A 67,005-nucleotide genomic window follows, 5' to 3' on the forward strand; every position below is an offset into this window, starting at 1 on the left:
AAATTAGTCATGCCAAAACAAAATTTCCTAAGGGACCAATCCCTTCACCAAAATAACTTGGAAAAGAGTTTGACAAAGACCATCTTGCTAAGACGTGTAGCTTTGTTAGCATTCCTATACACCCAATTAAACTCTAGTCGGTCAAATCTTGCATATAGCAATCTGACTTCAACAACAAAATTAACAGTTCTCTAGTGCACTAATTTGGATCTATTTGTCACTACCTCAACTCAAATTTTGGAATTACCCTCAATTACCACATTCTAAAACTACTTTTGACCTGCTAATTCCACTGCCCCAAAAAAAGTTTTGGCTTCCACTTGAATAAGGACCTTAGTATTCACTTTTTTTTAGAAGGTGAATAAGCTACACTATTAGCCACATTCCAAGGGTGCATGTAGGAGCTATGCTTCATACATGATTCTGATATCAAGTTCAACATGACATAAAATGACCATGAATGACAACATTCAAGAGAAAAAGTTGTCTTAAAAAATTTAAAACTCAGAACTTGCCTTAAACTATGGACAATGACAATGCCTCAAGAGTCAAGGTTAAGTTATGTACATTTGATTTGCTAAGCTAAAGGTCAAAGATACAATTATCAAATGACATGCATCCACTATTATCCTCTGGCTCATAAATCAAACTTTAAAGTATCTTCTCTCTCAACCATGGCATTCACCCACTATTACATTATGCTATATGATTCTCATATGAAATATTTCCAGATTCATTCATATGTGAATCTTCCAAACCAAAATTCGCTTATGAATTAAGACAAATAAATAGCTTTCATTGAGAGCTTTCATTTGTTCCACTATATTTTCTACTATATGATACCATTGTTTCTAGTAATGCTTAACTTCATTAATGTCACACATATATAACTAAGTATATACTTTGAAGAGCATTACAAACTATGAAGAAAAAAAAACTATTATAAAAGCTTGTAAACTAAGCAAACTTTTCTGAAAATGGGCAGAATTTATAATTTTTTTTTTTTTTTGGTTTGTTTGTTTTGGGATATGATCTTTTCAAAGATAAGTAACAACAGTCATATGGATTGCTATATTTTAGCTGTTGATGAATATTTACCGCTTTTGAGGGTCGTCCCCCATATTGGATCTAAGTAAATACTATCTCTTTATATTTACCTATTGAGAAACTAAATATATTTTAAATTTTTAATCGATAAATCTCATCTACCTAACTGTATAAAAAACTTGTATTAAAGTTTGGTCATTGTTACTTATTGTATAACTAAATTCGACTATACATTTTTTCATTATAGATCTTATCTCATGCAATATGAAAAATTTCAAGAAATACCACTTTCAACTTAGTGTCTCCAAAAAAATAAGTCATATACATCGGACTTGGAAGAAAAAAAACTACTGGTCTTGCCCAATTATGCCCTTATATTCTTACCACAAATAATTGGATTACTGGCTTTGTTTATTGTTGAGATGCAACCCAAAACAAAAAAAGGCATACGACAACAACAAAATTAATAATAAATAAAATCTCCAAATAGCATTATAATGAAGTATTGTTTCCAAAAGCCATATTTTTCAAATTCGTATGGTTGCTTATTTTAATCCTCACACGGGATTTAAGTTTCATTTATACATTTGAATATTGATATTGTTAAATTCAATGGTTAGTTATGAAGTAAAAGAGTTCTTAACCGTAAAAAAAATGTGAGAAAAGGAATTGACAATGTTTCATAAGTCAATGAATATGAATAGAAAAGGGGCTGCAAGTTTACTTACAAATCTATTTGTTGTGCATAGGGGGGTTGCCGATGTGTTGTAAAGAGTTGTTTGCTAATGGTATCAAGTGGTTAGGGGTTAAGATTATATTTAGAAAAACATTTAAGAGAGAGAGAGAGAGAGAGAGAGGATCTTGAGAGTTTACATCGGTGTCCGGGTGAAATGTTCTTGTTTAGGTTATTTTTGTGGTCTTCTTGGTTTTTGTATTACGTGTTAATATATTATTTATTTTGGCACAAAAATTTTAAAAATTTGCATAGGACACATGGCGCAAAATTGAGAATCCAATTAACTCACTTGACCCAAAAAAAAGAAAAAGACATGTGACACAAAATTGAGAATTCAATTGAAATCTAATTGGATTTTCTCTTAGTTTCAACTATTATTATTATTATTATTATTATTATTATTATATACTAGAATCTAAATAACTTATAAACAAACCCCAAATGTGAATTAGGCCATAAATGTAACTGAACGACAACAACAAATAAGCAATTGGGATTTAGGAATTAAGCGCATTAGAACATCCTATTCTATAATTTTATGTTCTTCATTCTTGGTATAATTTGTTCAATCTAAATTCAACTCATAAGTGGGAATATTCATAATTTTCAATGAATAATTATTAGACAGTCTTGAAATACGGTGGCGTGGTGCTCCATTTTTTCACATTTATAGTAGATCCCACTAAATAAATTCATAGTTTTGTCCACCATGAATATGAGAGAAGGGAGCTCCACCTCTATATACTCTAAGAATGCCTAATAATTTTTCATTTTCAAGACTTATGGTCTGTTTGGATTAAGGGGTGATGGAGAGGGAGTGGGGAGGAGTAGAGTAGAGTTCGTTAGAAATAGGCTAGTTTCTTGCCAACTCTACTCTATTCTCTACTCCTCCTCAATCCAAACGGACCTTTAGTACTTCTAAAAAAAGAGGTGCAATTCAAACAAGAGCCTATTGGCATTAAAGTTCTTCTATTTTGGTAGATATGTAGGATTATTAACTAGTTATAAAGGTGAATTCAATACTCACCACCTAGCTAGGGTGAATTGCCTAAAAGTAAAAGGTTTCTCACATAATTTGGTTAAGGATTAGAGCACTCACATTTAGCTCAAATGCTTAGCTAAAATAATTACTAAACTCACCCAAACAACTTTGCATCAACCTCAATAAGCAGTTGAATTAAAATAATTTATGGATAATGTTAGGTTCTAAATGTTTAGAACAATTGGCAAATCGTGAACACAAACGTGTCTAGATATAGATCTTAGAGTCTATAGGTTTTATTAGACAATGCTCAATGTGATTCAAGTCAAGATTCAAGAACATACAAGCTGCAGAAAGAAGATTTCATAATCTGTCTGGTTCGATTGATCGAAAGACAGGCTCGATCAATCGAAAGTCGTATCTGTAGAATTTTTAATTAAACCCAAATAGCAGTTCAAGCCCATTTAGGATTAGGGTTTCTAATCTACTTCTCCCAATATATAAAGGAAACTCTAAGCACGTTTTTATAAGGTTTTTTCAGAGAGAAAAGAGTGTGCCTTTTTTGTATTTAGGGTTTTGTTCCTAAAAAACTCTCTTATGTCTTCTACCGGTATTATTCTTTAAAGAATCTCAAGATCCGGTATTGTAGAAGTTGCTGCCTTCTCTAGTTATCAAAGGTGTTGATGATCTAAACCTTCAAGGGTGGTCTTGGAGTCACAAACAGGAGAGTTTGTGTTGCTAAACCTTTAAGTGGGATCTCAAAGTCATAAACGGAGGTATTTGTGTTTTGCAAAGGCCAAAGAAAGAAGGAGTCCGTGGATTCGAAGCTTGCACGTGGTCGTGTCAGTAAGTTCTACTGGTTGGTAGCAATAAGAAGTTGAGCGTGGGGGCTTGTAAGTCTTATTGTATGAACTTCGATTCTTTCTAGTGGAATTGCTTTTTACCTTGAGGATAGCTAGGTTAAATCCTCCCCAGGTTTTTTACCGGTTTGGTTTTCCTAGGTTATCATATCGTTGTGTTTTTTATTTTCCGCTGCTATACATTGATATGATATATTTGTGTTAACTTAGATCTGTTAATTTGACTAAGTAATCACTTGGCTAATTACCTAGGTTAATTTGTTTGTGGTTTTAAGGGGTCTAAAAACTAACAGATAATAACTCAATCCATGAATCAAGTTACTTTAACTCAATAACTAATTCTTCAATACTCAAGCTTCAATTTGGTCCTTCAAGTTGACACAGTGAATTTGGGGAAAGAGAAAATAATATTTAGGGTTATTAACATATTACCTACTTGCATTTAAACCGAATTTACTTTGTCTACTAATGATTTGAAAATTGTCATGGTACCCGCCCAATGTTGACCGTGTTATGCAACTATTACTCACCTCATCACTTTCCCCATTAAAAATATAATAAAACATAGAAATCAAGATTTTAAAAAAAAAATGATGTTTGTAAAAATTGTGATGCTTTGGCTCAAGAACACTTTTCCTCTTCACAAGAATGTTCTTGAGACAATCAATCTAAACCAAAATCCATTTAACCCAATCCATCCAAATGTTACCAAAAAATCATCAAGCAACCCATTTGCATTTGGCTTCAAATCCAACCTTCAAACACATTCCCACAAACTTAGAGAAAAGGAAAATAATTAAATAAAATCTCTATGCTTATTGGTCCTTTGCCTCCACTGCATCACAACTATAACCAATCATAACCAAGGGCGGCTCCACTTGGAGCCCAGGGGTTCAAATGAACCCCTTAAATTGAACCAAAAAATTATTATTGTAATATTTTTTATTTTATTTTTCCTATTTTGACACTTAAAATAAAAATTTGAACACCCTAACCTTAATCCCAACTGAAATAAACTTAAATATAATCATTTTAACAATATCTTGACCTTTTTAAACACAAAGAAAAATCTCAATAACAAATCAATTTGATCTAAAATTTGGGAAAAATAATTTTAATTGGCCCAACAAGAAAAGTAGATTTGCTAAATCTTAAACCTTAGAAAAAGCTCATTTAGATCTTAAGAAATATTAAATAAATCAATCGAATGGGAAATAAGTGGATGAATGATTGCTTGACTATGTACATTGAAATAGATGTAGCTAGTAGGATTGATAATAAAGATATCATGCAACAATTTCAAAATACGAAACATTATAGAAGGCAATTGTAAAACTTTATGTATTAAAGTTTTTTTTTTTTTTTTTTGTGATGTCAATATATTGAACCCCTAGAAAATAATCCTAGAGCCGCCACTGATCATAACCCTAATCTCAACTATGTTCTCTCTCTCAAGGCCAAACCTATAATTTCACACGAAGTTAGCCAAAACCAAAAGCTTGAAGAACCTTTGGACCCCACTGTCAACAGTGCTTGCATCGCCAAGCTCTAGCACCTCTTATCTGTCACCTCCTCAAAGTCAATGGGTTGGTTTGCTTGGGTGGTTTTAAGAACATGAGCTTTTGAAGCTTTAACCCACGAAGCTCACTGATTCCGCAACAAGACAACTCATCAAGCTAGGTTTCACCCTAAAACCCACCGAACCCTATGATTGGTGTTAGGATTGTGAACAAGAAGGGGAATTCTATGAAAGGTGTAGATGGAGTAGGTGCATGGGTTGTCATCAACGGTGTTGTGAAATGGGTTGGAGAGCTTCTTAAAGGATTTGCGAATTGCGAAGAGTGGTGGATTTGAAGATTTGGTTTAAGGATTTGGAGGTTAGAGAAATTTTCGCTACTTCTTTTGGGGTTAGCCATGGGAGGATTAGCTCAAATCATTGGAGGAAAACCCTAGTTGGGTTATCAGCCTCTTTTTGTTGTTGAATCTATGCCCTTTTTGTTTTTTGTTTTGTTTTTTGTGTGTGTGTGTGTGTGTGTGTGTGTGTGTGTGTGTGTGTGTGTTTTAATCGTTTTTGTTTAAATATTTTTTAATCTTAAATAATAATATTTAAAAAAAAAATTTAATATAAATATTCTTTTAGATCTTAATTTTTATGTTTTCATTTTTTTATAATGTTTTTAACAATGAAAGTGATGTGGTGGATAACAATTGAATGTTGAAGCCAATCTTAGGTGGGTAAAGTGACAATTTTCAAATCACAAACCACAAGTATGTAAAGTGAATTCAAGTCCAATCACAAGTAAGCAATCAATAATTATTCCTAATTTTTAAATGGAATAGTGATAGAATGTTGAGACTGATGTAATTGTCTGTGAATAGTTCATTAGCTAAACTAACAAAAATGAAAATTTTAGACTAAATTTGGCTAAAAATACATTGAGATTGATGTAAGTACTCTTAAATCCTAAGTTCACTCAAGATGCCCCCATGCTAAATAGACCCCTTATACATTGGTTCAATGGATAAAAACTAGGATAAATTGTAAAATTCAAACACAACCCCCCCCCCCTCCCGCTCCAACTCTCCCCTTTTTTTTATTTGGCCCTATCATAAAGTTAATTCACTAATTTCCAATTTAACTTGACAAAAATACTCCTCACATTAAAAATTAAAAAAAAAAAAAAAAAACGCACCCTAAAGAAAAACAAATCAAATTTGCGATGAGCCAATTTAAGAGATCTGCTATTTTTTCCAGAGAGTTTCATTTAAAGAATAATATGTTCATTAGCATTGTGCTAAAAAATCTATGCAGATCAAAGGACCTTAGTTTGCTACAACAATGTCTTGTCCTTGTTTCTTGGAAAGGTCATTAATCCGAAGTACAACTTGTCTATATGGTGGGTTTAAGTTTGGGTTTAGACAGAGTAGTGGCGGCTCCAGGAATTATTTCCAATGTACTCCTTAAGAAGCATAAATTACACAATCTAATAATAAGATAAATTCATATATTGACAACAACAACAACCAAAAAACAAGTAAATACATAAAGTTTTACAATTATTAATTAGTTGTTGTTCGGGGGGGGGGGGTCTTTTTCGGTTGCCCAGCCACGTGTGATCCGTTGGAGGGATGACCTTACTAGGCCCAGGTTCTGTTTGGGGAGTTGCATCCGGAACTCAACATTGGGCCACATGGTCCAATGGCTACCGACATATTTTTAAGCCTACAAAATCATTAAAGCCAAAGTCTAAGAATCACGATAATGGTCGAATAAATATATAATATGCGTTTGACATAATAGCTTTGATTAGTAGTTGTAATAACAGTTGAAATAAAGTAGTATTTATTTAGAGGTAAAGTAATCATATACTCAATGATGTAAATTTAAAGATATGAAAGCAAATTCACTTATCTTTGTATGGTTTATAGCTCTAGCTGTGTAGCATTAGTGAGCTGATAGGATTCTAGCAGAATGCCAACGGTAGAGGCTAGTTAAACTTGCTCCTCTTATCATGCATTTAAATGAATTTATGCCTTGGTTAATAGTTGTAATAGTAGTTGGAATAAAGTAATATGTATTTAAATGTGAAGTAATTATGTATTCAATGATGTAAATTTAAAGATAAGGAAGCAAAGTCATTTATCTTTGTATGGTTTATAGCCCCAGCTGTATAGCGTAAGTGAGCTAATAGGATTCCAGTAGAATGACTCCAGCGGTAGAGAGGAAGTTCGCCATGATAACTTTAAGATTGAAGGAGAAAAATGGGTGCAACTGGAGGGAGAGAGAGTATGCCTAGCTGTGTGTAGGGGCTGGTTAAGTTTGCCCCTCTTATCATGCACTTAAATGAGTTTTCCCCTTGACAATGCTCTTTTAGTTATTGTGAAGTTATGAATAGTGTTGCCTTCCATGAGAAGGGCTTTTGTATGAAGTATTTGTGTCTTTTATGAGAAGGGCTTTTGTAAGAAGTAGTTGTGCCTTCTAAGAAAAGGGCTTTTGTAAGTAATAGTTGTGCCTTTAAAGAGAAGGGCTTTGATATGAGATCTTGGGGTCTTCTAGGAGAAGGGCTTTAGTAATAGAAGTTCATGCCTTCCATGAGAAGGGCTTTTAGTATGAGTGTTTGATATCTCCTGAAAAGTGTAGAGATGGTAAAAGATATAGATGTTTTGTGGGATGTAGTATTTGTAATATGTATGATATATGGAAGTATGAGAGATATGAAGGTTAAAGATAGTAAAAATATGAGATTATAACCACTGGAGAAGTTGTAGAGATTGCTTTTCAAGATAAAAGATTTTGTAAGAGAAGAGTATGGAGATTTGTTCAGGTATTTGGAGATAGGAGCAATAAGATAGGTGTATTATATGAATATGGAGATTGAGAGAATGAGTATAAGAGAGTAATGGTGTTGTAGTGTGTTTAGCAAAGCTGCTAGAATTTTCTACTAGGATGTATGAGGGCTTATGAAGGGCATTTATGAGTTAAGGGCTGAAGAGTTTAGTTCCTAATTTGGAAACTAAAAAAACTCAGAAGTTCAGCACTTCATTAAGAGCTTAGGAAGATAATTAAAGGGAGAGAATAGGGAAGTTTATGAGAGAGTTCCCCTCCATTCGTGTCTCCCCTTTGAGGTGTTGATGAAGGGTCCTCTTTAGAGCTGAGTTTAAGGGGGTATTTTAGTAAAGAATATCAGTCAAAATTTGTCCCAAATAGTAATGAATCTTCAGAGAATCCATTTTAAGATTTTTCCAAAAATAGGAATGGCAACAGGTTGGGTTTGGGCCGGATTTCTTTATACTCGGACCCGACCCATGGGTCTATACCCATTACCCAAACCCAGCCCGTTTAATAAATGGATTTTTTTGTTGCACCCAAACCTGCCTCGTCGCCCGCGGACTCTGGCCCAAAATCACAAACAAAGAAATTAGCACAAACCCAAAATCACAAATCATCATAGAACAACATTTTCTTGGCAATTTTCTTGGCATCCAAACGGATGCCAAGATCTAACAAACCAATCTATACAAAAATCCAACAAATCCTAGAAATTTTGCAAATCCAGAAATAAAATTAGCAAATTTGAAAATCCCACCAACAAAACACAAAAAAAAAACCAACAAATTCGGCTCACAAAAACAAAACCCAAACCCAAATTTGCTCACAAAACGAAAAAAACCCAAACCTATCCAGTTGTGGGTCTGTAACGAGTGAGGGGTAGTTCACGGTGGTTAAGAGTTTCATGATGGTGGCTAGGCTTGTCGGCGAGGTGCTTGATGCTTGATTGTGGCTGGGCTTGTCAGCAAGGATTGTCTTGGTCGCTTAAGGGAGGGCTTGCGTGGGGCTTGAATGTTTGAGTTGAGATTGAGGGTGGAAACTGAGTAAGGTTGAGGCGTGAGAGAGTGAGCTGAAGAGATAAGACTTGAGAGGCGGTTGAAGAGATGAGAGTGTGAGGTGAGGCTGTGAAAATTTTAGGGTTATAACTATATATACATGAGGGTATTGTAGTAACTACATATATATAACCGGGTCGGGCCGAGTCCAGGTTTGGGTCGGGTTTTCGTAAAAACCCAAACCCAACCCGAACCCACTTCGTTTTTAAAAAAAAAAAAAAAAACCCAAACCCGACCCTATTTTTTATCGAACCAGGTAAAATCCGACCCATTAGGGTCGGACCAAGTCGGGTATCCGTGGGTCAAGTAAAAATTGCCATCCCTAGCCAAAAATGGTATGTTTAGGTTTAAGGTGTTCTTGTTGTTTTAGGTAAGAGCTACTGGGGAAGGAGCAGCAGAAAATGAAGGTATTTTAGCAAGAAAGTGATAGTTACTTTAGTTGGTTTTGGTTTTAGCTAAATGTGGAAAATCAGTAATGCTAAGGCTGCTGGGTCAGCTATTACATCTGTTCTGAAAAAGCTATCCCAACTGTCAAGAAAAGCTGTGACAATTATCATGAGACAACTGTCACAGCTGTCATAAGTTAGCTGTTGCTTTGGATAGAAGCAGATGAAGTCAGCTGGGTGATTTCAAACTATTGGAGAGGACATTTAGCATTTATTTCATGGATTTGGCTGAAAATGGTAAGATCTTTTTCAAGGGTATCTTACTATTTTGGGTATAGCAACTAGTTGCTGGGATTTCAACATTAAATGGCTGATGATATCACTTCCAACCAGGTGTCAAATGTTGAATACACTATTAGGATTCAATTGGAAATGTTTCATTTTTTGGGTGTTTGTGTTTTTGGTCCATGATTCTATTACAACGCATTTTTAGTAGGTAATAAAAGGATTGGTTGAAAGTTAATGAAACTTTAGAGATTTAGTCAAGGTCTCATTGGGTTGTGACTTAATCTTGGTGAGCAAGAAGAGTATTTAATGCTCTGCTCTGGCAGAGAAATATATGGTCTGATTGTGGCAGATAGCAATTGGATATGAGAGATATCATGAATATTTTATATATTTGAAGATAGCCAATTAGATTAGGCCATGTGTTTGAATTGGATTTTAGCTAAAAGTAGTAATAAGATTTATGTAGAATAATGTAATGAAATTTCTAAATTTGTATAGCAACGGCTGGGGATTGAATGAACAGTTATTTTCTCAGCAATTAGATGGCTAGAGATATTGAGTATTTGTCACATGATGAATATTAAGTTTTAGGAAAAGAGCAATGGGAAATTTTATCATCTAAAGTGCTATGTGATAAGAGATGCTTACCATATGTTACCCGCTTCACACGGACTCGTCAGAGTTCAGGGAGTTGGAAAAGACATGCCTAGCAATATGTCTCTTTTATTAACTTTAAACCGCTGGAGTTTTACTAAACATATCTCTTGGCCCTCCAAATCACGACTCCCAAAGTTTCTCCAAAGAGACTCATGAGCTTGGATCATAAGCCGAAGATGAGATGACGTATCTCGAGTTTTGTTGTCATTTTGTGTAAATATGGGCTCTTGTTGAAGAAGCCGCTTACCATGAGTATAAGAAAGATAATATGGGCCGTGAGTTTTGATTCATTGTGTGAGCCCGATCCATATATTGATGTTGATGTTGATGATATCAAGGGTTATGATCAAAATTGATGAAAATGAAATGTGGACCATGAATTCGCCTCTTGAAGTAAGGATCACATGGGCCATGTGAGCTCAATCCATGTAGTTAAGTGAAATATGAGCTTATTTTGGGTTTTAAATAGATTTACCCAAAAATCAATAATATGTTGATGTGGCATGGGTTTTCGATGAAGTAGTGCCATATGGGCCGAAAAAAGAGTCTTCAACAGTTGTTTAGTAGTTTCTTTATTTTTCTTTGCATAACATAATTTAATTTTTTTTCTTTTATAATGTCTTACTCACCAACTTTTAATGCCTCCATTACCCTAATCCAGATATCCAATGCCATGGTTAGCCCCATCCACCCCACTCAAGAGACAAGAGCCAGCACCAACCAATCAACATAGTTTAACAATTACATTGCATATAGACTATATAGTCATACACTGACATAAAACATTAAATAAATATAAAATATATGTTAGGACATATGTAGAACTTGTTAGGACATATATCATATAGAATTGACTAATCATTTGACAAAATGCACTTTACTTATAATTGGGTAGATTTATGATGTGTTTAATACTTCAAGGAACAAGAGTTCGAGTCTAGTATTAAAGTCATGCAAGTCTGTCCATGAATCAAGTAAAAAAGTGCTATTCATTAAAGTTCAACAAATATCTCGACAGATGTATCTATTGAGATTTAATATGTGATTCTCGACAGCTCTCGACAGATTCTATATCTATCGAGAATTACGAAATTCAGATTCTCAAATCTATTTTTCATGCATATCCAAGTTATTTATGTAGAGTTTCTTTTCTCACAACCCTAGACATATATAAGGATTATTTTAAGAGCCATCAAAGGCGATGCAACTTGATGCAAAGTGATTATTCACTCAAACTATGACTGGAGGCAATTTGCCCTAGTTCATCTTTCTCTTGAAGAAGCTGTTACGTTTATGCGCCGAGGGTTTTGTAACCAAGGAGCTTCTTAATCTTCATCATGTGGATGAATTGAAGAACTTTGCAGCCAACATCTTTCTCAAGTTGATGTATTAGTCACATACTGGGATTCGTGCAAAGGAGTTAGTCACGTACTTGAATCTTTGCATCGATTAGTTAGTCACGTACTGGGAACCGTGCATTGAAAGGAGAAATTGTCACTACATTACAAGTCCAATTAAGTATTGAGGTAAAAGTTCAACCATAAGTTGGTATAAGGTATTAGGATTCCTTTACTTGTAACCGCTTGTTTTGATAATATTAGATTCTCGAGAATAGTGACCTTAAATTCACTCAGTGGGGTTTTGCCTCGGTAGTTTTCCCTATTCGTGAACAAATCACTTGTGTTAAATTTATTTTCCATTACATTTAACTTAGTTAGTAATTTGTTTGTGCTACCACACTTATTGCATGTAATTAAATCTAATTAATTAACTTGGTTAATTAATTGATTGATTTACTAAAGGGATCAATACATTCTTAGCCTATCAACATACACAAAACGACAAACTCACAAACCAATAAAGTCAAATAAAGGCAATTAGGCAAAGCTATTCAATTGAATCAATTCCAAAGAGATTCAGAGAACCAGATTTTTTAGTTTCAAAGAGAAAGAGATAGAGAGAGCGCCACTATCAGAGTAGAGATGACATAGAGAAAAAGAGAGAGAACTGAAATACCTTGATAGGCTGCACTGTTGCACGTTGAGAACTTAGAACTGGATAGGCTAGCTGGGTTACCTTCAACACTGCTCTAGGCTAACCGATCTCGTTGTCACCGTCGCTGATGTGCTCTAGGATCAAGGGCGACAGCAAGCAACACGTTGAGGTTAGTGACTGTTGAAGACTGAGGTCTTATTTCCCTTTAGGTTAGGAATTATTTTGGTTTAAAATTTGATTCAATCGGTGGTGCGAATTGATGGGTATTTAGTTTATAAAAATTTAATTATTATTATTATTTTTGTTCATTTAAAAATCTGTCTAAGTACTGAGTGAGGGAGGATTGATCTTGGGTTTTTTTTCCTAAGGTCTTTATTGGGCATTTGGGCTTGCTATTATTATAATTTTCTTTTACAGATTTTATTCAAAAAAAAAATTGGGCTTTTTCCTTTTGTTTGAAAGGCCCCAATATATTGTTAAGTGGACCAAACTATGGACCAAAGTTTAATTCTATTGAGCATAAATAAAACTCAGGGTGGTCACAAATATTTTTTTAAGGGTAGACAAGTATAAAATTTTAAATTAGGCCCTCAGAGCTAGGCAGAATTATTGTTGTGAAAATGCTTAAGCAAAAGCCGGCAAATCCAATTTTCGTTCTCAACGCATTGGTTGGTTTTTTTCCCCCCTTAGATTTTCTTTAATTGACTGTTGTGATGATGAATATGTACCTTGGATTTTATGTTTAGATGATGTATCTTTGAGATCAAAGTTGAATTTTGATCATTATACTGGTTTTATATTGGGGTAAATTGTGTTTGAGATCAAATTTTAAATCTGCTGCCCATCAGCTTTTCTAAAAAATCAAAATACATGAATAGATTATTGTTATATATATCGCCTCTTTGTTTGATATTTTTTAGTGAGTTTGTTCTCAGAAGACTTGGAAGTCTTCCAGGCATGGCATCCTCCGATCCTGGCTCAACGCCTAAATGAGAATTTTTCTTCAGATTGTGATTTTCATTTAGACATTGAAAGATAAAACATTGAAGTTAAGTTGTGTTTGGTTGTTAAGAAAAATGTGAGAAAATTCTAAGAAAACTCATTTGAACATAGCAAACTTTGAAGAAGAAATCAAGAAATGAAATTGAGGGAGATGATCTGAATTTTATACACTTACATGATATTTTTGCCATAATATTCAAATATTGCTTCAAATTTTTTATATGGCAAGTTATAAATGTATCCAATAGGTCTTGAATCCATGAACTCACCATCCACCTAACTCTTGAAAAGGAGGAGGTGCCAAAAATCGAGATTTGGCACCATACGTTGGGGGCCAACCACAAATATATGAACCACCGCTCAAGCATCATTCTAAATAATATTTTTCACAGTATGTACAACAAGGGTAAAGAAGGAAGTTCACGAAATCAATCCCATAAAGGGGCAAGAGATGTGTTTGCATTAATTTTTTTTTAATTAAAATAAATAAATAATAAAAGATCTAAACTACATTTACATATTCAAATTTGTAAATCCAAAACATAACCAGCTTGTTTAGGCATTTTGTAAAATAGAATTCACATTCATCATTGTGAACTTTGCCTTCTGTGTAAGTTACACCATTAAGTACACAATATCACAACCAACAACAAAATATAATTGGGAGCAAGCAAAGCAACTCATGCATAAATCATTTCTAATTACGCCCTCTTGAAGTCAGAAGACAAAAAATATCAAAGTAATTTAATGAATTAACTCAGGCTAGAACATATCAAAGTAACTTAATGAATTGACCTGAGCCCAAGGCAGCTGATTTCTGAGCAATACTTTGTGGTATTAGAGGAAACTAAAAGATCAGAGTTTATCATGTAGATATGCTGAGATAAATATAGCCAACGCACAGATAGAAAGACCTAACAGGGGGCCTGCAGGAGTAAACTTACGTGTAGCTGCCAATCGTATAGCTGAGAACATAAAAATGAAGGGAGAGAGAGCAGGCTTCAAGTCAGTCCAGGAAGAAATGCAGAGACATTTTAACGCCAATACATAAAGAGGGAAAACTCAAAAACATGAACATTGAAAAGGCGTACCAAATACAGAAGAGAAAAGGAATGAGGATCCAAACCCAACAGCATCACCGATAGCTTTTGTATCTGGTACTTGCATAAGAAAGTAAGGCTATTGTGAATTGCATAAAAAAGTTAAGGCTATTGGGAATTGCAAATATTCTGCATAAGAACACTGAACTGTTCGTAGTGGGGAGTTGGGGGGATACTGTACTTGTAAAGTTCTTATTTGGAAACAATTTCTCCAAAGATTATTCAGATTATTTTTTCATTTTCAGCTTGTTTATGAATAAAATTAATGAACCTCCACCTCCAACCCTCAACCCCACCCCCCCCCCCCAAAAAAAAAAAAAAATTCCAAAACTAACATCGTTCCTCTTTTTTCAGAAATTTGAATTTCTTATATTAGTTATTTTATATATAAAAGTGAATTTATTATATTAGATAAATGCATAAAACAAAATTGTCTAGTAATGTGAGGCATAATATTCATAAGGTCAAATGTGATGTAGATAATTTTCTTTAATATTTGATCTAATAACACAGAAAATAATAATACTAGTTGCAGTAGAAGTAATATTAATATGAAAACTAGAGGTATGGTGTTGGTGCAGTGACAACAGGTAGTAGGTTTGAGTTCAGAAATCAACCTCTTCAAAAAAATAATAATAATAAAGTTGGGGTTAAGGCTACCTATCAATCACCTCTCTCAAACCAACAAAAAGGGTAAGCCTTGTACACTAGGTATGACCTTTTATTAATATGAAAACTAATGACAGTAATGGTAATAAACTTTGTTTCTATTTCACAGTTCTTTTAGCAAAAATCTAAATGTGTTAAGGATTGGATGTCAATGTGAAATTTCAGTGAATTCAATACATTTTTTAGTAATTTTAATACTTACAGGTAACATTGAGTTTAATAGAATATTCTCAGCCAAAGAATTCTGATGCTATCTACTTATAGAATAAAACGGTGTTCTCAACTGGACAATTGACCTATAATGACCGCAAGCCTCTACTTTAAAAGATCCCTACGAAAAATAATTCGAGGAGTTCTAGGCATCTATCTTTTGTATGGAGTATGAAATTTATTCAATTTGTTTAAAACCGCATGGATATCATATGTTTACTGATCAAACATATCCTTCCTCAAAAAGTGGTTAATAAGGTAGCGTGGAACAGAATTTTAATCCATTGAAGGGAAATGTCGTTGTTAATTTCTTTGCAAGCTAAGGAGAAAAATGTGATGGAACGTGACAGAAGGGACACATTGTAATTGTAAATAGTGAAGGTGTAAAAGTTCTAAATTGTACATCCAAAAAGAAGAAAAATGCAATTTTCAAAGCTAAAAGGGTGTTAGTTCGGGGAGATGAAAAACAAAGAAAGCTAGTAGCAATTGAAATAAAATAAATAGTAGAGCTAATATTTGAAGTTGAAAATGCTAAACTTACAGATGCCATTAGAGCAGCCCCAGTAGTTCCGCCGAAAAGTGATCCCTTGCTTCTTGATTTTGTATCTGGCAGCCGCAATTTGTAAACAGAGAAATTATGTGAAGAGATTAATTTTATATTTTTTTTTTTATTAAACAAAATAAAAAGCTTCAAAATTTGAAAAAGAAATGAAAGAGTTTACAGGCAAAGAGACCGCCGCCTAGAAGCAGGAGTCCGTAGGCGGCAGAGGTGGCTGGGGCGAGGTCTGCCAGTTGAGAATTGCACCGAAATAGGATGCGGCTGCTGCTGGCTTTGGATTTGCTCATCCTTGCATATTGATAACTGTTACTCCAATTTACATTTAATGCCACTGCGCCACATTTCAGATGATGATGCTCCTGGAAACAACCAGCGGCCGGAGCCGTGATCGGTAACCAGGAGGAGTAGTAGGCCATCTCTCTCTCTCTCTCTCTCTCTCCGGTGTAGTCTACTAATACTGTAGTCTCAGTTCGATGCCTTCTCTTCTTTCGGAAATTGAGTGCTCAAGTGGGCCTCAGCCCACAATCGAACCGGACGAGGTTTTTCAATGCCAGCCCCATCATCCGTTTTTTTGAGGCCGCCTAACATGGACCAAAAGCCCACACTCTTCTCTCTACTCTTCCTCGTGCTTAATAATAATAACTAGTCGCTAATCTGTGCAATGCATGAAAAAACTATTGACTCTAAAAAAAAAATCCAACAATTAGTAAATAGTCATTTTGCTAGTTCATTTTTTTTTTTAAATGAAGAAATATTTAATTTCTATACTTTTCCATAGTTTAGAAGTGTTATTTATCATTGAATGTTATTGGGTTGCAAGTGTATAGTTACTGAAATCTACAAAGTAATTTACAATTTTTAAATTAATAAAGCAAAACTTCCTATAATTATATATATAGGCACACTGAAAACTAATATAAACTGCAAATATATAAACAAAGACCATGATATGAGGAAGACGCACCAAATTTCAAATTTGAGTAATAATATGACTTTCTCGTAATAATAACAATATAGACAATTCAAAACATAGAACAATATCAAAACAAATAATTAATCAACCAAACATCATAGCTTTTAATAAGAAAAAAAAATCCCAATCACATGAACCTAAATAAAAAGTATTTAAGGTGAAGAATTAAGATCAACCTACTGAAACACAAACACCAAAAACTCCAAAACTTAAAACTTCAAAATTTATAGAATCCCCAAATTCTACTTCAAAACCAAACCAAATTCAATAAATTTATATATAACATACCAAATAAAAATTTATCCTTAATTGAACATGCTTTTGAGATCAAAATAAAGAATTAGAAAACAGAGATTATGTACTCTATATACCAGATTATATGTGACATTAAGTGAGGAATACCATAAAACATTATTGCACCTAAAAGAAAAATTAGATTAAAAAAAAAAAAAAAACTACTAATTCTCTTATCTGCTAGGTTGTGTTCCTAGGAAACCTACAAAATCAAAAGATTAAAAAAAAAAAAAAAATATGAAGAACCATCAAATAAACAATTTTTTATTCAATGGATGGTGAGTTCTTCAAACATGCGTCAAAGTCCACCAAAAAAATGGTGTTTGATAATAGATTAAGTGTGGTTTTGAAAGTAGCTCTCCCAATATCTACTACCTCACTACTTTGATGAGTATCAGCTAGGAGGTCTTGCACTTTCTTGTGTCTTATAGCTTGGTTAGCATCAAGTGTCTTGTTGGCGAATGGTTGTTCCATGCATATTCTGCGAAGGTTTCTCCACTGGGTTGAAACAGATGCCCTGCGTAGGTTCTTAGGGGAAGGGAAGAGTTCTAGGGTTTTTATGTTTTAGTAGTAGCAAAATAGCGTGTAGTATTCTTTTTTGGTAGTAGCATGTCTTCTTCTTCTTCTTCTTCTTTTTTTTAAAAAAAAATTGTTTTAAAAAAATGATAATGATGAGTTTGAATTTAAGTTGGACTTATTAGAGAAATAGAGTTTCACTCCTTGTTAAGTTTGGATTAAACAAAAATAAAAAATAATTTTATTTAAATAAAATGATAATTTTATTTAAATACATTTTATTTAAATATTATGCTGACGTGAAAAATTGTGAGAGTTTCAGAAGTTTCGGTTATATATATAGATAACTAGTTGCTAACCTGTGCGATGCACATGAAAGCTTATTATGTTGCCTTCGTCTTTGTCATCATCTCTTTCAATTCTCTGTTCATCTGAATCTTCATGCTTCTTAACATGGCTTCAATTTGCAGTGTGTTTTCTTTTTGTGAAAAATTTTTGTTGAAATTTTTGTTATAGAATTTTAGTTGAAGTAGAATTTTTCAAGTTCTTGAAACATATATCTAATAGAGTTTTACTTAAACTAAACTATTGTATCACTTGATAAGATAATCACACGTTGAAGAGAAATAATAAATATAAAATATATAAAACTTAAAATAAAAAGAATCTAAAATAAAAAGAAAAAAAAATAGTGATGATGTAAAAAATTGTGGGAGTTTCAAAGGTTTCGGTTTTATATTGATATATAGATAATAATAATAATAATAATATATATAGATTAATAAAAAAAATATTATCCTACCCTAATTAGTAATTAGTAAAATATGATAGGTGTATAATATGGTAAATATATGGGTATAATTCGGCATCTCTTTAGAAAATATATTTCAAAAATTCGGTATAAAAATAATAGAGTAGAGTACAAGTGTGCAACTACTATAGGTTTACTTTTATAACTATTTGTGTTTATGTAGACCGTTTCTTAATGTTTTTCTATACCATTTTTTTTATCAATTAAACAATACGGTTCTCAATAGAATGCAAATAATTTTTTTTTTTTTTTGGGGAAAAAAACTATTTATATAACCATACAATTCAAAAGAGAATGTCAAAACCCGATTTTTTTTACAAAAAAAAAAAAAAAAAAAAAAAAAAAAAAAAAAAAACTTTACGAAGATATGCCTATTGTATATATAGTGTATGTTTGGCAAAAATTAAAAAGTCAGCTTATTTTACTATTTAACTTATTTTTGGTACTATTCATTGGTTTCATTGTACTGTTTTAGCTAACTTTTACTTCTTCTTTTTTTATACAGGATAGAATTCTACTCTAACCTAATCTAAGTGTATATGTGTGTGAAACTCTCTTTTGGAGACTTGAACCCTGGCCCTTACCCTCCACATCCCACAAGTACTTATACCTGTGGAGTGACCATTGCACCTAAGATGTGCGGTGGTAGCTAACTTTTACATTTATCTACAGTACTTTTAGCAAAAAAATTTCAGTTTCAACAAAATAAGGGGATCTCAAATAGACCCATAACATATGCGTTTTTACTAACTAGGAATCCTACAATTACTAAAATAATTCCTTGTGTCACACCCCCAACCCGAACAAATAGGCTTAAGCAAACAACAATTAACAGACACACACATTATAAGAGTGCAAGACCATCTTATACAATAATGACTATCCTCAAAGAATTATTACATCAAAGTAAAATCCAAACTATCTTTAATAATTCAATTGCCAAAAATCTCCAAAGCATTGATGAAAATTGTAGGGGTAAGGGCCTAAGATCATATATTGGGCTCTGGCCTTCACCCAAGACAATTGATAAGTTCGAGGAGAGGCAAATAGTTATTAAGGGATCCCCAGTTAAAGTCTCATAAGCAGGAAATGAATGGAAGATGATTCGAGGAGGAATACCTTCTCAGATGCGACGAATGTAGCTCAAGTGTGTACCCTAACAATTAGAGTGACCCTCCAAAAGGCTATAGTGATAGGAATGTACCTCATGAACATACGAGAAAGAATGAAACTCAAAATATCTAAGGAAAAACTGCTATCACTGCATTAAATGCGTTACAGCTACTTTTCTGGCCACATTTATGTGGAGAAGACCTCTAAACAGTACTGCCTTAGCTACCACAACTCACAGAAGGCTGAAAGGGGTGTCTAATGGAATGGGCACTCAAGTAGGGACTCAGATGATCAACAAGTGTAGGATCAAAATGGCCCAAAAGGGGCTATATAATGTAAGAGACCCTCCATGAGAAAGGGATCAGAAAATAGAGAGAAAAAATATTATAGCAATCTAAATTATTCTGATATCCAAGAGTGATCATTATATACAGGTCTGACCTCCTCGGACTGAAAGTCTATTGATATCAGCATCTTTTATTTGTGTTTGATTGTCATACAATTCAATATTAGCCATTATCCAACTCATTAGGACCTAGTTCTTTAACCCATTCTCTACAAATTTATTGTATTGGGCTCATTGGACCAAGACTCCATACATTTTGGGCTTGGGCCACAAATTGTGACCCTACAAAAATAAAAGTTCAAATCTCCAATACAATTTTTTTTTTTTTTTTTTTGGTTGAGATAGTTATACTATGTTGCTAATCTCATAACTCAAATCATTTCCCCCTTAAACTCTCAAGCACTTTGTGTGTAGATAGGTGTCAATTAAGTTACAAGACTTCTGACTTCAATACATAAAATAATAAATAGCAAGAAATTACTAAATACTAAAAGCCCAATCTTATTCCAAAAAAGATTCATAAGCTCCACTCATTGGCATCTGAAGATGTAAAATTCATTTTTCTCTATTTTGGATAACACTAGGGAAAAAAAATTAGAAAAACATGTGTACCCACATCTAGTCATGTATTATTGTTTAAAATTTTACTCATTGCTACAGTTAAATCTAGCTATACATGGCCATCGTATAAAAATCTAAAAATTAAATGCGCATATTTTATTCTGGACAAAGTTTGTTTACAAGCTTAATTGTAGCCAAAGGCTACAACTCTCACTAAAAAAAGAAAAATTAACATGACTATATATTTTGAAAATTTAACCATTATATTGTGTGTTCTTTATGTTTTTAACACACGTATCAATTTTCTTGTCAATCGAATGTTCTTTACTATTCGATTCATAAACTTATACGCATAATTTTAGACTACAAAAATTTGAAATTTAAACATGTAATTGATGACATAACTCTTGATTTTTGATCTTCTAGAAATATTGCAAGTTTGGAAGATATAAGAATAAAATGTAATCCAATGGTAGATTTGTTAAAATTTACATCCAATAAAAAAATATTAGATGGATTGTAGTTTTAGGCTATAACCAAATTTGTAACCAAACTTTTTCCTTTAATTCCACCCACATCTCTCTTCAATTATTTTACTATCAAAAACTCAATGTAGATCTGTGTGTGTGGTCAACAGAGAAATCTCTCTTTATAGCACTTTGGACGAGGGAAGTGGGTGATTACTTTGGGCTTATCTTTGTGGACTTGAGACAAGAAGATGACAATGCTCATTGAAGACTAAAATATCTCTCTCTCTCTCTCTCTCTGAGAGCTAGCTTGTCTTTGATATCATTATCATTTTTTTTTTCTTGATTGAATGTTAGATTAACCAATTTTATGGTTCAATGTCAAAATGAGCAAAATTTTCTATGTTGACTCAACTACTTTAACCTAGTTGACCAACAATCAAAGAAAGCCAAAATTTCAACAAACCACCTAATTTTAACATTTCATATCAAAATGCATACTTTCTTACACTTTTCACAAGTTTGGGTTGGCTGAGTTGGAATGCAGTGAAATGAGTTTTTATTTGGTTGTTTCTATTATTTTATTGGAATGATTTTTTTTATCGACTAAAAAAAAAAGAGATCGGATGTAGGATGAATTGTAAAATAATATGTTAAAATAGATAAAGTAGCTTTTAAAAAAACTAAACACCAAAGTTTTTAACACCTCAAATGTAAATGCTCTTATATATAGTTTTTTAAAGTCTCAAATTTTACAAATACAATTGTATTTTTATCCACTTTCATCAAAATCATTAAAAAGCTAATACATACGTACACTATGTCTGATTGACCATTAGAAAAATTAAGGAATAGAAACTTTCAAATTTATTACTATTCTTTTCAATATTTTGTTTCGTAAATGGGGAGAAAAACAATAAAACAATAAAATATTATAGGGCCTGTTTGGTCATAGTTTTCAAAAATTGTTGTTTAAAAAGATGTGAAAATTGTGGTTTAAAAAGTGTTGTTGAACAACGTGTTTTTAGTGTGAATAAAACAAAAAAATGTGTTTGGTATCATAGTTCAAACAATATTTTTCAGTGTTCAAAAAATGTAAAATATGTGTTTGGTATGTGTGTTTTTAATGATAAAAAAAGCTGACACATATTAAATAATAATTTTTTAATCCCTTCTTTTTCCCTTCTCTTTCCTTATTCCTTCTCTTCTGTCTTTTATCCCTTTCTCTTCAGTCTTCCCTCAGAGCAGAGATCCAAAAAACCAAACTCCCCATCAATCTCCATCTTCTCACCATACTTGTACAAAACCGGAGACGACTCCGTCAATTCCTCCTTCAAACTCCTAATCAAACTATTACCTTTCTGATTCTTATTATTGTTGTTGTCCTTAGCCTTAGCTTTCCCATTTTTGTTGTCCTTAGCTTTAGCTTTCCCATTGTTGATGTCCTTAGCTTTCTCAATCCCAGTAGCAGCTTCAACGGAGCCCCAAATCTTCTTCGACAACTCGTAAGTCTTTTGTTCGTGGGGTTTCGAAAAGGTCGGGTCTTTGCCTTTCTTTCCTCGTCCGGCATTGTTGTTGTACTTCTTCCTTAACCTCTTCATCTTGTCCACCAGCTGGGCCTTCGTGACCTCCACATGGAGGCTCTTCTTAACGAACTCAAAAAACGCGGCGGGATCCGTGCCGCGCAAGGCGGTGTAGTCCAACATCCCTCATCTTCATTGACGCCTAAGAAGATCGACGGCTGGGCTTTACGTTCGTCGCTGTCGAGTCGTCGTTCCGAATCACTCACACAGATTTCTCAGTTTTTTTGGGTTTTTTTTTCCTGTATTCCTCACCAATCGGGTGGGGAGGCGTGATCTTTGTAGCTGCGTGTCAATGGGTTTTTTTTTTTTTTTTTTTTTTTTTTTTTTTTTTTTTTTTTTTTCTGAGGCAGAATGGCACTGGGTGAAGGGAGTTATGGAGGTGAGTGGAGAGTTCCGGGTTCACTGCAGCTGGTGTGATCTTTGTAGTGGTTTTGGGAATGCAAGGTTGGTGATGAATTTTAGTGGGAAAATAGATTATTTGGAACAGAGCACAAACGGGACTTGGTCTTTGTCAGCTGCGGATCCGAGTGACAATTGTTATGCTTACAATTTTTGTGGAAAATTTGGTTGCTGTAATTTAAACAATAATAAATTGCCATGCAAATGTTTGCCAGGGTTCATGCCCCATGTTGCTCAGTAGTGGTATTCTGGAGATTTTTCAGATGGGTGCACTAGAAATTCGATGTCCTGTGGTGACACCTTCTTAAACTTAATGATGATGAATATATGGGGAAAACCAGAACAAAGGTATCAGGTTGGAAACGAAACAGAATGCAAAGAGTTGTGCCTAAAAACTACGAATTGTACTTTGTAAAGAGAGGAGACAGACGACCAAAAAAAGCTGATCAGGTGGGCCCGTTTGAATCTCACTTTTATTACCGAAGTGCCACTGAAAAACAATTTTGTTGTTTAAAATCTGCTCCGACTTGATTTCAAAACATGTTGTTCAAACATTGTTTTTGGAGCAACCATTTTTAAACAACCCAGAACACGGTAGGTTAACCAAACACATTGTTTTAAATTTTGAACACTAGTGTTCAGTGTTTAAACACTGAACACTATGTTTTCAGTTGACAAACCAAACAGCCTCATAATCTCTAGATATTTTTAATATAAATTTTAATTTTAATTCTTTTATTGTTTTTCTCCCCGTTTTAAGTTATACTCCCCTCTATTAACAAATGAACATTGATGTCTAGCTTTGAAAATAATCTTTCTAATATTTCTCTTATTTTCATAATAAAAATATCTAGAGACTATAATCTATTTGCATTGACATGTCAAGTGTGTGTTTGGATACCAATGAAAATTAAAATTATTTTATTATTCAACTTATTTTTGCAACTATTCATGGGTCTCACCATACTTTTTGATACTATTTATGGGTCCCACTGTACTATTTCAACTAATTTTTACTTTTATTTACCGTATTTTCAATAATAAGTTTTTAATTTTAGCAAAATTAGCGCTATACAAACAGACATGTTCATTTGAAAAAGTAAAACAAACTAATAATATTTTTCTCTAAAAAAAATTATAATATAAATAAATTTATTTCTACCTACTTTTTTTTTTTTTTTTTTGGGAGAATGTATTTCTACCTACTTAAAAATAGAAAACAATGATAAAAAATCAAAAAATAATTACAAAAAAAACGCACGGGAGGGTCGTTAAAGTGTCACTGTCGAATGATAATATGAATGTACATGGGATGTTATTCAACACCAACCCTAATGAATCCAGTTGCAAAAGATCAAAAGTGTAATATAAGTATTTTTTTTCTTTTTTCTTTTTTACAAATTTACAGAATCACACTAATAGATCATGAATCACGAATCACGAGTTGACCAAATTTGTCTTTGTCCGGTGGCGGTGAGAAATGGAAAGAGGTGGAAGAGATTTTGACATTTTGTCCTTGATAGTTTGCAAGATGTGGGTGGCAGAAGGCCTGAGGGTGGGCGAGTGGCCAAGGCAGAGGGCTGAGATGGAAAGCATGGCCCTTGCTTCTTCCATATCATAGTCTCTGCCCAGTCGTGGGTCCACCATGTCCGCCACATCCCTCGTCAGCAATGTCGGTCCCACTATAGATGTCAAGAACTGGTCCCTTTCGGAACAGAAGGCCTCCATCCCTGTCACAAGCTCCAAAACCACGACTCCATAGCTGTAAATGTCGTTCTTCTTTGAGGCTAATCCAGTTCTCAGGTAGTGTGGATCGGTGTAACCTGGAGAACCCATCATCACTTGCTTCCTCCTCGAGGAATAAGCAGGGGAAGATGAAGAAGGTGGGAGTATAGACGAAGAAAACCCCATCTTTGAGAAACCGAAATCACAGAGCTTGCAGTTGAGATGGTGGTCCAGTAGGATGTTTGAAGCTTTAATGTCACCGTGAACAATCTGTGGGCTACACTTTTCATGCAAATATTCTATTGCTTGCGCTAGCTGGAAGGCTATTGTCATGCGGCTTCTCCACGAAAGCACAGGCAATGATTTCCTTTTGCTTTTTGCATCTTCTTCTGCTATACCATCACCACCACCATGGAGCTTCTCTTGCAAGCTTCCGTTGGAGACGTACTCAAATACCATTGCCCCTTGTTCTGAAATTATATATATATTATATGTATCAAATATCAATATATCACAACTTCTCAAAAAAAAAAAAAAAAATCAAAATAGCACGGATTAATTTCAGATCTCAAATCTTCAATTAATTAAAAAGATAAGAGCAAAATACTACATATATGTAAAGTACTCACCTCCGTCATCACAATAACCAAGAAGCTTGACGATATGTTGATGGCGAAGACGGAGCAGGATGTCCAGTTCTTGCTTGAACAATTGGTTGAGGCGCTCACTGCCAATGTGGACCTTAATTGCCCCCAGCTCCAGTTCCAGGCCCTGAAAGTGAGCCAAATAGACGGTGCTAAATCCTCCCGATCCAATCACCTTGGAGAAGTTCTTGGTCAGCCTCTCAACCTCATCCCAACTGAATTTCCTGATCACCCCAACCCCATCAATATTCCGCTTTTGACCATCAATTAGCTCAAGTCTATTAGTCTTACTACTATCATCAGTAGCTGTATTAGTAGTGGTGCCATTGCTAGTAGACTGGTTCCGGTTCCCATCATGGTCCTGATTATAAGTAACGACACGATTGGATCTGCGTCTAATTTTGAATCCAATAAGGCACTTGAGGAAACCCATCACTTCCAATTCCAAAAGCAGCAAAGCCAAGTATAAGGATAGCTAGCTAGCGCTGGTCAACGTGGTGTGGTTTGATGTCCCTCCTGTCTGTCCTTGAAACTTTTATAGGAGATGGAGGTGTCGGTGGGTGCAGTGTAGTTGGTAATAGAATCTATCAAGTATTGTATTAGATCAAGGACAAACTAGTAGCGGTGGTACTAATACTAAGTGCTAACATAGGAAGAAGAAGAAGAAGCGACCCAGAAAGAGTCTAGGTGAGTTTGAAAAACTAAAAAAGAAGAGATTTCAAAATGAAAAAGGGATGGACAACACACCAGAAGACAAATACGGACTGTCGGTTCAGGGTACAGACCCGTGCGGTTGAACCTCTCTAGATTTGTTTAATCTTCATACTGGGGTTCGCTACGGATGCAGAATCCAACAGTGCCTCCTTTTCTGATCTAGAGTTTAGAGAAAATGAAGCTTCCAAGGAAAACAGTTTTATTATTTGTTAAACGTGACATTGTCTCATCACAACAAGAGGGACCGTTTCTAACGATGGAACATCAAATAAATATGGGTTTTAAAAAAATAATCCAGTTGTGATTTTCCAAGATTCTGGTTTCCTACCCTCTACTTTTTTTTCTTCTTCTCTTTTTTTCCTACCTTTTTTTTTTTTAATTTTTTTAATTTTTTGGCCTTATGTCAATTCTCAGGTCAAATTAGGAGGATTGCTAGTTGCTCACTCGCTTTAAAATTTAAAACACGAGGCAATACTATAGGCATCACCTTGTGGCCCACTAATACCACTAAAGGCAAAAACTTTTTTTACACATTGTGATTTATAACTTTTTCTTCTCTTCTTTTCTTTTCTTTTCTTTTCTTTTTTTTTTTTTTTTTTTTGAAGAAACACATTGTGATTTATAACCGTTAAATCTTAGTTATAATATATTTTATATTGAATATGCTTGTATAGATGTGGAAGAGGGAAGCATAAAATAGAAATACAAGAACACGAGAATTACGTGATTCAGCTTAACAACCTACGTCCACAGAGGAAACCCTAAAAATGTCTACATCTTTAATATATATTAGAGTGTAGTACAAATCCTTTGTTACAATGAACCATAATATGGGTATATATAGTAGACTAAACCCTAAACTAATAGACTTCTAGTATAAGTAAGAGACTTGGCTTACACACAAAATAAAATTAAGTTTGAACCTATGCTAATGGGCAAATATATCTATAACAATAACTAAAGACAAAATTTAGTTACAAAATTAGTTGTAACCTAAGGTTACAATTTTACTTAATTAAATAAGCAATACTACATATTTTGAAAATCTAACTATTGAATTGTATGTTCTTTATGCTCTTAATACACATGTCAAATTTTGTGTCAATCAGATATTATTTACTATATGACTATAAGTTTATATTTTATACATAATTTTAAATTACAAAAACTTGCAATTTAAATAGTTTATTAATGACATAGCTATTGATCTTTAATTTTTTAGAAATTTTGTAGCTGGTGGGACTAACGAACTCCCCTTCCTGGACGACCTTCTCAAATATATTAGTCCACCTTGGCACGACACAGAGGAACATAAGCGAATCATTAATAAGAGCATTCAATGCCTTGGGCAATTACCAATCAAGGGGCAAACCGTTGGAGTCCCATCAAAACTCATATTCATGAGCCCTGAGGCGTTACAAAAAGGGCACTAAAGCTGCAATTAAGGCCCCAACGACTAGAAACCATGAAGCTGTATATATACTGATCAGAGACAAAGCAGGTACAGAGATTCATCCAAAAATACTCTTATATTCAGAACAGTCTTATTATTCTCTAAAAACTCCCATATATACTAACTTTGGCATCGGAGATGTTGTGGCAGGCACCATACCGATGACCACCTTAAAGGAGCCATTGTTCTACATTTGCAGAGTTGGTGGCACGGATTCAGCTTCGTCTGGACGAACCTACAAGACTGATGATTTGCACATCATTAGTTTGGCGTCGTCTGTTGGAATGACATTTTCACACTTAGGTTTGAAAGTATGGTTCCAGTCAATTCCCAAATTCAAATGGAGTCCAACCAAGATCCTACAACATTAGCTTGCAAATCCAGACACTTGCAGCTAGCATGGAAGAACTCACCAGGTAGAACCAGGAGTTGAGGCTACGGCTTCAGCAAGAGGAGAACCGGTCTAGGGCTAATCAAGAAGACAAAGGAGATAGTCATAGAAGGAGCGGTCAAGGACCAGCTACTTTAGATGAACCAAACTCGGATCTCTTCCAGGAGATGAGAAAGGAATGGACAAGTTAAGGAATGCCATTAAAGGGAAGAAAAATCAAAGCCTGGATAGGATGGTCAAAACGACAAATTCACCTTTTACAGCGGCAGTCTTGGAATGTCTAGTACCGTCGAAATTTTGCCTGCCTTAGCTTGAACCATTTGACGGACTTAAGGACCCCCTGGACCACCTCAACACCTTCAAGACGACACTGGGCCTTCAACAGCCTCCTGACGAAATATTGTGTCGCTCTTTTCCCACCACTCTCAAAGGAGCTGCAAGGGAGTGGTTCACGAAGTTACCAACATCGTCCATCGACAGCTTTGAATAGTTGGGCAATGCCTTCTTATGCCACTTCGTTGGAGGACAACGCTCGAGAAGGCCCGCAGGCCACTTACTCACCATTAGACAAGGGGAGAAAGAGACCCTGAGGTCGTACGTGAAATGTTTCACTCGAAAAATTTTAGAGGTAGACGAAACTGATGACAAGGTACAGTTAACTACCTTTAAAGCTGGATTGAAATCCAGGGAGTTCGTGGTCTCACTCGCGAAGAATACTCCGAAGACGATGGTAGAAATGCTTTTGAAGGCACAAAAATACATGAACGCAGAAGACGCTTTAGCCGCGATAAAGGACGTAGAAAAGACTAGTGAAAAAGGAAAGGAGGATGACCGCAAAGGACGAAAAAGGGATTTCCCCAATCGTCAGCCTAGTGACGGGGATAAAAGGAAAGATGAAAAGGCTCCTCGAACGGTAAAACTCATACCTTTAGTTATGCCTGTTGACAAAATTTTGGCACAGATTAAAGATGAGCACTACCTCAAATGATCAAGGCCATTACATTCGTCACCTAATATGCGTGACAAGAAGAAGTACTACCATCTTCTCTTTGCAAACGATAGCTTAATTTTTTGCAAGGCCAAGGAGGATGAATGTTTAAAGTTGCTTGAGATTTTGGCGACCTATGAGAGAGCCTCGGGGTAGCAACTTAATAGGGCAAAAACAACACTCTTTTTCAGTAAATCAACCTCATCTGAAGTGCAAGAGGTAATCAAAGAGGCTGTTGGGGTACAGGTGGTTTAGCAATATGAAAAGTATTTAGGTCTGCCTTCCTTTGTGGGTAGAAATAAAAAGGAAAGCTTTGCCCATCTAAAGCAAAGAATTTGGAAAAAATTGCAAGGGTGGGAAGTTAAACTACTATCACAAGCAGGGTGAGAAATTTTAATCAAAGTTGTCGTACAAGCACTCCCTACCTATACGATGTCTTGCTTCAAGTTACCAGCCACTCTTTGTCATAAGATTGAAGCTTTGATCCGGAAATTTTTTTGGGGGCAACGTGGAAATGCTAGGAAGATACATTGGGTAAAGTGGCAAGAATTGTGTAAAACCAAAGTCACATGGTGGTATGGGCTTTAAAGACCTCTCTCGGTTTAATGATGCTCTCTTGGCTAAACACACGTGGCGACTCCTTCATGACCATCACTCCTTATTTTATCAGGTCTTCAAGGCAAAATTTTTCCCAGATTGTAGTATTATGGAAGCAAGGGAACCAAGCAACGCTTCGTTTGCATGGAAGAGTATCCTTAGGGGTTGAGATGTAATTAAAAGAGAGGTTGTTTGGCAGATTGGGAATGGAAAATCAGTGCATATATGGGGTGATAGGTGGCTACTAGGGAAGTCAAATAATAAAATCATCTCCCCTTCTATTGCAAATGATAACTCTCCCATGGTTAGTTCCTTGATTGATTAGACCAACCGTGTGTGGAAGGGGGACCTCATTGAGTCCTATTTCTTTGAGTGGGAAGCCAATATCATCAAGAACATACCTCTTTGCCGATCTATACAAGAGGATGTTTTAATATGGCCTTTTAGCCTGGACAAAGAGTATTCAGTTTAGACGGGATATAAATTTCTACAGAAGCAGTGCAAAGCTAGTGAACCTGGCTCCTCTGATGGTATCACATTGCGGCCCCTATGGAAGAAGATTTGGGGTTTAAAAGTTCCAAGGAAGGTCAAAAATACGGTATGGCATGCTTGCAAGAATGTGCTGCCCACCAAGATGAATTTGCTTCAACGCCAACTGGTTACTAGTGGTGTGTGAGTTGTGTAACTTGCACACAGAAGACTCAGTTCATGCTTTATATCGCTGTCCAAATTTGGAGAATTTCTGACAAAGTACCCCTCTATGGAGTCATGGCACCATCAGACAATGCAGCAGTTTTTTAGATATAATGTTTGTTATTTGTGCAGATAACAGGAACCCAGAGCTGTTCTCATCAATGGCTTGGACTTTGTGGAATAGAAGAAATAATATCAGACTTGGAAAACCCTTTATCCCACTAGAACAGGTGCTGGACAGAGCTCGTGAACTCACATTGGGCTGCTTACCTGATCCCACATCAGCAACAGCAGCACCGAAACCATCAGTTGTAGCGTGGACACCTCCACCCTTACATGGATACAAGGTTAACTTCAACGGATCACTTTTTGAACATGAAAATAGAGTTGGTCTAGGAGTAGTCATACGAAACCATGATGGATTAGTGATGGCCTCATTGTCTGAAGTCGTTCCGCTGCCATTCACAATCATTGAAATGGAAACCTTGGCAGCATGCCGAGCTATGGAGTTCGCACTAGAACTGGGATTTGATAACATTGTCCTTGAAGGAGACTTTGAAGTCTTAATCAAGCTTTTGAACAGCTGCAGCAAGTCATTGTTGCCCTTTGGTCACATCATAAATGATATTATTTTTCTTGCTTCGAGCTTTACTGGTTTTAGAGTTACACATGTTCGGAGACAATGTAATAAGGTTGCCCATTTGCTAGCTAGAAAAGCAATCTCATCCTCCCCTTTGTCCGTCTGGATGGAAGATGTTCCACCAGACCTTTTATCTGTCATTCAGACTGATTTGAATAGCCTTCCTTAATAATACGTATTGTTTTGATTCTCAAAAATATATATATATATATATGGGGAATGTTGGAAAGTAACGTTACTAGGGCTTACATCACCGTTGAAGCACTTCAATAAGACCAAGGACTTCTGTCTTGAACTTCAATCATGTTCTCCTCCTTAACAAAGATAGCCAGAAATAAATTACTCCCAACTTCTTTAATAGTCACACCATGAGAGCACCACCAGAGTTGGTGAAGAGTAGATTTAAGAGCCTCCTTGTTGAAATCTTTGTTGGTTTGTAGCTTGAATAGAAGACTAAATTGGGCTTATCGTTTAGAGAGAGCCACTTCCTCAGAACTAACAGTCATAACCCATTTTTCTTCTTCAGACTGGTGAACTTTTTCCATAACTCCTTCATAGAAGCATTCATGTTGGCATTGATAAGGAAAAAAAAAAGGTAAGAAAAGAAAGTTTGTGTGAGAAAGATAGATAGATTGTGAAAAAAAATAAGTAATAAAAAATTAAATCTCCTACAAAAATCTGATAGTTAAATTTAAGAGGATTAAATTTTACGTATGGAAAATGCAAGTTGGTTTCTTTTATGTTCCAAAGTCACGGAGAGCCAAGAAGAGAAAAGTTTCAATTTGGTAACTTTAAATTTTAACAAAAAACATGACTTAATATTATATTTTAAAGTTTAAAAAATTAAGTATTTAAATAAAAATTTTACTGACGTGTGCCCTAAAAGCACATAATAATATACTATTTTTGGAAAAAAATTTTAATAGAAAATGAAAAAATTTAACAATTTTTTTAATTCCCAATAAAATTTTTCCAAAAATAAATTTGTTAATATATGTCTTTTCTTTTATATATACCTTAAAGGCATACATTAACTGAATCTTTTAAATAAACATCACCCAAAATTAAGAGGTGCCAACAACGAGCTATTTTTTTTATTTCTAACAAATATTTATATTATTCAAATCTCTCACTCCTACCATTAAAATTATAAAATAAACGAAAAGTAAAATATCAAGCTAATCATTTTAGAATTTTAAAATATATTATTCTTTATTTTATAATACATCATTTTTAAATAATATATTTTCCTTCATAGCTCAAACCAAACCCAAAGTCAAATCACCCAAACCCCTAGTCAATTTTGTCACCAACCATCTCCATTTACATCTTCTCGTATCCACACAAAACCCATCACCAAAATTTTAACTCACTCTTCACAAAACCCAACAACTTGTCACTGTAGTTTCGACTGCAACCTGTCACAAAACCCATCAATACAAACCCATATACGGCCTGAGATTTCAACCAAGGCGCCCTTATTACCATTTTAGCCACCCATGTCACTAGTAACAGTATTCACTATTCAGAGAGAGAGAGAAATAAAATAATGTGAGTTAACTATATGAAATTGCTAGTGGTCCTGTATATTTACGAGACCACTATAGCTTTTGTATTATTTTTTGCAAAGCACTGGATGTGAATATTCTAATCATTGATTCTAAAATATTTCTCTTCATCTATATATATATATATATATATATTATCTGAAGCCTTCATCTATGATCTAACAATCTTTAATTATATCCTAAAATCTATTTATTTTCCTTAAATTAGATCGCATCAAAGAATCAAACTTCTTACCTTTATTATTTATTTTGAGAAAATTTCTTGCCTCTATTTAATGAGTTGCAGAACCATTATGGTCACATATAAGACCATTTTCATTTGAAATTTATTTATTTTATAATTTAAATTAAATATTACAAATTTAAGAATATTTAAAAAGTCGTGTTGTTTAAAATTTTAAATGATTTAGTAGTTCAAATTGAGAGAATTGAAAAAACCAATGCACAAGGAACATATTTTCTTCTATTCTCTTATATAATTTATCTTTTGACATTGTCGGCACGCGTTAGAATTTAGAATTGAGTCTTTAATCATTTGATGCATTTTTCATGTGGTTGCATATTCTAATCCCACGCATAATCATCATCCTAACTACTCGTGCACTCACAAATTCCCTTTTTTTTGTTTTCTATTTGGCATGTCCTTTTCTCTTTGCTAAAAAGACTCATGCAAGCTAAAGTCAGCCCTTTTGATTCATTTACAAAAACTTGCTGCCACGACGTCTTTGTCATAAAATTCTTTTTTTTTTTTTTTTTTTTTTTTCATTTGATATCATAAAAGTTTTTAAATAACCTTATATCAAAGCTAGATATATTTTTTTGCGCTAAAACTTAGATATATATAGTATTTTAGGTGCAATACATTAAGTTTCTCAATCAAATTCAAATACATACTTGCACTGAATTAAATTATCTTTGGAAAGGATAATGCTTATTGTGTTTTATTAGTCAATACAACCATATGTATGGATTTAATTGAGAAGCCTAGTATATTGCACTCAAGATATTGTACCTAAGTTTTGCCCTAATTTTTTATAAAAATTTTGTTTTCCTTTTAGATTTATCATGTTCCATTTCTTCTTCTTTCTCCAAAAATAAAGAATGTTCCATCTCTTCATCTCAAGAATGCGTTGTCTCTCATCCCCCTTCCCCCATATATGCGTGTGTGTGTGTGTGTTTCTCAAAAAAAAAAAAAAAAAAAAAAAAAAAAAAAAAGATACTCAGTGTTGTCGAGTCATCCTACATCGGTAAGGTGTGATATTGAGAAGGGGTTTATCACTTACTCCACGACACTAACTGTTGCATGCAATTTTGGTGTTGGCGTGTGAGTGTATTCCCATATCTCATCCCCCTTCCCCCATATATGTGTGTGTGTGTGTTTCTCAAATAAAAATAAAAAGAATGCGTTGTCAATTCCCTAGTGAGGGATCTCTCTCTCTCTCTCTCTCTCTCTCTCTAACATACAAGGCCTATATTACAAAAAATTTCATCATTGAATGTACTCATCTCATCGCCTAAAACATATGGTGACGAAACACCTTTCTTTGCTTAAACTCGGTTGCCAAATGTCTTGGTGATGAAAATATTAATAGCCAAATTTTTTAATAACTAAAAGAAAAAAAAAAATCATAGGCAACAAAACTATTTCATTGCTTAATATTTTTCTTGCTAAACAAAAGTATTCGCAGACAAAATAAATGTGTAACCAATGTTTTTTTTTTTAATTTTTAATTTTTTTATGTAACAAAATTAGGCAACAAAATATTTCATTGCTAAATGTATTTTTTTCTCATTTCAAATGATTAAGCAACAAATTATTTCATCACCAAATTATTTTTATTTTTTTAGTTGTCGTCAATTGTTTTATTTTTAAATCTATGATAACGAATAATTTAGTCACCAATTCCTTTTTATTTTGAACTTTGTTATTTCAACATTTTGGTGAAGAAAAATTTTGTCAGCAATTATTTTTAATTTTTCAGTTCTAAATTAAACCTTAAACTGAATTTTCTTCACCAAATTGCTTTTTTTTTTTTATCGTTATTTTCTATTTTTATTTATTTATGCTCATTACATTACATTAATCTGTTCATTTTCAACCATGCATTCCTAAACAAACCATCCACATAATCGAAAAGCAAATAAAAAACAATTATACTATTCAAAGTTTCAAACCATCCATGCAAGTAAGTTGTTCACAGCATAATTACAGCAAAAGATGAAAGATATCTTACAACAATATAAAATAAAAATGAGTTCAAGTAGTTCCACACAAAATGTCTTTATGCTCCCAATCTCATATTTGCACAAAGATAAAGAAAAATATATCTAGACCATAGAGCAAAAAGATTAATTATGTTAGTAATATAAGAATTATTGTCAGTAATGCGTTCAAACTAATAATAACATCATTACATAATTTACATTTTTTTTTTTTTTTTGAGAATGTACTTAATATACATTTAAGTCACCACAACTCATTAAAGATAAGTTGTAGAAAGTAAAGATATATTTTTAAGGGTTATTTAATGCACGAATATGTCTAACTCTTTAACCATGAGTCCTATTGGTGAGCGTATGTTCTTACACTTGAGGGTGTTGTAACTGTTGTTTGTGTAGCTCACCAATGGCCCCTAAAAACAAGAGTCTCATTCCAAACCCTCACCCCACACCACGGGGAAAAAATAGGCTAACTAAAAAAAAAAAGGACCCAAAAATTTCCTTTACTTAAAAAAAAAGAAAAAAGAAAAAACAAGGACCCAAACTGCTAAATATACCAAATTTTTGAACCAGCTTAACTATCACATTGATACTTTTAAAAAATCTCAATCATGCTCCAACAATTTGATGCACTAACGGCATAAAAGAAAATAAAAGGCTAAGAAACATCATAATCTAGCACTATCATATTGATAAGTCTGAGAAAACTGCAGCACGAACAAGAAAAGTAAAATTTACGCTCATCGCATGTCTCTCTATCAACATCACAACCTTTTTTTTGGTAAAAATTCATCCAATAAAGAACCCATGCTGGACCCAATTAGTAAAGAAGTATCCAAGCATTTCTTATTTTGGTATGGATGACTTATAACAATACGATTAACACAAGGAAAAATGAAGAACAAACAGTGTTAATCATGATTCTAAGGGCAAAGCAAGAAAATACAATATATTCAAAAAAGTTAATGCAAGGGAAGAATTTTAAAATTCACTCAAAGTCCCCAACAACAAGCATTGGTAAAATAAAAGGACAATGTAAATGCAATGAATATTATTAAAAAAATCTACAATTGTTACTTTATCATGAAAAAAAAAAACCAAGAAGTCTATTAGCTAGTATATGAGCTCCCAACACTACTAAAAGTGTTATAGAAACCCTTGCTTTAAAAAGTTTATGATACCAGTTGTTTGAGTATTTTGCGAGTCTATCTTTTCCTCATGCCTTATGTTTGCATCTTTGAGCTCATCTATCTAACCCTTGACATGCAGGATATATTGAGTTGAGGAAGTAGATGAGACAGTAGTCGTAAGAGATGAGGAAGACCTCATACTAAGTCTCTTTAGGTAGCTAGATCTAGGCTTAAAAACCATTATAGATATCTCCTCTTCGGTCAAGGGATCTGCTTCTTCGCGACCAACAATTTCGACCCACACCCTTTTATTTTTGACAAATAGGTGATGAGAAAATTATTTTGTCACTAATGATACCAAATTTTTTACATATTGGGCAACAATATTAGCTTTTCGTTACCTCTTATCAGTAGTTGGCAATGCCCAATTTCGTCTCCCTAGATCTCACTTTCCAAAATGAAATAGTTTGTCAGCCATAAACATCCGTAAATCTTGCGCCTAAAAATTTTGGTGGTGCCATTTTTTTCATGACCTATAGCGACAAAATTTTGATTTCATCACCATGTTTAAATTTTTTTAATATTTGATGAGAATTAATTGTTTCCTCACTAGATGTTATTTGAAGACAATTATTTGTCTTCGCTAGATTTTGTCACCACACGCCATGTTTGTTGTTCTCTCTTTCTCTCTCTCTCTCTCTCTCTCCTTGTGAGATCTTTTACTTGCTAATATGTCAAAGTCAAGATGAATTGATCTGTAAGTACAGAAGAAAGAGATGACTGCTCATGACATATTAACCCAGTGGCGGAGTCAGGATTTGACTCGAGGTGGGGCAAAATTTATATACACTATGCATGCATATTGAAACACACACATATTACATATATGTTGGATAGTTGTAAAGGATTTTTTTTTTTTTTTTTTTTGCATAAATAAGCCATCTTCTTTTATATATATTTATATATATATAGAGAGAGAGAGAGAGAGTAAAAATTCCATTTATAAATGAAAATATTTTTAGTAATTAAGTATGAACACCAAATACAACTAACGTAAGTTTGTGTTATTATATAATTATCTCAAAATTTTGGTTTATTATACAAAATTTTATGAAGTAGGATAATTATTACATAAAGAATTTTTTTTAGTAAGGATCCACATGGTGAAGTGGAGAATTGACACCAAGTCCCAACCAAAGCTAGAGAAAGAGATGCAACTTTGAGATGGATATATTGTCAAACCAAATACAAACCTTCTTCTTACTAAATTTAAAAGCCACTCAACTATTTTTTCTGCTGAGCCAGGGGGGGCAACTGCCTCCTCTCGACCCCCCCTGGCTCCGCCCCTGTATTAACCTAACATAGTTTAACACTATTTGTAATTTTAAAATCAATTTAACGATACATATTAAAAAGATGAGATGGAAAATGTGGATTTTAAAAAATTTATATGTCAAATTTAGAAGAAATAAAAAATGACTTTTGTTTTATATTATCATTCTTTGTGTGTAATATTTAAAAATGTGGGCTATTAGCCAATGTAGCACAATTCGTGTATAAAGTTAACAATGTTTTTTATTGGTTAATGCAGCATAATAATATTCTTGTGTATATATAGTTACTAATGGGATTGACGAACTCAACTTCCCTGGACGACCTCATCCAAACCAACGAGGCAGTATTGATAGATGAATTAACTAGGTGCCTCCGACGATATAAGCCACATTACTGACAAAGGAAATTCAATGCAGTCAAATAAATGCCTCAGACGGATACAGGGACAGGTGTACAGACCGTTAGAAGCCCATTAAAACTCACATCATTGACCATGAGGCGTTACCAAAAGAGGCATTAAAACCACCATAACAGCCACAACAGCTAGGGGCTACGAGAATGTATATATACAACCCTCCCAGCACCAACATGAGGTATAGAGACTCACCTAAAAGCACTCCTAGTTATTTTGACATTCTGTTATTTCCCTAAAACCTTCTTATACTGACTTTGGCATCAGAGGCGTTGTGGTAAACACCAAACTGGTGACAATCTTAAGGGATTGCTACTTTTACTGTGACGTAAACGAGGGTTGGGCTCCATCTGGACGTGTTTGCAATTACTGACAAATTTGCACTTCATCAGTTTGGCACCGTTTGTGGGAACGACATTTTCGTACTTTGATTCAAAAGCGTAGTTTCCATCAACTTCTATATTTAGATGGAGTCCAACCAGGATTCTGCAGCCTTAGCTCTGCAAATCCAGGCCCTAGCGGCCACCGTTGAAGAGCTGACCAGACAGAATCAAGAAATGAGGCAACAGCTTCAACAGGAGGAGAATCGGTCCAGAGCCAACTAAGAGGATGAGGGAGATAGCCATAGAAGGAGTGATCGCCGAAGAATAGCTACCCCGGATAAGCAAAACTCAAATCTTCTTCGGGAGATGAGAAAGGAGATGGATGAGCTGAGGAATGCCATTAAGGGGAAATGGATTGAAGCCTGGATAGAATGGTCAAGGCAACAAACTCACCCTTCACTACAGCAGTCTTAGAATGCCCAGTACCGTCGAAATTTCGATTGCCTCAGCTTAAGCTGTTTGATGGGCTTAAGGACCCCCAGGACCATCTCAACACCTTCAAAACGACACTAGGCCTTCAATAGCCTCCTGACGAAATACTGTGTCATTCCTTCCATACCACTCTCAAAGGAGCTAGAAGGGAGTGGTTCACAAAGTTACCAACATCGTCCATCGATAGCTTCGAGCAGTTGAGCAACGCCTTTTTGCGCCACTTCGTCGAGGGACAATGCCCTAAGAAGCCAGCGGATCACTTACTTACCATTACACAACGGGAGAAAGAAACCCTGAGGTCGTACGTAAAACACTTTACTCAGGAGACCTTAGAGGTAGACGAAGCTGACGACAAGGTGCAATTGACAACCTTTTAGGCGGGGTTGAAGTCCAGAGAGTTTGTGGTTTCACTAGCGAAGAATCCTCCTAAAATGACGATAGAGATGCTCCTGAAGGCACAGAAGTACATGAGCACTAAAGATGCATTAGCCGCTATAAAGGACGTAGAAAAGCCGGGAGACAAGGGAAGGAAGGAGGACGATCGTAAAGTACAAAAAAGGAGCGTCCCGATCTTCGAACCAATGACGGGGGTAAAAGGAAAGACAAAAAAACTCCTCGAATGGTAAAATTCACTCCTTTAGTTATGCCTGTTGACAAAATTTTGGCACAGATTAAGGATGAGCATTACCTCAAATGGCCGAGGCCATTACATTCGTCCCTCAACGTCCGTGACAAGAAGAAGTACTGCCGATTCCACAAGGATCACGGCCACTACACAGAAGACTGCAGGGACTTAAAGGAACAGATAAAGGAGTTTATATGGAAAGGGAAGCTACAGAAGTATGTGAAAAAGGGGGAATCCAGTAGATTCAGGGGTGATAACAAGAACCAGCGCGAATTTTCACCCAATGACGAGGATCACACATCTCAGCGCCCACCAAATGTGATCGAGGAGATCAAGACAATCATAGGTGGCCCATCCACGAGTGGGTCATTTAGATCCCTCAAGAAATCGTATTAAAGGCAGGTCAACAGCGTCCATAGGATGCCCCCATTTAAACAAAGACGGACGGACCGAGACATGTGCTTCTCAGAAGAAGATGCTAGGGGGGTCAAGCAACCTCATGACGACCCTTAGTCATAATGCTCACAATAGAAGGATTCAATACCAGGAGAATCCTTGTGGACAGTGGCAGCTTTGCGAATATCATCTACCTGTCTACTTTCTAGTAGTTAAAGCTAGATCCAGGAAGGCTGCGCCTATTTGACTCTTCCCTCGTCAGTTTCAGTGGAGACAAGGTATATCCCAAAGGTATAGTGACACTAACGGTTACAGTGGGAACTCACCCATTTGACTCTCCCCTCGTCAGTTTCAGTGGAGACAGGGTATATCCCAAAGGCATAGTGACACTGACAGTTACAATGGGAACTCACCTAAGGTAGCTGACTCGTCAATTGGACTTCTTAGTAGTAAACTGCCCCTCATCTTACAATGTAATAATCAGGAGACCAACGCTCAACCGCTAGAAAGCAGCCACATCCACCTAGTGCTTGAAGGTAAAATTCCCAACAGAGAACGGTGTTGGTAAAGTAAAAGGAGACTAGGTACTGGCTAGAGAATGCTACCAGGCCGTGCTAGCTGCCAAGAAAAACCATACATGGATGATCGAGGAGAAGGAAGAGGATAAAGTTGAAGCCCTGGAGACAGTAGAGCTGGTCGAAAGAGAAGCGACAAAGACGACCAGGATAGGGATGATGTTGAGTCCCGAGATGAGGGTGAGACTTGTCTAGTTCCTTAAAGAGAACCTGGATGTTTTCACATGGAGCCACAAGGATATGCCAAGCATGTCCCAAGAGTCATCGAACACAAGCTAAACGTGAACCCCGAGAAGAAGCTTGTCCAGCAAAAACGATGGGTCTTCGCTCCAGAATTGAATCAAGCTATTACGGACGAGGTTAACAAGTTGCTATCAGCAAGCTTCATTCGTGAAGTGTACTATCCAGAATGGCTTGCAAATGTCGTCTTGGTGAAGAAAACTAATGGGAGATGGAGAATGTGCGTAGAATTCACGGACCTAAACAAAGCCTGCCCAAAAGATAGTTTCCCTCTACCAAGGATAGACTAGCTGGTGGACTCTACAGCTGGGCATAAGTTACTGACATTCATGGATGCCTTCTTGGGATATAACCAGATAAAAATGGCTAAAGAAGACCAGGAGAAAACAGCTTTCATCACGAGCCAAGGGCTCTATTGTTATAAGGTAATGCCTTTCGGATTGAAAAATGCAGGGGTAACCTACCAAAGGTTAGTGAATAAGATATTTAGCAAGCAGATCGGAAGAAACATGGAAATATATGTGGATGACATGCTCGTCAAGAGTAAACAGGAACTGGCCCATCTGGACAATCTAAAGGAGACGTTTACCACACTTAGACAGTACCCGATGAAGCTGAACCCCAGCAAGTGTGCCTTTGGCGTAGCCTCGGGAAAGTTCTTGGGATTCATGGTGTCCCAAAGGGGAATAGAAGCGAACCCGGAGAAGGTGCAAGCCATACTCGATATGGCCTCACCGAAGACCGTCAAGGAAGTCCAGAAACTCACAGGAAGTATCGTGGCACTCAACAGGTTCGTCTCTAAAGCGACGGACAGGTGTTTGCCCTTCTTCAAGACATTGAAGCAGGCCTTCTCCTGGACTGACGAATGCGAAGCAGCGTTTCAAGAACTCAAGCATTACTTGAGCAATCCACCCCTCTTAAGCCCGTCCAAGGAAGGAGAAAACTTATTTTTGTATCTGGCAATGTCGACCATGGCTGTGAGCATAGCCCTGATTTAGGAAGAAGGCAAGAAACAGCTCCTAGTTTACTATGTCAGCCAAGCTTTTCAAGGACCAGAAGCCAAGTACCCAAGAATCGAGAAGATCACATTTGCGTTAATAGTAGCCTTGCACAAGCTACGTCCATACTTTCAGGCGAATCTCATCCTGATAATGATGGATCAATCCATCAAAAAGTCCATGAACAAACCTAAAGCAGCAGGGAGAATGGTCTAGTGGGCAATCGAACTTAGCCAGTTTGACATCAAATACCACCCCAAGACCGCAATCAAGGCACAAGATCTGGCAGACTTCATTGTCGAGTTCATAATCCCAAACGATGACAGCCTCACCAACGAGACAGAATGATGGATGATATAGACCGATGGTTCGTCAACCCAAAAGAGGGGGGGAGTAGGGGTTGTTATCACCGCACCAGATGGAAAAGTGCTTAAATACGAAGTTCAAATGAAATTTTCGGCCACCAATAATAAGGCCAAGTATGAAGGCATACTGACGAGGCTAAGAACCTGCTCCTTCAGAGTGACTCCAAGCTGGTAATAAGGCAAATAAAGGAGGAATATGAAGCAAAGGGAGAAAGAATGTAGAAATACCTTAGATTGACAAGGCATCTAACCCAAGATTTTGATAGGGTAGAGTTCATGCAGATCCCAAGAAGCCAAAACATGGTAGCAGACGAGATCACAAAAATGGCCTCATCAGAAGGAGCAACAAGCATGGGCTTAGACATGGAAATCCAAAAACGCCCTAGCATTGAAAACGTGTCTACATTTGCAATCCAGACTACAAACAGTTGGATGACACAAATCGTATCCTTCCTTCAAGACGAATACCTCCCACAGGATGCCGAGGAAGCCAGGAAAGTCAGGAAGAGAACAGCCAAATTCACAATCCTAAATAACATCAAGTACAAGAAGGGCGTCTCCATGCCTTACTTGAAGTGTGTCGATGAAGAGGAAGCTAAGTATATCCTGTAAGAGATCCATGAAGGGGTTTGCGGGGACCATGCAGGCCCCAGATCCTTGGTAAGTAAGGTCATTAGAACAAGTTACTTTTGGCCTACCATGCAAATGGACGCATTGGAGCTCGTCAAGAAGTGTGACAAGTGCCAAAGGTTCGGGAATGTCCAGCGCCTTCCAGTCGAGAGACTGATGACAATAGCCTTCCCATGGCCATTCACGCAATGGGGAATCAACATCGTCGGACTGTTACCCCAAGGTAAGGGACAGGTAAAGTTCCTACAAGTCGCTATTGATTACTTCATAAAATGGGTCAAAGTAGAGGCACTGATAACCATCATCAAAGCAAGGACCTAGAGTTTCGTGTGGAAGAACATAATTTACAGGTTCAAGATTCCACAGACGATCATATCAAATAACGGGCAGCAGTTCGATAGCCAAAGCTTCAAGGATTTCTGTTCAAGTTTAGGGATCAAAAACCAGTTCTCATCCCCAGGAAATCCACAGGAAATTGGGTAGATAAAGATAACCAATCGGACGCTACTCAAGATCATTAAAGCCAAGTTGGGCGACGCAAAGGGGGCCTAGCCGGAAGAATTACCCAATGTCTTGTGAGTCTATAGGACTACAACAAGAACCCTAACAGGAGAAACCCCCTTTAGACTCACTTATGGCACCAAAGTAGTAATCCCAATTGAGGTGGGAGTAACTAGCGTTAGGTGAGAGATGTTCTGCGAGAAGAGTAATGACGATCAGTTACGAGTCAACTTGGACTATCTGGACGAAGTTAGAGAGAAAGCTTCTAATAAGATGACAAAGTACCAACAAAAGATGGCTGAGTACTACAACAAAAGGGTGAAGCTTAGACGACTCGACATAGGAGACCTCGTCCTGCGCAAGGTCACCCCAGCAACCAAAGACTCTGCCCAAGGGAAACTCAGCCCCACATGGGAAGGACCCTACCGGGTCGTCAATTACTCCAGGCAAGGCAACTATCACCTGGAAACCATAGACAGGCAGAGGCTTCCATGACCATGGAACACTAAGCACTTGAAGAAGTACTACCAATAGATGTAATAGACAATTGTATTCATTCTTGAAAGCAATAAAAAGGACTATTCAGCCAATATTTTAATGCAAGCAGATCTAGTAATGTGAAAATCACAAAAAATGGCTAAGTAACAAGATTCTGCCTTGACGGATGTAACATACTGACGAAGCCATAAAAATGACAAGATCCTTTAAATGGGTGTAAGTAATAAAAATGGTTAAGTAACAAAATTCTGCCTTGACGGATGTAAGTTACTAATGAAGCCATAAAAATGACAAGATCCCTTAAATGGGTGTAAGTCATAAGAATGGTTAAGTAACAAGATTCCGCTTTAACGGATGTAAGTTACTGACGAAGCCATAAAAATGACAAGATCCCTTAAATGAGTGTAAGTCATAAGAATGGCTAAGTAACAAGATTCCGTCTTGACGGATGTAAGTTACTGACGAGCCATAAAAATTACAAGATCCCTTAATTGGTGTAAGTCATAAGAATGGCTAAGTAACAAGATTCCACCTTAACGGATGTAAGTTACTGACGAAACCATAAAAATGATAAAATCCCTTAATGGGTGTAAGTCATAAGAATGGCTAAGTAACAAGATTCCACCTTGACGGATGTAAGTTACTGACGAAGCCATAAAAATGACAAAATCCCTTAATAGGTGTAAGTCATAAAAAATGGCTAAGTAACAAGATTCCGCCTTGACGGATGTAAGTTACTGACAAGGTTAAAGATGACAATGTCTATTAAACAGGTGTAAGTCATAAAAATGGCTAAGTAAACAAGGTTCCACCTATACGAAAATAAGTTACTGACGATGTACAAGTCAATTCCCCGCCTAGATAAGTACAAGTTACGGACGAGTCGGTCCTCCTTCAAAAGGGCAGATCACAACAGAAAATTTAACTAAGTACAATGTACCAATGCAAATGAAGCAGCCAAATGAACGAAGCAAGCAAGAATCATACAGAAACAAGGACACAAACAAGCAAATAAGTATAGAATTGCAAACGCAAGTGAAAGCCCAAAATCAACAGGCAACCAGTATAGTGTCATTGTTGCAATCAAAACAAGGTACGATTGTCCTCAAATTAAAATGAAGATATTGTTCTCAAAATAGACTTAAAAGGCCCGAAAACACATAGTTCACTTAAAAAAAAAAAAAAAAAAAGACAGGTTCAAGCATTGTTGGCATCATCACTAGCAGGAGCACTCTTAGGAGCATCTTCCTCAGAAGCCGAGGACTGGGAGGCTTCGTCAGCAGCCATCTCCTTGTCCACCTCTTCCAAGTCCAAGTTCTGTAGATCTACTCCAATGGGATGCTTAACAAAGTACCTCCTCAGGAGCTCAAAGCCTTTAAAATACCAACTGAATAGTACTGTGTTGTACTCGTTAGTCTGCTGGAAGGCCTCAACGGCCTTGGCAGCAATAGTCTTGAGTTTCTCCTTAGCAGCCAAAAGATGTTCTTCCTTTTCCAGAGTTAGCTGCTTTTCGACTCTGAGGTCGTCGCTCAAGGTCTTGACTTTTTCCTTCAGAGTATTGGCCTCATCCATGGCAAAAATCAAGTCTTTCTTTAGCTTGGAGTTCTCCACGTCCAGAGCTTCCATCCTGGACTTCACAAACGCGACCTTGGCTTCCTGAGTGAGGTACTCCGTTGTAATGTGAAGACTCTCCCCCAGCACCTGAAAAGAAAATTGGAGTCTTAAAAAAAAAAATAAAAATAAAAAATAAGGGAGAGGAACCAAAAGTGCACAAGTACTTTACCTGAACAAGTCTATGGACATGACAAGCCACCACCTCGTTGGAAGGCACACCTGAGAAAACCTTCAGGTCCTCAGTAGTGACAACCCCGTGCGCCCTTTCCACCGCAAGTTCAGCATCGTCCCAAATACTGGATGCTCGAGAGTCAGCCTTCTCCTTCCCTTTACCTACCAAGCGTGGCCTCTTGGAAGTAGGAGTAGGTATCTCTTCAACAGAAGTGGTCGGAGAAGCTGTCTTTGTCACCTTAGTACCAGGGACAGCTAGAGCAACGAGGGAACCTGGAGTAGCGGGGGGGCCCATCCTTGTAACGCGCACTGTCCTCTTACCAAGATTGGACAATGGCTCGTCCTTCTTCGATCTCATCTTTGCATACATGTCTTTATTAAACTTAGTCATCATTCCTGCAAGAGGAAAACACTTGTAGAAAAAAAAAAAAAAAAAAAAAAAAAAAAAAAAAAAAACCAAGTGTATACAAGGGAATCAATACTGACGAACCTAACACTTACTCTTTTTTTCCTCAATATCAATATTGTGCAAGATGAAGGCGGAAGGCTCTGGACCAAGGCAATAGAAGGCAAGAGTCCGTGGGTCCACAAGATCGTCCCAATCCTCAATTAACTTTGCGTATTCGATCGCCTTCTCCACACGCTCTTTGTACCTGCTCTTAAGCTTGGGCCGTCTCTTAACTACGCAAAACAATGAGCAAAGGAGTTAGTGACAATAAAAATAAACACAATGAAACTTAAATGACGGGAAGAAATAATTACACACCTAAGGTTGGGGTTCCCCACCGGCGAAGCAACCTCGGGAGATCACCCCAAACCTCATTGGAGGGAGTCTCAAAGTCGTCCCTGGACACAAAGAAAAACCGGGACTTCCAGTACCTGAAAGACGAAGGTAGACCCCTGACGATCCTGGTCCTCCTTTCCTAAGGCACCAACTCATAATACTTGTGCTCCTTGGACTCATTCAAACGGTACAAGTAGACGAGCTTGTCTACTTTAAGCATGCCTCCGTCTATAGCGGCCAGCCATATCCCCATACAGTTGACCACTATTCTCCATGAGTTGGGCATAAGTTTCCCGGAAGAAATACCAAAACGATCTAATAGCTCCATGAGGAACGGATGGACGGGGAACCTCAACCTACAGACGAAGGCAGCCTCGTAAAAGCATACCTCCCCGGGGAAGAAGTGACAAGCCCAATCCTCCTCATTGGGCAGACGAACCCTAACCCGCTCCGAAAACTAAAACCTATCCTTAAACCTACCTAATGTGTCGGCATCCAGCCCACACACCTCCTTGAGGGTGTGGAAAGCCCTAACCTCTCGAGGGGAAGAGACAGTTGTATCTTCCTCCATTAGGCCGTCGTTAGACGGCAACCCAGTCTCAAGCTCACTAGATTGCACTTCAGACATCCTCTTCCTTTCCTCTATCAAACCCCCAAACCAATTGATCGATTGGCTGAGTACAGGAAACAACTCACCCACTACAACTCTTAGCCCACAACCCTCAAAAACGAAATTCTCAATCAGAGGGAGAAAAGCATTGGAAGTGTCTAAAGAAGCCCCTAAACGAGCAAACAAGAAAGAGACTGAGGGACACACTACCTTAACCTCAGAACTATCAACCATGAAAACCCAGAAACAGAAAAAAGAGATGAATGCTAAACCCTAAAAATCAAAAGCAGCAAAAAAAAAAAAAAATCAAAAGCTTTATCGCAACCAAGAAAGAAAAGAAGTAAGAAAAAGAAAGAGAAGTGTACCTTAAAAGAGGGCGAATGTGAGAAGCACCACCACGCTACGCACCAGCTCGAAGAAGAGTTGCAAAGGGAAGTTGGAGAAGAAAACACTTAGAGCAATGATTGGAAGTTTGGAAAAAAGTGAAAGGGAAAAGTGAGGAGAGGAGAAGTTTAAAAACCAAGGCTCAAAAAACTAAAATTTAGCGAGAAACCCAAGGGTCATACAATTGGAACATTAACTCCACTAATCAGAACATGCCACGTGGCCACGACGCGTGTGGCGCCGCCACTATGCATTTAATACGGAGTGAAATCCCAAGAGTCATATACAGCCCATAGACCTTTCATCTTCCGTGATCGTCATGACACGTCACGACGACCACAGAATCTAGGGGCAGCTGATGGGATTGACGAACTCAACTTCCCTGGATGACCTTATCCAAACCAACGAGGCAGTATTGACAGATGAATTAACCAGGTGCCTCCGACGATATAAGCCACATTACTGACGAAGGTAAAGAAGCCATTCGATGCAATCAAATAAATGCCTCGGACGGTTACAGGGACAACTGTACAAACCGTTGGAAGCCCATCAAAGCTCACATCATTGACCATGAGGCGTTACCAAAAGAGGCATTAAAACCACCATAACAGCCACAACGGCTAGGGGCTACGGGAATGTATATATACAACCCTCCTAGCACTAATATGAGGTACAGAGACTCACCTAAAAGCACTCCTAGTTATTTTGACATTCTGTTATTTCCCTAAAACCTTCTTCTACTGACTTTGGCATCGGAGGCGTTGTGGCAGGCACCACACCGATGACCGTCTTAAGGGATTGCTACTTTTACTGTGACGTAAACGAGGATTGGGCTCCGTCTGGACGTGTTTGCAATTACTGACGAATTTGCACTTCATCAATTACAATTCTCAAGTTTATATTCCTTTAAAAATAAATAAATAAATAAATAACCTCAAGTTTATATGGTTGAATTTAATTAGGGAACATATTTTACATTATCTAAATAAGCTTACATAAATTTAGGCGTATAATATTAGATATAGATGTGTACCCATAGTCAAACTTTCTATAACTTGAACTCCCAAAGCCTCGGCCCATTAAGGACCTGGTTGCTTCTTTTTAGAAGTTTCTCAACAGTTAACACTCTATCGTGTTGGTCTTGAGTGTCAAAATCAAATAATTACGAGATATATTAGGACAAAGTCAAAAGTAAATAGTAATGATGATGATATTCTTTAGTGATTAGAGATTTATATGGAACCCAAATCATTTTTTTATTATTCATTATCGGCAAATCTTGCAAAACAAAGATAAATATAATAAGACTGAGAGAATTAAATGGGATCTAGAGCGTCATCAATTTTGCTAGAAATCCAACTCAGTTTTCCTATACCCAAGACCTACTGAATGCGAACTCAATGGCAAGGTCATGCGTTTAAAAGCCCAGTTTGGGCCAATAAATAGGGTGCAATGTCTATAGGAGCGGACTGATGAAGAGCTACAAGCTGGCATTTAGAGATGGGCTGCACCAAAGGGCCTAATATTCGAGAAACTCTGCACTTTCAATTTAAAACCAAGGGTAGTTAGATTGAGGTCAAGAGGTTTACTTTAAGCACACAAACTAGGCCCATTTTCCCTTTTTTTTTTTTTTTTTTTTTTTTGAGAAGGAAGACAAACAAACAACACACACAGGGAATGGGGACAAAGGCATAATATCATACAACTTACCCACTACAAAAGCAGGTAACTCTTGTAGTGTGTATGAAGGCTTTATACCTGTTTTTGAACTCACTCTTTGGCTATGTGGAACTACCCACGTATAAGTATGAGAAATTATACTATCTTCATGGACAACGTGACGGAGCCACTCTTGGACAAGGAGGGGCAATCACACCCCCCGCCCCCCCCACCCCCCCTAAATTTTTTTTTTAAAATTATTAGTATATATATATGTAATAATTTTAGCAATTTTGTTCTATAAAATCACACTTTGCCCCCTTAACAATAATATCACTAATTATTTTGAGAGTAATGCTATAGTCACAAACTTTTTTGTAATATTTTTACAAACCGTTGAAGTTGCAAATTCTTATTGGTTCATATTTGGGCCTACCACTTACATTACTTTTTTATATAACAATAACTACTAACCACATCAGCAATTTATAAAAATGGTTTTAACTCTAGCATATACTCCTTTTGAAGGCTATAAAAAATTTATAGATCTAAAATTTAAAACAAAATATACAAGTCCAGAAAAATTAGCCCAACAATAAAAATTACTAATAGCAATTTTTTTTTTAAAATTAAGTCCAATTAACTAATTTTACTCGAAACAAACAACTTGGCCCTTTAAAAAATTTTAAACAAACTAATTTTGTCCTTACCCAACAGTACTCATTAAAGACACTAAAAAAAAAAACATATGTGATTGAACAGCAAATCCAGAGGGTGGAACCACAACATGCAGTCGGCAGTAAAACCACCTCCCTTAGGGCACATTTGGTAGATTGTAACAATAATTACATAAGAATAGGAATATGTATTACAAGGAATATAAGATGTTGTAATGTAATGCTTATTACTATTCATTTGTTTGGTAACAACACAATAATAGAACTCTGAAGACAATGGAATGAAAGCATTTTAAATCAAACTTAAGAAATATTCTAGAAAATATCTTACTCATATAATTATATTTCTTAAAAAATAATATTTTTTAAATTTGAAAGAGAGATTAGTTATTTTTTAATGATTTTTTATTTTCATAATTGTTATATACAAATGGAAAGTTTGTTTATTTGGAAATATATTTATTTTAGAAATTAATACACTTACTAAGGAATAACTATTACATCTCTTTTAGAGATGAATAGTTATTAGCTAAACCATAAGAATAATTATTATATACTACAGTACCTATTACAATCTACTAAACATATGCTTAATTCCAAGTCCTAACTGCCAAAGGCCTTGTAATTGAATGGGTATCTCCTCATGCACAAAGTGTTTGGGAGTCTAGGGGGGAAAGGGTTCAAGCTGTGGGGTTAACAACATGTTATAACTATTTCTAATAAGAAAAAGTCCTAACTCCGTTCTTGCCACACAGCATGTTGTAATTATCTCTAATAAATTCCTGCCACATAGCATGTTGTAATTATCTCTAATAAAAAATTTTAAAAAAAAAGTCCTAACTCCGTTCTTGCCACAATTCCATTAAACGACTTCTATATGTTTAAAATTGTCAAGTCAATTTAAAATAAAAATAAAAAATTGATAAATTAACTTGACAATTTTAAAAAGATATAAACAGATAAGAGTCTTTTAGCCAAATAGCCTACTCCACCGTAAGTTACATATAATTTCTACTTAAATGGACAGACTAGTCTTTTAGTTATTTAAAAAAGAACAGGCGGTGCAGTCAGCAGCACTGTAATAAGAGATAACACAGGGACTTGTTCACACGTAAAATTATTAATATTATGGGAATAAAAATTATATATATAGAGGGAGTTAAATAAAACATTAAAAAAAGGGGAAGCAAGGGGCATGTGCAGTGAACTGGGCAAAGGGGTAGATGCCTGGCAGTTAGGGGTTTCAGAAATCCGGGAGAAACGCCACGCACGTTCTTACCACCACCTCATGTAAAATGGGCCCCCTGCTACAGCTGTATCAATCTGTTCTTGTCTGCCTTTCCCATCCATCCTCATTCCTCAGTGTAAAATGGATTTGGGTTTCTGACCTTCTTTCCTTTTCCTCCCAATTCTTTTTCTTTTCTTTTCTTTTTTTTTTTATAACTTTTTTGAACCCTTAATTAATTCCACTTTATTAGTTTTAATATATATATATATATATATTTATTTATTTATTAATTGTTGGATTCATCATATCTAAAAGAAAATCTTTGTTGAAACCTAAGTTTTTCATTTTTAAAAGATTATAAGGTATAGAACAACTGCTTGATTCAAAAAGATTTTTGAGAAGTTCATCATGAAAAAGAAAAATAAAAATTAATGACCACTTTTCTTAATATCTCCCCCTTACACTTTTCCAAACTCTTAAGGGGATCCTCTTCATTATAGTCCAGACTAGAAATAGTAAATGGTCTATACTTTGGGATTAAAAAATAATAATAATAACTTTTTAAAATCAACCACTCTAAATATTTCTCAAAAAAATAAAAATAAAAATCTCTTTAAATATTTGAGATATAAAACTTGTACTAAATATCATTGAATTTACATTTGAATAACCTAAACCTCACTAAACTTGTCTATTTATCTTTACCATGGTCAGGACAAATATATCAAAAATAATCGTATAGAACATATTAGTTTTCATAAATTTTTTAACAGAGAAAAAAAAAAACTTATTTTTAGGATTGGTTTGGGTTTGAAAACCCACTAAACACAAGATTGACAATAAATAATTTATTTATATATATAAAAAAAAAGTACTTGACAATATTTGAAAATTAATCCCTTTTGTATCATCTCGTAATCCTAATCACTTGATCCGAGACATGGGGAGAAATAAGAAAATTTTGCTTATGTGACATAAAATGTATACAGTACAATAAAAAAATAAAAAATAAAAACTTGATAGACAATTCATAGTTTTTTTTTTTTTTTTTTTGATGAAATAGACAATTCATAGTTGATTGTAAAGATTAAAGAATTAGGAAAGTGACTTTAGTGGAAGGAGAGTACGTAATAAAAATGTGTGAATCGTACAAAAACCCACAATTGCCGAATTTAATAGGGGCCGATCCGGTAGCCACAGATGATTGAGATTATTCGTTTGGTTTACCTCGGCATAAAAGAGGTGGTAATACGGAATTTAAGACGCCCCAATCACATGGAACTTATTTAAGCATGTCAGGCGGAGATGGGGCCGACACGACAACCCCAACTTTGTTAAAACTTAAAACTAAACTAAAGTCACCTCATCTCTTCTGACACCACCACTGAGCACTGATCCAGCCAGCGCTGCCTAGGCTAAGCCAAGCCCTCCTCAACCAACCAAACACAAACACCCAGCTGAGCTCACTGTTATGCGGCTTATGCATATATGGGATTAGAGTTGTTCTCCACTACAAACAAACTTATAATTTTTGTCGTAATTCTTCTACGCTACAAATTGTTACTCACTCAGTTTTACATGATTTATTATATTTTCTCCACCAATCAGCCACTTGAAGTTATACTTTTTTTTGTAGTGTTAGATTTTTGGGTTTTCTTTAGCGCATATGTTGAGAAATTATTTAAGTAAATTTTTTTTATAGAAAAATGAAAAAGTGATTATACATTAATTAAATTCTAGATTTTATTTTATGAGATGATTGAAAATATTATTGAAGCGATAAGTGAAATTCAAAAAGTTAGTTTTATTATCTTTACCTTCTATAAAGCTAATAAAAAATCTAACATAAAGCAAAATGATTTGATATAAAGATATTTCAAGATCTTATCAACACTACCCTATTATTATATGAAATAAAAATAATTCATGAGTTTTCATTTCAAGTGTGGTGGGTTTTAGTAGTAATATTAATTAATAATTATAAATAAAAAATAGTAGTTGTTGTAGATCTAAGCATTTGGCCTATCTATTTTGGGTTACATTTTAACTCTGGTTAAGTTGGAGCGTAGACATATTCTGATTCGCCTGGGCTTCAATCCTCGAGTTTGTTCCGACTGAAGAAGTGCGTAGTTTAAAGAAAAAAAAAATTGGAGTTTGAACTTGATAAAAGAAAGAAAAGGAAAAAAGAATCTGTTGTGTGTCCCTTGAGAGAAGGGGGGCAATACTTTGCTGCTGTCAGTTCTGAAACAGTTAAAACATAGTCCAATAACGAGATGCCACGTAGAACAAAATGGAGTGTTAGTCAATTTACTAGAACATGATTGAAGATGGGGTGGCACTGGATTTTTATTTCCGAATGATGGGTACTCGTGAGTGTGTGACGGATTGTTTGCCATATCCTTTTTCACAAGTTTTATTTTTATTATTATTTTATATAATAAAAAATAAAAAATAAAGTAGATATATGTTGGTAAATGGTTTTAACAATTATTAGCTGCAAAGTGAGAGCTGCTGACAACACAGCATCCAGTTGGTTTTATCATTTTCTCTTTCTCTCTCTCTCTTAATCATCATAATCCTTAATATCGTCATCTCCATTCATTTCTCTCTGTCTCTGTCTCTCTCTCTCTGTGTCTCTCTCTACATTTATCTCTTTCTTTCTTTCTTTCTTTCCCCCACAGCCCATTCTCTCCTTTCTTTTCTCAGTCAATTTTGCAGGGGCAGGGGCAGGACAGTGCAGTGCTAGTTGATGATGATGATGATTATGCCCGTCTGCTTATCTTCACTTTCTTCTTTACTGCTTGCTTCTTTTTCCTTAAATCTTATTTTATTTGGTTCCAAATTAGAGTAAAATAAACAAAGGAATAAAGATCAAATCTGAAGGCCAGCACTAACTCATAGAAATTCACTTTCTGGCTTTCTTTTCTTTCCAGTTGTCGACTCTCTTCTTCTTTTTCCATTCTTAACATCGATCCCACAATCTTCATCTTTCACCAAAACTTCTCTTTTGCTCTCTCTCTCTCTCTCTCTCTCTCTCTCTCTCTCTCTTACCTCCAGCAACATTACGAGTAACTGAGTGAGTAAATGAATAAGCTTAGGGAAGAAGCGAAAGTGAGAAGAAGATCCAGTTGATCATTTTGTGGCTGCTGCGACTGGTGCTAGAATTATATATATATATATATATATATATATATATATTAGAATTTGGAAAGCAAGGTGCAAGGCGCACAAGTGGAGGAGCTAGCTAGCTAGCTGGGTGTTGAAAAATTAAAGAGGCAACAAGGAGGTGGAGGGTCTAATAAAGCTCAGTACTAAATGAGTGCTGCTGGAGCTAACCCGAACCCGATGGGTATGGAGAGCAGCGAGCAAGGTGGTGGTGGTGGTCAGCTAGTAGTAGAAGCGGCTTCTCCTATCAGCAGCAGACCTCCTGCCTCAGCCTCAGCCCCAGTTAATTTGGATGAACTGATGCCTTTACAAGGTGATGAAGTTGGGGATGAGGCCGATCGAGCAGGAGGAGCAGCCGGTGGCGTTGGCGGTGGTAATCGGTGGCCTCGTCAAGAGACTTTAGCACTTCTCAGAATTAGGTCGGAGATGGACGCTGTTTTCCGTGATGCCACTCTCAAGGGCCCTCTCTGGGAAGATGTTTCTAGGTACCCTTTTTTTATTTTTTTTTTATTTTTATTTATTATTATTATTTCATTTCAACTTTATTTCAACCTTCTTCTTATCTTCCTTTCTTCATTTCCATTTTCCAGACAAGTTTATTTATTTCATTTTAAGAAAATAGAAAAAAAAAAAAAAATCCTTTTCTTCATTAAAACGCATTGTCTTCCGGAGCTTACATTGAAAGCTTTATTAATGGTATTAGTTTTTAGTAATGATGGACTCATGAGAGCTAGCAAATTTTTTTTTTTCTCAAGATCCCTCTTTGTCTCTAACACACACGCCCCACTCTCATTTTGCACACAATATGCACATGGCTTCTTATCTCTTTCCCTCACAATTCACGAGCTAGCTGTTAGGATCCTTCTCTCTCTCTCTTTAATTTTTAATTTTTTTTTTTTTTTTTATGAGCGGCCCAGATCCACTGCATGTATACCACCCAATCCCCCTTTAGACACACTAAACTTTCCTCTTATCTATATTATTTTCCTATTTTCAATCGGAAATTGAAAATCCCAAGAAGAATTCTTCTTTTACTTTTATTTTTTTTATTAGTTTTAAAATAGTTAATATAATTGGAAACAAAAAAACAGTAAACTTGTCGCTCTCTCTCTCTCTTCCCTCATTCTTTATGTATGGAGTTCACCTTTTTACCTTTGATAAACCAACTAGATTATCAAATTCAGTGTGGGTTTTGTTTCTTAGTCTTCAGATATGATTTTGTATAATTGTGAAATTGATGATACTCTAGAATTTGATGGAATGCGTTTATTTTATGTAAAAACTGGGGTTGGTGCGCAGGAAGCTAGCGGAGCTGGGATACAAAAGGAATGCCAAGAAATGCAAGGAAAAATTCGAGAACGTTCACAAGTATTACAAGCGAACAAAAGAAGGGCGAGCCGGTCGTCAAGATGGGAAAAGCTACAAGTTCTTCAGCGAGCTTGAGGCTCTCCATAGCTCATCACCTGCCAGTAGCAGTGCCGCCACCACCAGCAATAACCCCTCACCTTTCCTCATATCCCCGCCACCCGCGACGACTACTACCAACCCAGCTGTTGTTTCCAGTACAGCTGGGATAGGCATCATCAGCAACCCTATGCCAATCTCTTCTGTCAGAGTTACCCAAGCTCCTCCTCCTACTATCGGAATATTTCCTGCCAATCCGAGTGCATCAACAGCAGCAGCAGCGATGACTGCACCTGTGGTGTCTGTACAACCACCAGCAGCTGCAGTAGTAAGAACAACCACCCAGCTGCCCACTGGTATCAGCTTTTCATCTAATAGTTCGTCCTCTTCTCTGGGCACCAATGACGATGACGATGATGAGGAGAGCCTAGAACTAGAAGGGGAGCCATCTAACGTAGGTAGCAGCCGCAAACGTAAACGGGGGTCATCATCAAGCAGTGGCACCCGTAGGATGATGCAATTCTTTGAGAATCTAATGAAACAGGTAATGCACAAGCAAGAAGTGATGCAACAAAGATTTCTGGAAGCCATTGAGAAAAGAGAGCAAGACAGGATGATAAGAGACGAAGCTTGGAAGAGGCAGGAGATGGCTAGGCTTGCCCGTGAGCACGAGGTCATGGCTCAGGACCGAGCTATCTCCGCTTCTAGGGATGCCGCCATTGTTACTTTTCTACAAAAGATTACTGGCCAGACCATACAATTACCTACACCTGCACCACCTCCAAGTTTTCCTGCTGCCCCAACACCGCAAGCCCCTATCCCCTCGCAGACTCCAGCGCCAGCTCCAGCGCCAACGCCAACGCCAACGCCGCCACCATCACAGTCACAACAACAGCAACAAGTTCACCAACATTCTCAAAACTTCTCCCAAGTAGTGATGGCTGTGCCAGAACAACAGGTACCCCCACAGGCACGGGACATTATTATGAGTGGTGGAGGAGGGAGCTTTGAAGCAACATCATCCTCGAGATGGCCCAAGGTAGAAGTTCTTGCACTTATAAAGTTGAGGAGTGGGCTTGAACAAAGGTACCAAGAAGCAGGGCCCAAGGGTCCACTTTGGGAAGAAATTTCAGCTGGGATGCACAGGATGGGTTACAAGAGGAATCCGAAGAGATGCAAGGAAAAATGGGAAAACATCAATAAGTACTACAAAAAGGTGAAGGAAAGCAACAAGAAACGCCCCGAAGATGCCAAAACCTGTCCTTACTTTCACGAACTAGATGCCCTTTACCGGAAAAAGATACTTGGCGGCGGCTCTACCAGTGGTGGCGGCGGCACCAGCACTACTTTTGTTAACCAAAATATGCCACAACAACAACAAGAGACCATCAAACAAGATACAAGTGATGCCCCAGCAGCAGCAATTATGCCAACTCCACAAACGCAACAACAACCACTCGCTGCTACCACTGCATCTGAAAACAAAAATGGAGCTAGTACACATGTACAGGCCCAGACCCAGTCAAGCAATGTAGGTTTGCCAGAAGATCTCTTTGGAGAAGGAATTGGAGGGGCATCCAAGAAGGTAAACTCAATCCCTATAGTTTAATTATTTACTTTTAAGAATTAAAATAGTATTGGCATTATATAGGCTCTTCCAAGAGAAATATGCTGATTCTTGTTTTACTGAAATTTGAAGCCAGAAGACATTGTGAAGGAGTTAATGGAGCAGCAGGAGCATCAACGTCAGCAACAATTAATAGTAGAAGACTATGACAAAATTGAGGAAGCTGAAAGCGACAATATGGATGATCAAGAGGAAGAAGAAGAAGAAGAGGACGAGGATGAAGATGATGAGAATGAAGAATTAGAAGTGGGAAGCAAAATGAGCTATAAGATAGAATTTCAGAGACAGAATACAGGGTCCTCTAATGGGGGAGGAAATGGACCTCCCTCATTTTTGGCCTTGGTTCAATAGTCCTTGCCCTTGCAGCCATGATTTCGTACCCAGTTAAGTCAAGTCAGGTCAGGTCAGGTCCTCGCCAAAACTGTACCATAAATGTATGTACGTGTTTAGAAGCTCGAGAAGATACCTAGCTAGCTAGCTAACGTCTGTGTTGAAATCCTCATTATGATAACCTTAATTCCTCCTCCTCCTCCTTTCAGTGTCAGGAAAAGAAAAAAATATATTATTTTCCTATCCAATTCTTTCTGACTCCTATGATCACTAGCTAACATCTTCTGCTACTTGTCCGGTACCTTGAGTTAGAATATACATGTGTACGTTAATTAAGGTGGGAAATCTTTGGATGGCAATGCAGTCACTTCACTTGTACTAGATTTTTCTAATTTATTGATTTGTTGGTGAATAAACCGTTTCAAAGGTAAAACGGGAGGAATGGATTATTGAATTGAGACAGAGAAATAAGCTTGCCCGGTAGCAGCAGCAACATCATGAGAGAAACACACGAGCAAGGAGATAAGGTAGTTTTGAAAGAAGCACATGTTGTACTTTCAGGTTTTCATTTCATTTTATTTTTATTTATTTATTTATTCTTAATTTTTAAGCTTTTCTTTCTTTCTTTCTTTCTTCTTCTTGATTTGGATGAAGAAAGAAACTGGGGGTATCCAGAAATTTGTCCTTCATATTCAAATTGTAATAATATTACTACCATTTTCCATTTCCTATAATATTTTTATGTTAATTAATTTCATCCTCACCTCCTCCTACACCTAATTTCCAATATATAGTTGGCTTCTAACGGGGCTACACTAATCTTACTAATTTTTTGTTCGTAAGAAAATTTAAAGCCTATCAATTTTTTGTTAAAATAAAATTGTTAAAAAATTATTACTAATTTTATTACAAAACAAATGGACTTGGATACTGCGATGCTGATGAAACGAAAATTTTCATTTTTCTTGGATACTGTGATCCTCCAAATTGATACCTGAGAGAGAGCAAATTCGCTAGACATTTCAATTTGTGTAGGATTTAAATATCCATAACCTCTTATTCTTTCATCCAAAGCAATGACCCTATTCACAGGAGGGAGAGCTGTGTTCAATCCACAATGATTAATGAAGGATTTTGCCTGGGCAAGGCTATCCCATAGTGTAAATTATAATTACCAATTGACAGGAAGAAGAAGAAGAAGAAGAAGGGGAGAAAGTGTTCTTTTTATCACTCTTAAATGAGTTATTAATGAGATGGGGTCACATGTAGGGAGCAAGAGAAATCGTGTAATAAATATAATCAATAAAAAAAATATATTGAAAAGGCATTAAAAAAAAATTAGGGTTTAACTCTTAGCTCAAATCTCTTATATCTATGATTTTACCCCAAATATAACCAAGCCATTAAGAAATAATCATAAAATTTTATTCTAAAAAAAGTTATTGAATCCTGATCTAAATACTATACTCATGTGTAATTTCACGTGTAAGATGAAGGGGCAAAACTAGGATTTTGAAATTGGAGGATCAAATTAGAGGAAAAATTATTTATAATTAAAGATTATAGGGATATATTTGTTGTGAGTGATGTTAGGTTTACTAGCTATAAGTTTTACCGCATGATTTTTTAGAACACACACGAAAATAATAATAGTGTTTTAAATCGGGTTTATAATACACATAACCAGAGTACAACTACAAAAAAGCCTAACATTTGTAGCTATTATTATTTTCGTATGTGTTCTAATAAGTATTACTATTTACTAAAAAAAAAAAAAGTTTTACTGCATGACTTATAATTAATGTATTAACTTTGTACACAATATAAAAAATGTAATTATAAATTTAATTTATTATATTATTAATGTGACTAATCACACTATTTACCATTATCGGTTTATAGGATTTTGTTGGTAACTTTGATAGTATGTTTATTATTTCTCATGTGTCAAAGAAAAATTCTTATAATTTTATATATATTAAAAATGTTATATTTGAGTTATTGAAGAATTTTAATTTTTTTTTCATAATTGCACACACTAAATATAAATTTTGTAGGATCAATTATGAGTATTCTTCAGGAAAAAATCAATTTGCAATTTTAAATAGAAAATATAGAAAATTTATTTTCTAGATATGATCTTGAAACAAAAAAAAAAAAAAAAAAAAAAAAAACTGATAACCATCCAACCTTCCCCTTTCCTTCTTCTCCCTACCGTTGGGAAAGTTTGGAACTACCAAACAAGAGTAAAAAAAAAAAAAAAAAAAAAGAGGGAGAGAGAACATTTTCGAGATAAGTAAAAAAAAACTTAAGTCATGAATTCTTAAATTTAGTTACAATTATTTGATTTTTAGACAGTAAAGTACATGCTTATAGTATGTTTTTACTTGATGAATTGAAATGATTTATTTTATGTCTTTTATTATTTAGTTTTTGAATAGTAAATTTCTTAATCATATCTGTTTAAGTATTGAAAAGTTCAATTAAACTCTTCATTAGTTAATTTAAATTCATATTAGGTTATCAATTATTTTAAAAAATAAACTTATATTCTTAAAAAGTTTTGAGGTTGATTATATATATATATATATATATATATCAATTATGGATACGATTCTAAAAAGAGAATAACAAATAAACACTAATATTATGTATCTATTAGTGTATTTGCTTGTGAAATTGACTTGATTTTACCCATATCAACTATAATTTTGATATTTTTCTATGCTTATATATACAGTAAAGAGTTGATTGTGTGAAATAATTGGATAAATGTTTTTAATTACAAACTTTGAGAGAGATGTTTTTGATGGCATTGATGATGAGGCAACATATGCTCTATTTTTTTTAATCTTAAATATAATTCTACTATAGTCTAATTTAAGTATATATATATATATATATATATGTATGAAGCTTCTTCCATGTACATATGCTCCACTTTAAATATATAAAAACTTGTTGAGGAGAATTGTAATGACTTAATGATTTAAAATAAGAAGTTTTCTATACCAAACAATATTAAATCAATAATGAAAAATCTTACAAGCTTTTGCTCCATTTATTTACATTTTTTTATTTTTCTTCTATTATTTATGATAATGTGTACAACAGATCTCGCTTATTCTATACTTCTCAATTGTTTTCAATTACGTTATTAAATATTATAGTGCTTTTAGAAATCTTTTTTTTTTTTTTTTTGATACAAAACGTTTTTAGAAAGGTTCGAACCTGGGCCAGGTTTCTTTTAGAAATCTTAGATGCAACTAACAATGGAACATTTTAATACCCTAAATATAAAAATTTTAGGTTTTTTCAAAAAGAAAAATAAATATAAATTTTAAAAAAGACAATAAAAATTATATAAATCAAACTTGTTGAATGCTTCCATTAATACCTATCACTTTCTCCAGATTAAATAGCTTCGTCGACCACATGTTATGAAAAGTTATATATAACGTGTAAACATCAACTATTCTCTATCAGTCATTTCACTAACAAAACAACTGAAGAGTATGTAGACCAATAATGATAATAATAATTCATGGAGACATAATAATTCCATTAACTTCATAGGCAAGAATACATATATAACACAAGCTAAAAGAATACTTCAAAAATAAAAATTCTACTTTCATATAGACTTGAGAATTCTTTCGCTTTTGGCAGTTTTGTTAATTGTTACAGCTTATTTAGTTGTCTGCCGCTTGAATATGTTAAAAATTAATACTTCTCCGCCATCCAATATTAAAAGAGACTCATTTAGGTAAAAACAAAACCGAAGTATCGAATTTCAAGCCTCATAATTACAGCAGATTTTTTTTTTTTTTTTTTTTTTCCTGGTCGACATAAAAGTTATGAACCTCAAAGTTTGTGGCCAGATTTATCTTTTACCTTTAGTCCTTTACAAAATAAGTATGTTTCTGTAATTCGGTGAAAGGAGTGGTCTATAATATTTTGGGTAAGGAAATAGAAGAAACAATAGGACAGAAATGGAAGCACCTAGGGAAAATGTAATAATGGGAATATGCACTTTGACAAAGTAGGAACAGTAGTGTTACTATTATAACATCAAATAAATGCCCTCCAGTAATTCCACTAACATCATCTTTTGCCAACTTATATCAACGTGGGTTTGGTTTCTTAAGTGCAAATGCAACTCCTTCTCTCACAATCACAATAATGATCCAACTCATATCGACCACACAAGTGCCCTACCATGTGCTTTTTTTTTTTTTAAATAATTGTTTTTTGATATATACTATATAGTACCTTGGCCGACTTATTCTCTCCTTTCACACTCACCACTTTTTTTGTTGTGCCTTTTTTTTTTTTTGTTCTTGTATTTGTTTTTTGTTACAAGGTACAATCGAGCCTTTCGATTACTACTAACTTTAAGCCTTTAAGAACATTTCAAAACTCTCCAAATTCATAATTCATGTGCAATTATGTGTATATGCATCTATCTATTTATGGGCATCTTTGATTGTGTGAATGATGTGGTAGCTTTACTTGCTGTGATGCATCTAATAAAGTTCATATATATATATAAAAGAATATTATTAGTTAATTAATTAATTAAATAGGTGCAGACTGGAGCACATGGCAGATAGAAAAATAGATTGGTTGGTGTTTTTATTATCAGGAGGAATAGGATTTCCACATTGTTAATTAAGGAAGGTCCCAGACACTACTTTCTTAATCACAAGTGATAAAATTAAGGAAACAAAGTGGAGAGGTCAGGTAGGATAAAATAAAATGTTAGAAAACCATGTGATAATATCTCTTTCTTCCGCTCTCTCTCACTTTGCTTAGCTTGGACTCGATAAAATACTTTACAAATGAGATATATTTTATTTATTCTGAAATTTCTTTTAGTTATATATTCCATTGCATTCTATTATGGCAACCTTATTTCCTTTTTGTTTGAGAATGTGATCCCTATTTTCATGTTTCAAAAGATACAAAGAGTGGAAGGCCATGTGATGAGACTTTTCTCCTTCTGCAGCATCATAATTAATATTTAGTTATTATTAGCGCAGCATATCCTAAATCTTGTTGCTCCGGAAATCAAAATTGACACCCCAAGTTATATACCTTTATAGTCTGATCATTATCTCTTCATCTCTTCCAAAACAAAGTAACTTCATCTCATCTGATACATATGTCCCTTATTTCCATGTCTTATCTCATTTCGTACATGCTTTCTTACCTTCTTTATTTTATTTTATTATATAACAAAAATAAAAATAGAAGGTATGAATTACCATTTTTCAAATGATAATGGAAGTGTAGCTTAATTCCAGTCGAGTGAACAAAAAAAGATAGAGAAATATTTAAAATTACATTAGTAAGAGTAATTAAAAAAAAAATCGCCAATTAAAGAGGTAATAGAGATCTCTAATACATGTCGCTTGCTAAATTTTAGAATTGAGGTTCGGTGGTTGCTGTTAATAAGGGAAGTTCCTAATGCCTCTTTGGTGAATATTTGTACTTAATTCATATATAATGAGGCAATATATCTAAAGTAAGTCAACCTTGTTGCTATTTGACAAATTAATAGAGTTTTATAACTTAAGTGGTACTTATTGATACAATAAAAACATTTAATGTTCAAATCTTTCCTTTCAAGTAAATAAAAATAATAAAAGGGGAGAGAGGTGTGTATATATATATATATATAGGATTTTACTAATGTGTGTCTTAAGGGCATACAATAATTTTCATATTTGAAAAAAAAAAAAAAATTTTAAGAATTGAAAAAGTATTGATAATTTTTTCAATTTTTGAGAAAATATTTCAAAAAATAGAAGGCTTAATGTGTGCACTAAGGACGCACGTATCTGTGTGTATATATATATATATATATATATATATCACATCCATCATTAACGCTTCATCCAAGGCCTGGTTGGCCCACCCACCCACCCAATCTAGTGGGCTTCAACTTTCAAGTCAGGTCCACGTTGTGTCACCCATGTGATCTGCTGCACTATGTTATAAATATCACTACCACAATAAGTAGAGGAACTGTTGGCAAATGGTTGATAAGTGACATGCAAGTTTAACTTCATCCTACGTGCGGCAACTAAAAGGGATTAACCCATAAAATGAGCCTCATATTCACAACAGTATTCAATAAACGTCAACAAAATTAACTTTAAATACTTCTTTCAAGTATAAGGTATGAATTTCTCACGAGAATATATCAATTAGTAGGACCATGACAGTTCTTTTTAGGGAAAAAGTCTAGCTTTAAATCAATTTAGAACTGTCTTCTTCTCTATGGCGGAGCTAAATATGGCAAAATGCGTCAATATTCACTTACTTGACCTAAATTTGAATTAAAAAAATAAATTAATTAATTAATTAAAAAAAAATACCTGACCCGTCTAACCCATGACCAGACCTTTTTTTTTTGGTTTTGGGCAAACAAAAAAAAAGTCAATATTTGTTTAATTGTTTTTTATGAACTATAGTGCATAACTCAAACTCAATTGACAAATATAATGTACGTTATTATTAGTTATTTTTAAAAATATCAGTTTTTTGGGATAACGTCATTAAAATATTATATATATGTATATATATATATAATGTTATTTAAATACAATGGTCTCAAGAAAATAATTGAGACATTTATCTGGTTGCATACAAACAAATTGAATTCTATTATTTGAATAATGTGATAAGTAAAAAAATTTAGATATTAAATAACAAAATACGTGATAAGATAATCTAGTTGTAGTAAAGTTAGAAACATATATTTGACATTATATATAGACATATATGAAAAGTATTTATAAGTGTGAAAAAAGTGAAGCTGAAGTATATCGATGAAATTTGGCAAAAATTATGGATGCTTATGCTTATTTTTCGACAATCCATGACCAAAATAAAAGATGATATGCCTTGTATTTTGTTCCTTAATAATGACATTATATATAAATATATATATATATATATATTTATATATATTTTAAAACCATTTATAAATAAGTAAACAATCAAATTTTGATATATATTTCTTAAATTGAAATAGAGTGCTAGCCACAATTAATATTAGATTATAAAATGAGTTTACATTTTAGGATGTTGATATTGTGCAGAAATGAAACTTATGTATCTGTTTTAATTAGATGTTCAAAATGTCAACTAGACTCCTTTGTGTTATTTTGTTTTGGTTAGCAATGTTGAGATTTTTATAATTTTATAAGTATTGAACAAATATTAATTTGTTGAACTAAGCTCATTCTTAATATGAGTGGTTAATTCAAAGTAATGAATTTTACACCAAGTAATTTGTTGCATGACTTACCAATAGGCAAATGCATAAAAAAAAAATCATTTGAAAAAATATGAGTCAACCCGACCTAACCTGCACTTTTTGCCATGTCTAGACAGAGGTAGGAATTTGTCTTTGGGGGCCGAACAAAAATTTGTCTTTGGGAACGGTTTATTTAGCTTTTTGCTGAAAATATTTTGTTAAAAGTGTGTTAAAATAAATTTGCAACTTGAAAAAATTTGAAAAAGTGAGAAAATGCAGGAAAAGTGAGGTTTTAAAAAGTTGTACATAAAAACTAAAAACTAAAACTTAAAACTTAAAGCTGATGCCAAACTCACCTTAATTATTCAAAAAAAAAAAAAATTCCTGAGAACAAACTAAATACAAAAGTTTTATATATATATATATATATATATAGACACACACAGTTATCCTATTAGGATTGTAACCTTATATACATGAAGATAAAATATAATTTTAGACTTTCTTACAAAAAAATTAATACTAATTAATTGTTACAGATAAGAATTGTTATTCAACTGAAATACAAACTCACGCTGGTTGTGATAAAGTGATATCCCTCAAAATTAAAAAAGAGTCCTACAGTTAGTGATAAGATAAGTGATAATATTAGCCATTAGAATTAGAACCATTTATAATTCAAAAACCTTTCATTTTGTAAATTTAAACTCTTCTATCTTTGCATAAAATATTTTCTATGTTAATGAATAGATAATTACCATGTATTGTTAGGCTAGAAAAATTCAAATCCACTTAACTTGTATCCATGGTTTTAAAAACCAAAACGATCAAAGAATTGAAAAATTGTCTGGTTCTCGATTTTTACTGGTTGAACCAATGGTTTTTGCTAATGAAACACTGATTTTTATAGTTTTTACTGGACCAATTGAGGGTCTAATTCCTGGTTAAACCGGCTAGTCCAATCTGGTTTTTAAAACTATACTTGTATCTTTACATTACGTGGCTCTACCACTACTTTCTTCAACTCCTTATATGGTGATTTTTATTTTTTTTAGAACACTAATAGTGATTGAAGAGACTATTCATAGTTTTAGTAATATAGTTTTTTTTTATTTTTTTTAATGAATCATGTGACTTATTTAAATAATATACATGTATAGTTTTATAAATCACTACGTAGTAAGTTGGAGAAGATTCTTCCAAACTAGTTTGAAAGCAAACTTTGTCGGCTTATTAAATTCTTTTTTTTTTTTTTTACTCAATAGTCAAAGACATTTTTGCCCTTCCTTTTTAAGTTTCTATTTCTTTGAATGTTGTGTGAAATTCAAACTGACCCATGTTCTTTGAATTTGAAATTGAAAGTCTTGAATTTTTTTTGACAAATATTTAAATTAGTCATTTTGTTGCATTCAATGAAATGAATAGAGAAAGAAGTTAGAAAATGCTTCGCACTTGATTTATATTAATCAAACTTCATGTTGTAGTAAAATTAATAAACATCCATTATAAAACCCTTTTGTTTTTCTCATTCTTTTTTCTCTCTTATAAATAAAGTTTGAGCTTTGGTAAATACATGGCAAAGGTCTTTCATCTAAAGTGACATATCATGGTTGGGGGATAAGGTTACTTATCAATTATTTATGTTGACTTCACAAAAGTGAGAGTTTTGTATGCCAAGTTTAACTCTCTCTCCTTTTTTTTTTCCTAAAAAAAAAAGAAGTTTTAACTCTTTTTACCTAGGTATTTTCTTCAAACGGAGTTTTAAGTGGGGTTTGCTAGTGACTGGGAGTTGGAGGGATAGTCGATGATATCAGGTTCTGGCATTGTTTAAGTGAGCATCACTATCAGTAGGGGTTTGATTAGCTGTGAAGAAGCTGGTTTTGGCAATTGACAGTGGGTTTGTGCCACCAACCAGGGGCAGCTCCACGTGCATTTCAGGATGTTCAAATGTGCTCTGACTTGCCCAAAAATATATATATATATATATATATATATATATTATATGCATAATTATTTTTAATGTAGTATATTTTCTTTAAATATTAAACATTCTGACTTGAAAATCCGAAGTATTTGTGTCCAACAAAAATACAGTAATGCAAGGATCACAATAATTTTATAATAAATCTTAAGTGGCAAACTATTACTAGTTTTCAATGGACCTACCATTGATATCATTTTTTTTTTCATCCATCAATAACAGACTGACACCTAGAATTTGTTATGAAATTGTTGTGGACGTAACATTTCTCACAAAAATTATCTTGGCCCCCCAAACATAATCCTTAACCCTTAAAAAAATATATCCTCAAAAAAAACCCTTTAAAAAATATAAAAATAAAAATAATAAAAACTAGCCTAAATAACATCAAAATAACCCAAATAACAACAAATGAACAAAAGATTCAACAAAAATAACAAATTAAATTGCCCAAACAACAACAAATGAACAAAAGATTCAACAAAAACAAAATAAAAACTTAAATAACAATAATAAAAATTGCCCAAACAACATCAGGATTAGGCCAAATAACAACAAACGAATGAAAGATTCAACAAAAATTCCATTAAAAAATAAAGAATAATAACCTCTAATCATTCAAATTTGTAACTTGATCAACCCATTACATAAATATAATTCCCAGCTTATTTTTCTTTTTTTAAAAAGATGCTAAGAGAGATAATGTAACCATGAGTTCTCCTCGCAACGCCAACAACTTTGCTCTCCTTGTCTTAACTCGTAGTTGCAGCGACTATCATCTCTCTCTCTCTCTCATATTAGCATTATCAATTCTCACTTTAACTCTCGTCAATCACTTTTTGCTCTCTCATTTTGTTAGTAGAAGGAAATTGTAAAACTTCATGTATTTTTTTTTTTTTTTGTTATGTCGACATATTCAAGTTTTCTTTTTATTATATTTTGTATAATTTAAGCTTCTTTTTTACCACCCTAAAAAAAATTCCTAGAGTTGCCACTGCCACCATCATGGGGT

General features: G+C 34.9%; 4 protein-coding genes across 5 annotated transcripts; 1 reads left to right on the forward strand and 3 right to left on the reverse strand.

The window, feature by feature from the left end:
- Nucleotides 1-13,864: 13,864 nt before the first annotated feature.
- LOC115975126 lies at nucleotides 13,865-16,350 on the reverse strand. Its single transcript, XM_031095785.1, has 4 exons — nucleotides 16,040-16,350; nucleotides 15,859-15,923; nucleotides 14,430-14,492; nucleotides 13,865-14,303 (listed from the first exon to the last, which is right to left on the reverse strand). The coding sequence occupies exons 1-4, from the start codon at nucleotides 16,290-16,292 to the stop codon at nucleotides 14,253-14,255; spliced, it is 432 nt and encodes a 143-aa protein (XP_030951645.1). The 5' UTR covers nucleotides 16,293-16,350; the 3' UTR covers nucleotides 13,865-14,252.
- Nucleotides 16,351-22,171: 5,821 nt separating this feature from the next.
- On the reverse strand, nucleotides 22,172-22,663 carry LOC115962100 (probable transcription factor At1g11510). The gene has a single exon (XM_031080975.1). The coding sequence runs from the start codon at nucleotides 22,661-22,663 to the stop codon at nucleotides 22,172-22,174; it is 492 nt and encodes a 163-aa protein (XP_030936835.1).
- Nucleotides 22,664-24,205: 1,542 nt separating this feature from the next.
- On the reverse strand, nucleotides 24,206-26,351 carry LOC115975125 (probable receptor-like protein kinase At4g10390). The gene is made up of 3 exons (XM_031095783.1): nucleotides 26,056-26,351; nucleotides 25,294-25,892; nucleotides 24,206-25,134 (listed from the first exon to the last, which is right to left on the reverse strand). Exons 2-3 carry the CDS (start codon nucleotides 25,739-25,741, stop codon nucleotides 24,377-24,379), a joined length of 1,206 nt encoding a protein of 401 aa, XP_030951643.1. The 5' UTR covers nucleotides 25,742-25,892; nucleotides 26,056-26,351; the 3' UTR covers nucleotides 24,206-24,376.
- Nucleotides 26,352-52,760: 26,409 nt separating this feature from the next.
- On the forward strand, nucleotides 52,761-57,178 carry LOC115975127 (trihelix transcription factor GTL1). 2 transcript variants are annotated; one of them, XM_031095787.1, is made up of 3 exons: nucleotides 52,761-53,869; nucleotides 54,684-56,373; nucleotides 56,492-56,584. In XM_031095787.1, the coding sequence occupies exons 1-3, from the start codon at nucleotides 53,535-53,537 to the stop codon at nucleotides 56,501-56,503; spliced, it is 2,037 nt and encodes a 678-aa protein (XP_030951647.1). In that variant the 5' UTR covers nucleotides 52,761-53,534; the 3' UTR covers nucleotides 56,504-56,584. The 2 variants fall into 2 exon arrangements, with proteins under 2 accessions (XP_030951647.1, XP_030951646.1); XM_031095786.1 differs by having other exon boundaries at nucleotides 52,766-53,869; nucleotides 56,488-57,178.
- Nucleotides 57,179-67,005: the final 9,827 nt, after the last annotated feature.

This window comes from Quercus lobata, chromosome 2 (assembly GCF_001633185.2).
Source record: "Quercus lobata isolate SW786 chromosome 2, ValleyOak3.0 Primary Assembly, whole genome shotgun sequence".
Lineage (NCBI taxonomy): Eukaryota > Viridiplantae > Streptophyta > Magnoliopsida > Fagales > Fagaceae > Quercus > Quercus lobata.

What these genes read in the sequence shown, in the direction of transcription:
- LOC115975126 (XM_031095785.1), bottom strand. Translation starts at nt 16,292, where the DNA reads ATGGCCTACTACTCCTCCTGGTTACCGATCACGGCTCCGGCCGCTGGT. An exon ending in AGGCGGCGGTCTCTTTGCCT is followed by an intron (nt 15,924 to 16,039) that starts GTAAACTCTTTC and finishes TGCGGCTGCCAG; the next exon opens with ATACAAAATCAAGAAGCAAG. An exon ending in GGGCTGCTCTAATGGCATCT is followed by an intron (nt 14,493 to 15,858) that starts GTAAGTTTAGCA and finishes TGCAAGTACCAG; the next exon opens with ATACAAAAGCTATCGGTGAT.
- LOC115962100 (XM_031080975.1), bottom strand. Translation starts at nt 22,663, where the DNA reads ATGTTGGACTACACCGCCTTGCGCGGCACGGATCCCGCCGCGTTTTTT.
- LOC115975125 (XM_031095783.1), bottom strand. Translation starts at nt 25,741, where the DNA reads ATGGGTTTCCTCAAGTGCCTTATTGGATTCAAAATTAGACGCAGATCC. An exon ending in TGGTTATTGTGATGACGGAG is followed by an intron (nt 25,135 to 25,293) that starts GTGAGTACTTTA and finishes ATATAATTTCAG; the next exon opens with AACAAGGGGCAATGGTATTT.
- LOC115975127 (XM_031095786.1), top strand. Translation starts at nt 53,535, where the DNA reads ATGAGTGCTGCTGGAGCTAACCCGAACCCGATGGGTATGGAGAGCAGC. An exon ending in CTCTGGGAAGATGTTTCTAG is followed by an intron (nt 53,870 to 54,683) that starts GTACCCTTTTTT and finishes GTTGGTGCGCAG; the next exon opens with GAAGCTAGCGGAGCTGGGAT. An exon ending in TTGGAGGGGCATCCAAGAAG is followed by an intron (nt 56,374 to 56,487) that starts GTAAACTCAATC and finishes TGAAATTTGAAG; the next exon opens with CCAGAAGACATTGTGAAGGA.